Raw genomic sequence first — 72,089 nt, forward strand, 5'->3', positions numbered from 1 at the left:
CTCCTGTGGCTGGGACTGGAACCTACTTAACAGTAACCAAAGGGGGGACTGACCATGCCAGGCTCCACACAGCAGAATCCTTCACCATTCTCTCTCATCTTCTCAACCATCCTATGCAGTGGGTATTAGTATTAACTCCTGCTATGCAAAGAAAGCCATGGAAGCATAGATTAACGAAAGCATTTGTTCAAGATCACACAGCTAGGAAGTGGCACATCCAGAATTCAGAGCTAGTTCTGCCCTTTCAACAAGACATTTTAAAAGGCTTTAAAGCATAGATTTATTAAGAGTGGACACACCTGTCCTGGTTACTGCCAAAACACCTTTAAAATGTCTCTTTACTGAAACACTTTCTATGTGATTTTTAGAACGGTAGGACTTGAGGCCCCACCCACCATAGTTAAGTCAGACGCGAAGCAGTGGAAGGAATTGTTCCAGATGGGAGCCCAGACTTCTGCTTGAACGTTTCTTTCTCCCAGGGAGATCAGCCATGAACAGTCGGAGAGAGGCCAAGTACAGCAAGCTGCCGGGTGATGGAGCCCTGGGAGTGCCGCCTGGAGAGGCACAGAAGACACGACATGGCTCTCCTGCCCGTGCTGCGGTGACTTCTAACACAGCCAGAAAGCGAGGGAAACCCTCTCAATTCCCTCCGTTGCGAGGAGCAGCAGCGTAAGCACTTCGTACGCGGAGAAGGCAATCGCAGGCAAACATGGTTTCTCCACCACCAGGATTCAGATGAAGCCCACGCGATAGGGTATGTGGGACTCTGCAAACCTTGCTTCTGATTTGCCAGTAGCTCCCTAGCAGGCACCTCCAAGCAAGAGGTGGGACTTCCTGTTTGCCTTCTGCCCACTTCCTGTCTCTGAGCGTCTCCATGCCAACGCCTGCTCACCCCTTCTTGCTGCGGTTCTTTGATGTAGCTGCTCTGAGCCAGCCTGCAGTGAGGACCCCTGATGCCTCCCGCGCGTGTGGCTGTATCTAGGGGGTTGTGCTTTCGTGTCAGAGAGCTCAGGCTTGGCCTGACCTCATTTTTGGGGATCTGAGTTTTAGCTTTGTGTGGGCCCCTTGCTCCCACATTTTCAATGTCATAATTTTCAATTTCCCCAACCTCCAGATGGGTAGCTTCTTCTAACAACTGGTTCTCCTTGAATAATTTAGGATTGCTTCACCTCAATTCACTTACCCCCTTTTGATATCTAGTAAAGTTTTTTACATTAAATTTCCTGTGTGCAGATATTTGGCCAGGAATGCTGCTTTATTGGAGGACTGGTTGGGAGTGGAGCGCTGCAGCAGCTTTGAAAAAAAGACATTTTCTGCGCAGGATCATTGAGCCCATTCCTTGGGCCTCTCCTTGAAGATCCAGTCTTGAGACTGCTGAGAACTCTACACTCTAGACATCAGTGAGAGCCGAACTCTGGTGCTCTTGTGGGACTTTCTAAAGTTAAGGCTAACAGTCTTGTTAAGACAGATACATTATTTTTTTAGGACCTGTCTTTGGAGTTTGAATTCTGGTTTCCATGATCTGCCTTTTTATTGAAATGAAATGACCAAAGAAAAGGAGTATTTGTAGTGATTCACTGCTGTAATGTTGAGGGAACAGGAGGCATGGCAGCAGGGCTCTGGAAAGAAGGCAGGGCCACAGCTGTGTCTTGCTGTCCTTCCTGGCTGAAGGAGAAGTCGTGAGTTCTGCTCTAATGTGGACAGGTGACTAGGCCTCGTTTCAGGACAGCAGAGTACAGATTCCACAGTGGGCTGTCCTGGCTGAAATTCCTGCTTGCCTTCTTAGATATTGTCAGCACTCTTTTTTTTTTTTTTTTTTTTCCCATCTCCCTCACTTCCCTGAGTGAGTCATGCTAGAGAGTACGCTCCTGGATGGTGTATTGAGTTTTCTTGCTTATCTGAGAGTAGCAAGCCAAGTGGTGAGTGATACAACCACATGCTGCCCTCTACTTTCAGAAACCGAAGAGGAACCCGAGACAGTTGGATGTCGTGAATATCAGAAAAATACATTTTGGGGAGTTGGAACATGAGGAGATAGGATCTCCAGTTGACTTCTTTGGAACCCAGCTAGTCTTCACTTGCAAACAGAGTCACATCCTGGCAAGAGATCTTCCTAAATCAGCAAGACATAAAGGTGAGACTTTTGTTTTGTAACTTTGAATTTTTATTTCTCTTAGAATTCAATTCAAATTGTTGTTAAAGAGGATACAGTCTGAGGCTTTGAAAGAGGTACAACCAGCAATGCCGGGGCACACTTAGAGAGCAGACTGATAGAATTGTAACTCTTTATGAAGAAATGTACTGTTGGACAATATGGGGGAAATCAGTCAGGGGGTGGGAATCGGAGGGAGGGGAATCTCAGGCTATACAGAGTTGTACCGTAAAATTCAAAATTTAAGGTAAAAATTTTAAAAATTATCCTATCAACAGAAAACAAGAGAGGTACAACAAGGGAAAGTAGTTACTGTTGGAAATGTCTGTCACATCCTGAACTCTCTTCCTAGGATTTTTTTCCTGCCACAGTAAGAGCATCAGAAAGTTCATAGAAATACATATTATATTATAAAAATAATGCCTGGATTTAGAAAATTATTACATCAAAATGAATTTTAGTTCCATTTTCCATGAACCTTTTCAGGTCTCCTGGTGACTTGCTCTCTTTAGTAGTAGTCAGTTCTCCATGTTATGTTTTAAAGATAGGTGGAACAAACAGTAGATTTTCAGACAAAAAGGGGGAAAGGGTAGTAATAATCCCAGATTTGATTTGTATAATTCTTAGAACATAGGTGATAATTGACAAGTTCCTTGACCTCTGATTTTAATCTATAAAAGAAGCCTATCATTTGACATTTCACACTGGTGGTGAAGATTAAATGGGATGAGTAAAGAAGTGTTTCTGGCTCATAGCAGGCACTCATAAAATATTACATACATACAGCAGCAGCTTGTGTCCCTATATAAATCTATGTTGAATTTACTGAAGTGTGTGATGATTACTTTTTGGGGGGTTAATATTGCTTGCACATTCTCAATATTTTTTGAAAAAGGGTAGCTATATATTGTCGTTAGACCAACGAATTACATTTGCATGTGGTAAAAAGTATCTGAATCTGTGAATTTCCAAGTAAATGTGGTTTTCTTTGTCAGAAGACTTCGAGATTGCTAGCACTGGTGCTGAGTCTGGATTTCATTGCTGTTTTTCTCCAGTCCGATCAGAAATTCCAGACCCCATATAATATCTACCTTTTAGGATGGTAAGGGGTGGGAATAAGAATGAGGAATAAAGGGTGGGGACTTCCTCTTGCTCATTGCATCTTTACGTCAGTAGCTGCTCAGTTCTACTTCCCTTTCAATTGGGGTGGTTGGAGTGGAGCCAAATCCTGATGTCAGGGCTGTCAGCTGGTTGAGAGGGTTAATTTCTAGATTTCCATCATGCAGCCAGGTATAAATGCCCTAGGCAGGGCTTTACTGCAGGTATCTGTCCAGAGGATAAATATACATTTGCCTTCAATTTGGAGTTAAACTTCATGTTCCTAGGACTGTTTATAATGAGAGGCATTTTGTTCTGTCAAAGGGTTCCAACCTCCTCCTCCTTCCCTGTGTCCAAACTCCTCCACCACTCTCCCATCCCATGAAGATGATTCAGTGGAACAAACTCTGCCGTCCGTGTTACCTGTGGGTCCTGGGGTGCTATTTCCTGCTGGCCATCGTCTCACTGAGAGTCTCTCTCAGATGGAGCTGTGACTTTGAGCACCTGGACCTGGACTCCAAGGCTTTTCGAAGCCGGTACTGTAGGGACATCTTGTACAGGTCCCTGAAGCTGCCAGCAAAAGGCACCATCAACTGTTCGGGGATCATCCGTGGGGACCAGGAGGCAGTGATCCAAGCTGTTCTGAATAACCTGGAGGTCAAGAAAAAGCGGGAACCTCTCACGCCTGACCACTACCTCGAACTGACCAGAGACTGCGAGCGCTTCAAGGAGGAGAGGAAGTTCATCCAGTTCCCATTGAGCAAAGAGGAGTTGGAATTCCCAATTGCCTACTCTATGGTGGTTCATGAGAAGATTGAAAACTTTGAGAGGTTGCTGCGAGCTCTGTATGCCCCTCAGAACATATACTGTGTCCATGTGGATACCAAATCCCCAGAAAATTTCAAAAAAGCTGTGGAGGCCATTACTTCATGCTTCCCCAATGTCTTCATAGCGAGTAAGCTGGTTTCTGTAGTTTATGCCTCCTGGTTCCGGGTACAGGCTGACCTGAATTGCATGGAAGACTTACTACAGAGCCCGGTGCCATGGAAATACTTCCTGAACACGTGTGGTACAGACTTTCCTATAAAGACCAACGCTGAAATGGTCCAGGCCTTCAAGCTGTTGAATGGGAAAAATAGTATGGAGACGGAGGTGCCTACTGAAGGCAAAAGGCGCCGCTGGAAATACCACTATGAAGTGAAAGACACATTGTACATAACCAACAGGAAGAAAGACCCTCCACCTTATAATGTAACTATGTTCACGGGAAGTGCCTATTTTGTGGCTTCTAGAGACTTCATAAAACATGTCATAAAGAACCCCAAATCCCAAGAACTGATTGAGTGGGTCCAAGATACCTACAGCCCAGACGAACACCTCTGGGCAACGTTGCAGCGTGCACCATGGATGCCTGGCTTCACCCCTTGGCACCGCAAGTTCGACACCTCAGACATGACTGCCATTGCCAGACTTGTCAAGTGGCAGGGCCACGAGGGAGATGTCAAGAAGGGGGCACCTTATGCACCTTGTTCTGGAGTCCATCAGCGGGCTGTCTGTATTTATGGGGCTGGGGACCTGCACTGGCTATTGCAGAACCATCACCTGTTGGCCAACAAATTTGACCCAAAGGTGGATGACAACGCTCTTCAGTGCTTAGAAGAGTACCTCCGTCATAAGGCCATCTATGAGACTGAACTCTGAGACACACAGTGGTAGGGATGTGTGTAAATGGGCCAGCACTTGCTGGGAATGTTTGGGGTGGGAGATTAGGGCTGCCCCTAGGAGATAGGAGCTGTACTGTAGGGGGGCAGGTAGGCACCTGTGCTGTCTGGGTGACTGCTGACTGTTCTCTCGCCCTTATCCACAGTAGTTCCTCCACTGACTTCCTCACCGGGTAAGAATAAGAACTACTGTTAATTGGGAGAAGAAAGGATAGGTGTGTGACAGGGGATCCTGGGTTTTTGTTGAATTCTTGGGATCAAGTTTTCAATTCTATAAGGGGCACTGCCCCTAACAATGCCAGGTTTGATAGTGGGAGGGGGACTTGGGTGGAATGAGTATCTTCCTTTTTGTATTTATTTTTAAGTAAATACTTTTGATGCAAAGCCCAACCTCTACTTTTTTGTCTAACAAGGCAGAGACAATATAAATATGAACAGATAAAATGTGTGAGACTTTTCTCATGGTTATTGGTGACATTTAAATTCTATACTGGAATGCAGGAGGATTTTCTGTTGTCTCAAGTGATCCTGGCAAGCTGAATGAATGGAAAATCCACAAGTATTTGGAGGAACAGAGCAGATTTTTTTTTTTGGATTATTGAAAGTTCCCTGTTCATTTTATTCATTGCCAGGTTCATGACTTTTCTGTAAGGGTGATTTAACCAGTTTGACCACCTGTATCCTTATTGGCAAATTACAGCACTAATTTTGCCAGCTTCATTGCCAAAGTTTAACATTCCATAACCGAGATAATAGCCATTTAAGCAAAGTCACAGATAATTTATTGTTCAAACTGAAACACGTTTTAGATAGAGGAGGGGCTGTAGCATTAACAATTAGGTTGAGAAACAAAAATAAATAAACTAGCACTCTTCAGCACAACTGGGATATTTGATTATTTCATGTTTATCCTGCTTAAAATTTTTTCATTTAGTCAAAGGGTCACTACATGACTTGGCAGATTGTCTCCACCCCCCCAATGTACAATGTGTAAATAAATAGAAGTAGTATCTGTGTATGTGTGTGTACATATATGAATGCACACATGCACACAAATGTGTGAACACTCCTCAAGGTAGGTATCAAAGATTTCTCACTGGAACAGTTCCTCTTCTGAGGCTCCCCAAGTAAGTGTTAGCTTTAACACTTATCATGTCATGTGCTTCTGTAATGGGTCAGGGACACTGCAAAAATATAGGCAGTGCTCTTTGAATGCTCTTCTACATGCACTATGCTCTGTTTAACTGGTCTATGTGCAAGTTTTGTGTAATTCATTTGTGTAATTAGAAAGCGATTTCCATGAACACGTCATTATGTGTAAATGTGTGATTGGGGCTCCTCACCCTTGGATTTCTTCACCATCAAATTTCTCTGCATTCCATGAGACCCACATGGTTATAACTGTATCTGACATGCTGAATTTTCTGCTTGTATTTCAGTAATTGTTTTCTGTAAGGTTGTTTGGACATGGGAATTGCATCCACCAACTTACCTGTGTTGTCACCTTGTGTCCTCTGCAGCTTGCTCCCCGCCCCACATGGAGCATGCCTCGTATGGTCTGTTTATACATCCTCTGAGAGTGTTCTTGGCCTTCTACAGGGGTTGGGAAGGAGAAGCAAAGCATCCAAGAGTGCTCTGTTCTTGGCATTGGGAATACAACAGTCAACTAAAGAAGCAAAAATCCTCACACTCCTGCTGCTTGCATACCAGTAGGAAACAAATTACAAAGGAGTAAATATGATTAGAAGATAGCAAGTATTAGGAATTGAAGAAAGGATTGATGGAGGCTATAGATTGTCTATAGTGGGAGGATGCTCAAGATTTTAAATAGGGCTTTCTGGAAGGCCCTCAAGGAACAGGTGACATTCAAGGGAAGAGCTGAAGGATAGGAAGGGATGGCCCATGGGAACCACAACACCCTAGGTTAAGGAGGAAGACTTGCAAGGCACTGAAGCAGGAGCTCCCTACCATGTCTCTGGAGTGGCCCAAGAAGGCTTTGATAAATGGAACATAGGAGGGTGTATTGTGAAGCTCTTTGTAAAGCCAGTATATGGGCTTGGTCTTGACTGAGGTGTTTATGCAGGGACTGGGGATAACTGTGGCAGGTGCATGGAACAGATGAAGTTCCCAGGGTGAACCAGGGAGGCTCAGGTAGTATCCCAGTCACTGTGAAACAATGATTTGGACCGGGGGGTGGGGGGTGGGGTAGTGGAGAATGGTACAAGTTAAAGTGGTCAGATTCAAAACATATTATTGAACATTCAGTTTGAACACTTGCTGACAGATGGGCTATATGAGGGAAAGGGAGAAGTCAAGAATGACCCCTCAAGGCTTTTGTCCAACAGAGGGATGAATGGAAAGCTTGTAAGTTTGTAAATAATGGGGCTCTGATTTGTGGTAGGTAATGTATAGAAAGTGTCCAAGATTTTTTAATGTGAAAATGACATATAGAGAGAGTATAAAAATTTTTTAATGTGAAATTGACATCTTGGGATTTGATTATTGTTGATCGCCCCTGTATGTACTCTAGAGCAGTGGGCTTTCTGCTTTTTTACTTGTGAATTCTTTATTTAGTGGAGGATGAAGCCTGTGATTATAAATTTAAAATGTTATTGCAAAAAAAAAGAAAGGGAGAAAACTCTTAGATTGAAATCTTGTGAGTACGTATGTATGTATGTATCAGTTAACAGTGGCCTTTTCCCTCTTTATGAAAATCATAGCTAAACTTTTTATTACTGTTTCCTTTACAGGGACAATAATCTGAACATGTCTTCAACCAAATTATCTACGAACAAAGCCGGTTATATAAATTATGCTCTGCTTTTTGCTGTTTTCAAACTATGGTACTTGTGAAAATAAATGCATAACAAAAGAGTGGATTTTTAGGGAATGATCATTTTGATTATATAAAGGCAGAAGTGCCTTCCAGCCACTTGAGTGCAGAAGTTGAAGAGGCAGATACAAACAGAAGTCTAATTCAGGGAAGAGGTCTGGGTTAGAGATGCTGCTTCGGTGTGGATCAGCTGATAGAATGTGCCATCATCTGATGACACTGAATCACAGCCTGTGTCAGTCAGTTTCTGTTGCTATAACAAAAGACCTGCAGCTGGGTGCCTGACAGAGCAGCAGCTTATGTGGTTGCTAGTTTTTGGAGGCTGAAAGTCAGAGAAGAGCAACTCCACTAATTGAGTTCTGATCAGGGCTTTCCTGGCTGTGTCACATTATGACATGTGGTATCATGATAGGAACATGTGACAGTTCACACAGCAAGACTGGAAGCCAGAGAACAAGCAAAGGGCCAATTCTGTTCACTTATAACAATCCTTCCATGAGAACTAACTAGGTGCCTACGAGAAAGGCACTATGTCCAAGGGGAGCATTGCAGTGACTCCCCACCTCTCACCAAACCACACTGGAGGCTGGTTCCCAGTACAGAAACCCCTGGACGTGCCCTGAAATCATAGCAGAGCCTTGGAGGAAGAAACAGGAAAAGGGCTCCCAGCTGAATTCTGGCCCTCCCAGAATGACAGAGATCAGATAGATAGAGAAGACCTAACTACAACTGTCTGGAAAGGATCAACTGGTGTAAGAGAAGGGAAGCTGGGGAAGGAGGATGGTTAGGAACTAGGAGGAGAAGCTGTCTTAGGGAAGGCAGAGCTGATGACTACACGGAAGCCTGAGAATCGTAGGATGAGGGCCAGGAAAATGATGACTGAACAATGCGAAGATCATCTTGATAAGATGAATCTGCGGGATGATTAGAAATGGCTCAAAGAGGATGTTAGGGCAAAAGGACTCAGTACAGGCAAGTATTTTTTTTTAAAGATTCATCTTTCTTTTAATTTTTTTTTTTTTTTTAAAAATAGGTATACAGAGAGAAGGATAGACAAATGTTCCATCCACTGATTTCATTTCCCAAGTGGCTGCAATGACCGGAGCTGAGCTGATCGGAAGTCAGGAGCCAGGAGCTTCTTTTGGGTCTCCCGTCTTCTGGGTCTTCTGCAGGGTCCCAAGGCCTTGGGCCATCCTTTGCTGCTTTTCCAGGCCACAAGCTGGATGGGAAGTGGAGCAGCCAGGACTTGAACTGGCAACCATATGGGTTGCTGGCACTTGTGGGATGGGAGAAGAGGACTAGTCAATTGAGCCATCATGCTGGGTCCATGAAAAGGTGAATATTCATGGAGGAATTTTACTATAAAGTAAGAAAAGGAGGAAGTAATAGTGCAAGAGGTGGTTGTCTTAAAAAATGGAACTGTGATGATTACTTGTTGATGAGAAAGATGCAACCAAGAGAAAAAAAAATGTGGGAGTAAGGGGTAGTCTTGCCCAAATGACATCTTTGTAATCAAAGAAAGAAAATAGAGGCATGTTTATTTATATGCCAGAAGGAAGGAAGGTTTGCCTTTGCCGGGAGTATGAACAGTTCATCCCCAGTAACAGAATTGAAAGCAGGGTGGGTGGGATGGGCAGTAGGTAGATGAATGGATGTAATAGTGGACTTTCTCAAATATTTTTTAAAATTAACATTATACCTTAGGTAAAACACAAATGGAAAAATTAAAAAAAAAACAACCAAAAACCCAAATGTATGGCACAAGAATGTTTACCAAGCAGGCATGCCATGCAACTAGAACCCTGATCGAGAAACAGGTCATGCCCGGTAAGTACTATGTCCTCTGATTTCTGGTTCGTTAAAAGCAGTATTATTTTTATGACAGTCACCTTATCTTCAGGTAGTAGTTTAATGATTCTCACAGCTGTATAATATTGCATTGTATGAACACAGTAGAGTGTATCCAGTTTATTGTTAATGAATGTTTGAGTTGTTAGCTTTGGCCTATTAGACTTGTGTTGTTAGGAAACTTATTGACTGATGTTTTCAGTGACTACATGGATTCGTTCCATTTGGTTGTGTAACTTGGAGTGAAATTGCTGGTAGTACATATACATAACCTCACGATTAGCATGTGCCATAAAAGTTTCACAAAATAATCTATTTAACCTTGCACTACACAATATGTGAGCACTTTAGCTTCCCACTTCTTGCTATTACAATCGGTTTTGCCATTTCTACCTGCCAGGTAGGTACTGTTAATGTCAGTTTGTGGTTTTAATTTTCCTCTTTCCATTTTCTTGATGTCTAATGGCTTTGAGTAGTTTTTCATATGTTGACTTGTCTTTGGGATATCCTGGGACTTCTCCTTTAGTTATGTTTATCTTTTGAATGAAATAAAGATTAGGATGATTTTATGAAACCAATATGAGGGAAGAAAGATTGATAATTTGGGAAGAAGACAATGTGTTAATTATTTCTGGTTAAAAAAAAACTAAAAAAGAAGCAAAATTGAGAAAGTGAAATATAATGTTAGGTAGCATTAAGGACACCCTGACATTAGGAAGAGTGAGTTCGACCTCGGGGCTTAGGTGGTGGAGGCTTCCAGGAGTGTGGCGACTGCTGGGGATACCTGAGCCACGTTGGGCTCAGTGCTTGGGACCCTAGCCACAGTCACTGCTGCCATGCAGTGAGTCTCAGGCTTGCCTTCATGGAAAGTGTGCCGTGAAGACATCTCTCGGGAGCTATAGTTGGTCCCTGGCTCCACTTGCCACCACGATCTTATGATGGGAGGGACCTAAGGAAGTGGGAGGTGGCAGCAGTGTGGTGGCTGCTGGGGGTACCTGAGCCAGGTTGGACTCAATGCTTGGGGCTCTAACCACAGCCACTGCTGCTACAGAGTGAACAAGTCCTGGGCTTTTGGGCAGCCAGTACACAAACTGGCACAGGGCTCTGCCCGCTGGCTGCCAGGTGGTGAGCTCTGGGGTCTTGAGGGTGTGGAATTGCTACCTAGGGACATACATGTATAAGGCCACTGTGCGTGTAGGTGAGGAATGAATCCTGAGGGACACTCAATGGCAAAGCCACTGTACTTGCAGGTAAGCGAGGGGACTGAGACCTGGTGGTTTGGAGAGGAGAGAATGGAAGATCTGTATGGGTCAGGTTAATATATCAGCCTACATGGGAGTGCTGAGTAGGGCCTGTTATCATGGAACATTGGTGACCACCACACACCAGCCTATGCAAAAGCTAGGGCTGGGGACCTGTCTAGCAGGGCTAAATCCAAGTTTCTGACTTAATGTCAGAACAGGAGATGGGTTACATTAGGCAGGGCAATGACATAAACCAGAATGTGAAAGAATCACATCCATGGGGTAGATTCTGTATGGGGATATGTGGGCCCAATCCTGTGGAAATACAAGTCCCATTGATTAGCTCAAAGAGTTGGGGTGGTGATGGGCTGAGTTGGTGTGACCATAGAACCTGCCATCACTCATGATACAGGGACTCAGAACAATCTGGACAGATACTGGCTGCAGTACCTGCATGTTCATCCTAAACCAGGGACTGGGGCAGGCCAGGCAGTAACATTCACCAGCTCATACTAGGCCAAGATGGAGGGGCAGGCTATGCCAGGCAAGGGCTTAACACATACTGACATGCATGACATCTGGGAGTGGGCCAAGTTGAAGAATGTGGGAAACTCCCCTAATGGGTCATAGTTCCTGCTAGTGATCACATGGTTCAGGTCGGGCAAGCTGGGCAAGGTAGGTTCAACTGCTGGCAAATGTGTGTGCTATTGTGATGATGTGGGGTGAGAGTTGTAGCCACTGTGTGCACTGGGCATTGGTTACCTTGAAGGAAGATGAAGCCATGATTCCACTGACAGTCATGATCATTGCGTCCCCATGCTGAGCAAAGGAGAGATCTACCACGCTCCACCTGAGAGTCACCCTATACTCTCACCCCACACATAGGCCCGAGCAAGAATAATCTGTGTACACTTTGCACCTTGCACACATCCCTCAGATGTTCACTGAAGGAAAAGCCATTCCATCAAGCCACAGAGGAATAGCTAAAAGCTAAAAACCACCAGAGGAGAAAAACAGCAAGTGCTTACAAAAATGTCTAGAAATAAATGCCTAAGACACAAGAAACAAAAGACATAACTCCCCAAAAGGAGCACAAAATTCCTCAATATAAAAGTAAGGTGAAGAGACTGATGAAATCCCTGAAAATGATCACAGGATTACTCAAAGGCACACAGAAATAAATTACTAAAAATATCTAGACATGGTGTGGATGAAGTTCTGGAAAGGAGATAGACTTTGAAGAGCAATCAAATGGAAGCATTAGAAAGGAAAAACTCAATATGCCAAACAGAAAACAGAGTGGCAAGTCTTAGCAACAGGCTTGGGGAAGCAGAAGAAACAATTTCCAACATACAATGGCAGTGTGATGGACTTCTGAGGGCACTCGAAAGACACCTATTGAAAGACTAGAGAGGAGAACAATGGGGTGGGTAGAGGGGAGGGGAAACTCCAATGCTTGTTGACCTGTGTCATAAAATAAAGAATAATAATAATAAAAAAATTTTCCAATGTAGAAGACAAAGCCTTAGGTGCTGTGCCACTGTGTAGTTGAGTAAGCCTCCAACTGTAATGCCAGCATCCCATATGGGTGCCATTCGAGTTCTAACTGCCAGACTTCCAATCCAGCTCTTTACTAATATGCTGGGAAAGCAGTGGAAGATGACCCAAGTCCTTGGGCCCCTGCACACATTTGAGAGGGAAGTTCATAACAATTAGTAGCTATACTAAGAAATCAAAAAGACATCAAATCAATGTATCAATTTATCTCAAGGATCTAGAAAAATAAACCAAACCCTTAGTAGAAATAACTAAAATTAGAAAATAAACAGATAAAACAACAAAAAAAATACAAAATATCATCAAATTAAAGAGCTGATTTAAAAAAAAATTTAAACTTTTTTTAAATAAAATATTTTATTTGGAAAGCAGATTTATACAGAGAAGAAAAGGTCTTCCACCTGCTGGTTCATTCTCCTAATGGCTGCAACAGCTAGAGCTGAGCTGATCTGGAGTCTTCCTGGCCACTCATGTGCCAGGACTTGGGCCATCTTCCTCTGCCTTCCCAGGCCACAAGCAGGGAGCTGGATGGGAAGTAGAACAGCCAGGACACGAACCAGTGCCCATATGGGATGCTGGCACTACACAGTGGAAGATTAGCCTGTTGATCCATGACAATGGCCATGAGCTAATTTTTTCTTTAAAGCAAACCAAATTGGTATACCATTGGTTTAACCAACAACAACAAAATGAAACAAAAAACAAAGGAAGTAGAAGACGACCCAAATCAATAAAATCAGTGATGAAAAAGGAAATATAATGGCCATCACAGACATGCAGCAGAGGATCAGGAATTACTGTAAACATCTATTTGCCAAGAAATTGGAAAAATATAGAAAAATGGCTAGATTTCTGGGCATAGAAAAGTTAAATAGACAAATAACTAAATATGGGCATTGAGTCAATAATAAAACACCTCCCCCCCCAAAAAAGCCCAGGACCAGTGGCCTCACTGCTGAATTCTAGCAAGCTTTTCAAAAGAACTACTTCCAATTCTTCAGCTGTTCAAGACAAGTCAAAGGCATGGAATTCTCCCAAATTACTTCTACAAGGTCAGCATCACTTGAATTCCAAAACCAGAAAAAGATTCAAGAAGAACTGAAGACTAATATCCTTGATGAACATAGATGCAAAAATCCCCAACAATTTTCTAGCTTCACTGGGGCTAGTACTGTGGTGTAGCAAAGAAAATCTCTGCCTTTGGTGCCAACATCCATATAGGCACTGGCTTGGGTCCTAGATGTTCTACTTCCAATCCAGCTAATGCTGCTAATGGGCTAAAAAACTGTAGAAGATGGCTCAAGTACTTGGGTCTTGGCACTCACATGGGAGACCTGGAAGGTGCTCCTAACTCCTGGCATTGAACTAACTGGCCTAGTCTCTGCCATTATGGCCATTTGGGGAGTCAACCAGCAGAACTCTGTTTCTTCTCTCTTTATATAACTCTGCCTTTTAAATAGGTAAATCAACTTTAAAAAAAAAATTCAAGGAAATTGAATCTAACAATACTTTTAAAAGATCATTCACCTGGACCAAGTGGGATTTAACCCTGGTATGCAGGGATGGTTCAATACATGCAAATCACTAAATGAGATACATCACATTTGCAAGCTGAGGAATAAAAATCACATGATTATCTAAACAGATGAGGAGAAAGCATTTCATGGTAACAATCTTATGCAGATTGGGTACAGAAGATGCATTCCTCAACACAGACAAGGCATTGTATGAAAAACAGCCAGTATCACACTGAACAGATGCAGGGCCCAGGGTCCCAAAGCTTTGGGTCATTGTCTACCTCTTTCCCAGGCCACAAGCAGGGAACTGGATAGGAAGTGGAGTAGCTAGGACATGAACTGGTGTGCATATGGGATCCCAGCACATGCAGTATGAGGATTTAGACACTAGGCTACTGAGCTGGCTCCACACTGGTTCTTAAGATGTAAATAAACAAACAAAAAACCAAAACAAACTTGTAAAATATAGCAACATGGGATTGAAAATGTTTACCATTTTTAAAAACATTATTCTTTATGTCATTCTTTGGTGGTGGTTATATTGCTATTATTTCCACAGAGTATAATGAGGCCTTTTCATGATCTAGGATCACTTGGATTGCTAAGGTGCTCTGTTGAAATAGTCTTCAGTATGGCTCTGGTGAAACTCATGATTCTGTTTGTCCCTATTTTAAATGGTAAATGATCTTTAAAGATTTGTTTATTTACTTGAAAGCAAGAGTTACACAGAGACAGACAGTGTGAGTTTCCATCTGCTGGCTCGCCCCCCAAAAGGCTGTGATAAGAGAGCTGAGCTGATCTGAAGGCAGGAGCCAGGAGCTGCAGAAGGATTTGGCCCATTTTCTGCTGCTTTCCCAGATTGCAAGCAGGGAGCTGGGTCAGAAGTGAAGCAGGTAGGATTCGAGCTGGCACTCACATGGGAAGCTGGCGCTGCAGGCAGAGGGTTTGCTTACTGCCCCCATCTACCATAGTTAAGCATGTAGTTCAGTAATACATACACTTACTATGCAACCAATCTCTACAACTCTCTGCATCTTGTAAAACTGGAACTCTGCACTAAACTACAACTCCACCTTCCTCCCTACCCTGCCAACCACATCTGTGCTTTCCATCTTTATAAATTTCACCACTCAACTCACTCCAGCTTCTTTATGTAAGAGGAATAAAAATTTTTCTGTGTGTGACTAGAGTAGTTATTGTACAACTATGCAATAGCATGTGTGAGAATTTTGCTTAAAATAATTTTTCTTTATAGAATAATATTGTTGTACTACACTTTGTATATCTGCTTGTGCAATGCTGGATCCTTGCTCTCTTACACTCTGGGCTACTGGGAACATTGCTGCCATGTAGATATGTGTACAAATAACTGCTCAATGCCATGCCTCCTATTTTTTTTTATGGTTTATTGATTTTTATTGGAAAATCAGATTTACAGAGAGAAGGAGAGACAAAGAATAAGATTTTCCATCTGTTGATTCAGTCCCCAAGTGGCTGAAGCTGAGCAGATCTGAAGCTGGAGCCAGAAGCTTCCTCTAGTCTGCCACATGGGTGCAGGGTCCCAAGGCTTTGGGCCATCCTTGACTGCTTTCCAGGCCACAAGCAGGGAGCTGGATTAGAACCAATGCCCATATGGGATCCTGGCGCGTTCAAGGAGAGGACTCTAGCCACTACACTACCATGCTGGGCCCCTTTGGGTGAGTTTTATCATGAAGTATTCAATTTCACTTATCTTCCTAATTGCTTAACCTGTTTTGAATCTGTCCAGTTAAATTTTCATTTCATACTTTGTATTTTTCATCTCTAGACACTGCTCATTTATTTCATTTTTCTCAATGTTTTCAGGTAGTTGCACAAAACCTTTGAGAGCTGAGAGGTTGCAACTCTGGCCTTTGCTAGTGCTTGTTTACTTGACCAGTGGATAGCAAGGGACCAAGGTGGTGCAGCATGAGCCTATTATGTTCCCAGGAGCCAGTTGTATGCTCTCCAGCAGCCAGGTGCTCCTGGGCTGGTGGCTCTAGTTACCGAGTGGAAGATGACTGTAACCTGAATGATATTTAACAAAACTATGTCCAGAGCATGCTCATCTGAGGAGGTGACTGGGATAAAATCTGAATTAATGTGCTGCATTTTTATTAAAAGAAAAACTCCATCTATATCTACCATCTGTCTTGAAAATGCAAATAGTCCCACAAGGAGAAGCAGCCATGTGTCACTCCAGCACTGGCTATGCTTGACCTATACAGGGTGGGACAACAGCTGCACTTCTTAGAATACCTACCCTGTCTTATGGCTGTAAATGACTTGATTACATCCAAATGTGTTGGTTACTATAATCTGAGTCATGCTCCAGTTGTTTGACCCTAATCACATGTGTCCCAGGACTCATTCTGAGTAGGACTATAATCAGTCTGCACCTTTTATCAGTGTAATAAAACAGCAAGGTGCAATTGAAAAATACTGACAAACCAAAAACTGTAAATTCATTCTGCAATTTTCAGAAAGGTATCATAAAAAGATGGCAGCTGTCCAGAGCAGATGAAAGCTGAGTTATGAAACAACTGTATGGGACTAAGATAATGTAGGCAGAGAAGACAAGCCCCACATACAATATTTTAGGCCAGATTTTGCACACTGCAGGAATGGACATTTTTAAAAAATTCAGAAAGTTTTCATATATTCAAATACTGGAGTGAGTATGACGAATCCCATATATCTTTTATTTGACCTCAACAACTATCAATGTGTGGTCATTTTTCTTTTTACCAATATCACCACCCGCTATCTCTAGTGTTATGCATCAAATTACAAAAAGTAGCTTAGTGGTTAAGTGTGGAAGTTAATTTGCTGGGTTCTTAGCTCTATGTGGTGCATACCCATGTTGAGTAGCAGGGAACTGAAGGATGCTTGAACAATCTGCAGTCCCTTAAAGAACAGCTTTATATTAAGCCCTGTAATTTCATTGTACTGGTTTTTTTTCTAACCCAGTTTTGCTGCTTGCTGGATTACTGGTTCTATTTTTTTTAAGGTTTATTTTTATTATTTTTTTATTGGAAAGGCGGATATACAGAGAGGAGAGACAGAGAGGAAGATCTTCCGTCTGATGATTCACTCCCCAAGTGAGCGCAACGGCCAATGCTATGCGGATCTGAAGCCAGGAGCCTATTCTGGGTCTCCCACGCGGGTGCAGGGTCCCAAAGCTTTGGGCCGTCCTTGACTGCTTTCCCAGGCCACAGGTAGGGAGCTGGATGGGAAGCAGGGCTGCCGGGATAGAACCGGTGCCCATATGGGATCCTGGGCGTGCAAGGTGAGGACCTTAACCACTTGCGCCACCGCGCCGGGCCTGGATTACTGGTTCTTTAACTGGTGTCCTCTTTGCACTGAATGAGGTTACTGGATGTAGTGGATCATTTTTTGATACCATCCAGCTTTGAGTTTGCTCTGTGACTCTTGGTGTCTTGGCAAGCAGATCTTAAGTGATGTTCCCAGGCCACCTGAGCTCCAGCCTGCCTTTGACTTTTCAATGTGTCCAATTCTGGGGCTCTGTTTTCCTGGCATTTTCTCTGTCAACACTTGCCTGTAAATTCTTGCATCTTTCTTCATTTTTCACCTTTGTGAGTCTCCTGTCCTAAAGATCATGAAAATCCCCCCAACAGTTTCCCTGGTCAGCTTTTGATGGCTCTAGTAATGTTTTCATTCCATAAAATGATTTCCCCTTTCCATTCACTATTTTCTGTGAATCCAAGTTTTGTGATTATGTCAAAATGTTTCCTGATAAATATGTGTAATACACAAATACATAATTTTAAAATACATATATTTAAACTTCTGGTTTACTATTAGTAGTGATCTAAGATCCACTTAATACTGTTTATGTCCCAAGAAATGAAAAATTTGCCTTCCTTCTAAATTTGGTTGATGGTCATAATTAGCAAGCCCATCAGTCACAGTGGCATTAAGCCCAAAGCAGCTCATCTTTGTCCACTGTAGAACAAGCAGATCACCCAGAGAGGACTGTCTGGACGTGACCACAAAAAGCCCAGCTTTTTTTTCTCCACTTAGTCCTCACAGTGTGTGAATTAATGCCTCATTCCTCTATCTTGTCAGGCAACTAAGCTTACATCTCTGGAGCCTGTGGCCAGGTGAGTAAAGAGCCTGCTGTGATGTCCAACTCTAGTACAGTGTTGGAATCTGACACCATGACAAGGCTAGAAGGTATGCCGAGCACAGTGATGTGTGTACAACTGGAACCAACAGGAGGAGACATCAGGGTGACTTCCACATCCCTGCCCAGGCAAAAGCAGGAACCAGTTACTTACTGTTTTTTAAAGAGCTCTTTATTTTTTATTGGAAGGGCAGATTTACAGAGAGGAGGAGATACAAAGATCTTCCATCTGCTGAGTCAATATGAAGCCAGGAGCTGCCATGTGGGTGCAGGGTCCCAAGGCTTTAGGCTGTCCTCCGCTGCTTTTCCAGGCCACAAGCAGGGAGCTGGATGGGAAGTGGAACAGCTGGAACATGAACATGTGGGATGCTGGTGCTTGCAGGTAGAGGATTAGCCACTTGAGCCATCACATCAGCCCCCAGACGATTTACTTGTATGAGTAGTCTAGGATCTGCCCACTGGAACTGACAAGTTTAAACAGCCTGTAACAAAAGCCCAGCTTCTTGCACATTTAGCTTCTTACCCAGTAAGCTGAGCAATACCCTCTATATGGATGACTCGCTGAACAGCACAGTGCAATATTTAAAGGGAAAGTGGTTGAAATCTATACAGTTGTACTCTTTCATCTCTACTCTGGCATGCTTGGTATGTAACAAATTTTGTGAATTTGTGCATCCTGGTTTTTCTTGGATAATTCTGTTCCAGAGCTGGCTGTTATCCAGGCTGCCATCCTTGAGTTTCACCAGACTGAACGCGGAACCTACCAGGTCAGTGAATCTCCAAAGCTAAGTCAAATCAGTCTAAGTTGTTTGTTCCGGTGATGAAAAGCTAACCATCTAATGAGGGTTAGGAGGAGTAGGCTGGTTGCATGGGTGAAACACTTAGTTCTAATTTGGTAATGAACTAGGGCGGCGTGGCCTAGAGGCTAAAGTCCTCGCCTTGAACGCACCAGGATCCCATATGGGCACCGGTTCTAATCCAGGCAGCTCCACTTCCCATCCAGCTCCCTGCCTGTGGCCTGGGAAAGCAGTCGAAGACGGCCCAAAGATTTGGGACCCTGCACCCGTGTGGGAGACCCGGAGGAGGTTCCTGGCTTCGGACTGACATAACATTGGCCATTGCGCTCACTTGGGGAGTGAATCATTGGAGCGAAGATCTTCCTCTCTGTCTCTCCTCAAAAGAACCGGTGCCCATATGGGATCGCGGTGCATTCAAGGTGAGGACTTTAGCTGCTAGGTCACTGCGCCAGGCCCAAATTTCCAGTTCTTAATTGGCAAAAGGGCTACAGACTTCTTTTCAGAATCTCTGTGAGGACTAAGCAGGGGAATGTATGCAACACTTAGCACTCTGTGTCTCACATTACAGTAACAGTGACTATTATCCTGAAAGTCCTATCTTTTTTTCTTGTTTTAAAAGAATGTTGTCAATTATTCTATCTCTTGAAAAAGCAGCTTTTTCATCCCCACATAGTAGCTTAAGCACTGATCCAGGAGCCAACAGGGGCAGGTGGCTGTCAGGAATCCACTCTGAACAGATGATGAAAAGCGTCCTGTCTTCAAAAGCTGCTCTTCACAGATCTATGCTCCGCTGCTAGCCTGCAGGCACTTCAACTGCTGCGTCTAACATTTTCTCTTTGAGTTTAGAAGTCATATTGAATATGTAGTGCTAGACCGGTAAGGAAGGGAAACTTTCCCTTTAGACACAGATCTCACAGATGTCCTATTTTTTAGTAGGATTTTTATGACATCTGATCAGTGTGGGCAGTTCAAGAAATTATGTATCTGCTCTGCAGATTGTTTGGTTTTATTTTTGCTACAGAGCATCTAAAGATGACCTGGCTTAAGCCACATACAGCTTTTTTACCGCAATGATAACTTTTGCTTCCATCAGATTTTGATTTTTGCCCCTTGCTGATGCATGCTTTCATCAGAGTAAGTTACAACTACCAAAACTCCCATGGCTACACAGAGGTGACCGCGATCTCTAAATACTTTTGTAAGTGATGTGGTGTGCTTTCACTTCATATTTCAGGGGTAATTAACTGCACCAGCTCCATCAGCGACTACACTGAAGTTTAAAATGAGTTTATTAAAGAAAGTTCTTAGGAAGGCAATAACGTTTGATTTATCATTGAAAAAAGCTACCTTTTCTTCATGCTGTGTGGCTGATATAGCACAGTGTAGTCATTTCTGCAATGCTAGAATAAATAAAGTCTCTGCTCTTCTTCAAAAAGTGATGATATTAACAGAAGATAGCATAAAAAAGCCATTTTTTCCATTCATTCTGTAGTATTGGAGCCAGTATCTAGGAAACAAGAAAGTAAATTTGTGAAAATAGTCTTAAAACATTTATAATTAAGTTGCTTTCCAAAAGATAACAGGTACTGCTAGTGACGTAGTCTGAGGGGTGGGGAAGATGACCATGGAATAGGGCATATGCTTAGCTCCTCAGATTTATGCTAGATTCTTATAACTGTTCTGTAATCACCTTTCAGATTCGCTGCTATCCTAAGATTCTAAATGACAAGGAACTATAATCAGAAGAAAAAGAAATTTCCAGGTGGGAAACATCAAAACTCAAGCTGTTCCCTGCTTCTGTATTAGCCACAGCTCTCTGAAACAAACGAGTTCCTATTAGAATATCCATAGTAGTACCTCAATCACCTCCCTCACTGAGTAACATTCAAACGTACCTCACCTCTACCGTAAATGCCAAACTGTTTTGGAAAAAAGGTTTTGTTTTTTTTTTTTTTCCCTGGTGGTACAATAGAGCAAACAACATGATTAAGGCTTTCCCTGAGTGCTCAACAAGTACTTCAACAAACTGCACTCAGCCCTCACTAGGGGAGGTCCTCAGAGCCAGTGCCACGGGTGAGGCTGGTTTGCTGCTGCTCCTTGAAGAGCCTCATGAACCAGGTGTCTTGAGGTGGATCCCCCCATTTTACTATGCTCCTTGTACATTATATTGTGTTTACCTACTGTGACTCAAATTCCTCTAGTCTTTTTCTTAAGTTACTTTATTAGCATAGGTATAGTTTCTCAATTTGACTGCTCAGTAGCTATGCATGGCTACTGGAAAAGGATATATCGTTGACTTACTGGACAGAGGACTAGCCATCATCTACGCAGTAAACTTAAAAAGTTAAGACTTCCAAGGATTCTATCAGTTTCAATTATAATTTATGCATTATCTTTTTGTCCAGAAAATGTCCAAAGACATTTTTAAAAAGTAAACTAGGAATAATCTTTTGATATAAGGTATATATATGTAAGATTACTAGCATTAGAAACTTTTCTAGGACCTGCTTTTCTTCAAATTGGCTCAAGGTACAGTTTTTTTTTTAATAATGACTAAAAATCAGGATAAAGAAAACTCATGGGAAACAAGATGTATTTGCAAATTTATCTATGGTCATATATTTGTTACTGTAAAAAATAATTGGGGATTCCAAAGTTTGTAGGAAAATGGAGTCAAAAGATAATGCAAAATTTTTCATGAAACTCTTGATCCCTTCATATACATGTAAGATTATTAACAAATCACGAAAGTGAAAGCCATTTCCAGGTGGTATTAATTTTCTTTGTGCTCTTTCCTCGGTGATTTTATATTTTTTTATTTCAAAGGAAATACCTAATCTAGGAGTCTGCTTTCTGAGACAGGCGGCCTTTTAATTCCAGAATAGCTGCTTTAAACGAATGGTCAGATTAGAAGGTAAGCACATTAGAAATGCAACCAGCAAACTGGCAGTAGCTATTCATGGACTCATGGCAGAGCTACAACTCTTGAAACAGATTTAACACTTTGGAGGAATGAATGAGCTGCACATGACTGCAAGATTTTGCCTGTAAATTTAAGTCTTCCTTAAAATGGCTTTCAAATTACACAGGTCTGGCTATCCAGCACAGTAAAGCAGCTTTTCCCTGATCCCTCCCTCCTTCAATCTGTAGGAGCAGCCTACCTGATGGCTGAAATGCCTAAAGGTAGTGAGAGGACCTGAGATTTGGAATTCAGAATCTGAGACAAAAACCAAGTCTCTGAAAGCTCATAACTTGGCCCTTTAGAAATTCATCTAATTGAAAAGTCAATGCAATAAAAACAATTTAAAATAGTTACATTTTCACAGTTTAGTGAGCACTTACTTTTACCATCACAGGCTACAATTTTCACTTTATCCACTTTAATAAGTTCTGTCATCTCTCTGAATTCAACATCATTCAATACAAAAGTCCACACATTATCGCAGAATCTGTATGTATTTAGAGAGCCCTTTAAAATAAAACAAAGAAATACCATGAAAAATTATTTTTCCCTTAAGCAATTCAAGAGAAGTTAGTTACTAAGTTGTTAAAACATTATGTCTAATGCTTAAGATGTGGTTAATGTATATGTATTTAAAATAAAAAACAAAACCTCGATCAGTTTGCTAAGGAAAATGTTAAATATTTCAGGTGGCAGATCACTGTTAACATGTGGAAGTTGTGCAGACTGCCAACTGGGCGGACAAGCTCAGTCTGTTCTCTGCTGCCCTCATGTGGCTAAAATTCAGGTTCACTACAACTTCTATATAAACACTCTAAAAGCTACATTGTTAATTCTCCATAAATTTGAATAAAAAAGGAATTTCCTAGAAACAATTTTAATCCTGTGATTACTGTATTTCCAATAAGATGAATGTCAGGATGATGAATATTGTGGTCACAATTTTTTTTTTAAAGCAGAAATTTGTGTATCTTTCAACATCAGGAGGAAAGATTACATGGAAGGCAGTGTGACAGGAATCTCTCCACTTGCTGAGCCAGGCTGAATCCCATCCATGTATCACAGGTAGGTGAGAGGGGTCCAAATATTTGGGCTGTATCTCTTGCTGCTTTCTCAGGTGCACTGGCAGGGTCAGAACTAGAACAGGAGGGATCCAAAGTGGCACTTGCATATAGGATGCCTGGACTGTAAGTGGTGGCTTAATCTGTTGTGTCACAATCTTTGCCTCAAATGGATACAAACTTTAAAGTGCCAGACACAAAGAGAATGCAACCAAAACCTCAGATATGCACACATTCATTCATAAAGGACATTTAATGCAGCAGGATATCTAAATGATGAGCACACATAAAAATACTCCCTTACAGTATCTTTGTAAAAGCAATCATATTAGATCTAAATGTCTTATTAAGAAAACAATGGTAGCAAAGAATATATCAGTTAGTAAATCTAATGAATGTGGGAGTTACTGTCATGGCCTACGCTGGGTCCCTGTCACCAGTCCGTGTAGTTTTAGGACCAGCACTCTGAAAGACTCAATGGCGGGGGGCAAAGGGCAGAGAAAGCAGCTCTTACAAAGAAGGCTGACAATGGGAAGGAGGACAAGTACTTCCCACTGAGGCCTCTCGGCTAGCTCTATCAAAAATGGAAGTGGCTTTACTAAAGTAACAGAGTGGATCAACAGATTCTGAATGGTAGAACCGGGAGAACTGGCAGGAGTGGGGAGAATTCTACCTGTGATGGATAATTTCCACCTTGTATAATTATAGAAAGACTGGTTTGGGAGGGAAGGCAAGTGAGACTTTTTGACTTTTGGACATTTCAAGTCACAACATCCGGGAAGCAGTAAGAGAACAGAAGGCAGGTAGGCATGAACACTTCCACCTAAGGGTCCCAGTGCTGGGTGGGCGCACTAAAGGCTAGCGTGTGGACACCCAGAGTGCCCTGAGGATCACTCAGAGGGGCAAGAGAACTACAAAGCAGTGTGACAGAAAGTCTAGGAACAGGAAGGTAGGATAGTACAGTTTCACCGGAGAGTATGCATTTAAAAAAAGAAAAAATAATAAAAAAATGATGCATGATATATCCAATAGAGTTTGACAAACACGATCTGCTTCTGTCCTGAAGGAGACAAATGCCACCCTGATGCTCACCTCTGGCATCCGGAACGCTGTCTCCTTTTGTGTGTAATCAATCATCCCATACATAAGTTAATCTAATTGATTTCCTAGCAATAATCTGAACAAAGCATGTTGCTGGACATTATGACTATGTGGATATTCACTTCTAATACAAGGCACTTTTGATATAGTTGGGAGTGAAAACACATTTATGCTAACATAATTAAGACTGTATTAATTACATAGGAGTAGAATGCTTAGTATAAAATGACCTTCATGGTATTACTTGCATAAAGAATCTATTCATTACTTCCAGTATAATGTAAAAGCACTTTTTTAGTACAAAGAATCATATTTAAAAGGTTCCTTCTATAAAATTTCTGGCTTTGGCGATTTTAACACTTCAATATTTGGCTAAGTAGTATATTCCATGACTTGTAAGATACAATTTTTAAAATATACATGGACAAACTAGAAATAGCTTTTTTCTCTAGCTTACAATGACTAACACTTCTTCACTGAAGAAAACAGGCTGGGAAAGGAGGCTCTTGCTTTCATTAGAAAGTCTTATAATGCCTGTTTAATTACCGTTTGGAGATAATAATCAATTTGTGAGTATCAAGCACAGAATGTTTTTTTAAACCATTAAAATTCAGGTTTAAAAAAAAATCAATGTACCTGATACATACACTGACATTAACTTTCAGCATAATTAAAATGTTGGGTATCTCCTCCCCATAATACTCCATTAAAACAATTGGGACCTGGCATAGAAAGTCGAGCCTCTGCTGCCTGCATCCCATATGGGTGCTGTTTGAGTCCCAGTTGTTCCACTTCTGATTTAGCTCCCTGTTAGTGGCCTGGGAAAGCAGCGCACCCACTTGGGAGACCTGGAAGAACTTAGCTGGACCAGTGCAAACCCAGACATCTGGGGAGTGAACCAGCACATGCCGATCCTCTTCCTTTAATTATGCCTTTCAAATAAAAAAATAATTTGTGGTTAACCTTATTTTCTATAATTATTGATGACCTATACAATAACTATATACTTCAATATGATCTAGTGTATTTTCTCATCTTTACCATATATATGTTCTGTGGTAGGGTCAGACTGAACTAGCAGGGCACAGGCTGATAGTCTAGTGGCTAAATCCTTGCTATGTTCTGGTGGGATCCCATATGAGTGCCAGTTTGTGACCCAGCTGCTCTGCTTTCCTTCCAGCTCCCTGCTTGTGGCCTGGGAAAACAGTTGAGGACCGCCCAAAGCCTTGGGACCCTGCACTCACGTGGGAGACCTGGAAGAAGCTCCTGGTTTTGGATCAGCTCAGCTCTGGCTGTTGCGGCCACTTGGGAAGTGAATGAATAGATGGAAGACATTTCTATACCTGCTTTTCCAATAAAAAATGAAAATGACTGGCAATGGAGAAAACAAAATTGTAGCCAGCAAGTTCCTGGCTCCTGGCTTTGGATCGGCACAGCACCAACCATTGCGTTCACTTGGGGAGTGAATCATCAGACAGAAGATCTTCCTCTATCTCTCCTCCTCTCTGTATATCTGACTTTGTAATAAAAATTAAAAAAAAAAAAAATCTTAAAAAAAAAAAATCAGTGCTTGTCTTGCTCATCCTTGTATTGCCAATATCTGAAAAGTGTGATACATAACAAGCACTCAAATGTTTAATAAATGGTAAGGATTTCTTTTATATTTGTTATCATCAATAAAACCGACAAATCTACAACACTGAGCTTCTTACATATGAACAGATAACCAATCTATCTCTCCACCGAGTTTCATATATATTTTAACCTTTGATTTTCTGTATTATGCTTATGCCTTATTATACAACGTAAGCATATATAATGAGAACAGGATAACTGAATATTATGTCTATGGACAAGACAATTATTTCCAGCCCACCATGATTCTCTCTCAAATTTCATGTTGATTTAGGGACCACTGAGAGAATTATGTTCAGCTCTGACTGGCTATTCCGAGTATCAATGACTAAAATGAGAACAAGCTGCAAAACAGACTACTACCTCCCACACTTCAGGTTACCATGCCGGTTATGCAGGCAGGAAGGTGACATCTCTGGACTTCCCTGAACAGGTTAAGGCAAGACTCCTAAAGACATCATTGAACCTTAGGGATTATTCTGTCACTCACCTCCCATCTTGCAGCTATTTTCGAGTTTGACATTTCCATAACTCTTCCGGAAAGGTAGGCAAACTTATAGGCTGATTTTTAAAATAGAATAAATCTAAAAACAACTCTCATTAGGTGAATAAGCATATTTAATGACTTAAAAATTATTTCAAATTAATTGTAGCCATCTCTTCTTCTATACTTAATAAATACACAAACAGGTAGACTTAAGAAAATATCCTTACCCTGAAATTGACTCTGTTCCTGACCCTCTGAGCCAATGCTGAGTTTATAGCCTTATCAAACTGAAGTAGAACTTGAAGGGCAAGTTGGGGGGTGATCTGTTGAGACTGAGAAAAAGTGAAACTCATTAAGTTCTTCTAGGAACAACACTGAAGACAAGCAGAACTATGCATTACCTCAAATTTAACTGGTTACCCAAAGCCTCTAACCCAGGATTCCTTGTTTCCCCTTTGCCATCCTGGACAACAAGCAAAAAGGCTCAAGCTGTCTTGACATAAACTTCACTTTGAAAATGAAAACATTCAGTTGAGGTTCTGAAGCTAAGCAAACCCATGTATCCTACCTTGCTTTCTTCATTCAAAACCCTGGAAAGATGTGCTGTTATTGTTTAACAGAAAAACTTACTATAATCATTTTGAAGCCCAGGAAACTATGTTTCTACTGGGGAGTCTGCATTTTAAAAAGGTTAATTCTCTGGAGCCTATAATGTGAAGCAGTGGGGCTGGCATCGCATAAAAGTGCCAGTTCAAGTCCTGGCTGCTCTACTTCTGATCCAACTTCCTGCTAACGTGCCTAGGAAACCAGTGGAAGATGGTTCACAGAACTGGATCCTAGCATCCGTGAGAGGGACACATCCGAAGTTTCTGACTCTTAGCTTTGGCATGGCCCATCCTGGCCATTTAGAGGAATGTGCTAGCAGATGGAACATCTGTGTCTCCTTCCTCTCCGTAACTCTGCCCTTCAAATAAATAACTCTTTAAAAAAGCTAACTCTTCTGAAGCCATACAGCATATGCTTTTCTTCCTAATATGTAAAGGGAAAACCAACAATCTGAATATTTACATTTAAGTCTTTTTAAAGTTTTAGATACATGATGAGTGAATGAATAGTGTTGAATGTATCTCAATGGTATAATAAACAGGATTTGAAGTTACTTGGCAGCAATACTGTCGGGGCCTAACACCCCTATTTCTCTCATCTCTGGGAAAAGGGATGTGACACAAATTATTACAGAGCCATCTGAACATGTGTCTGATTGTCAGTTTCCCACCTGTATGAGCTCATCTAGGCTCTCCTGAAGACTGTTTCCCAAAGTGGTATTTCTGTATAATTGATACGCCATGGCTCAGGAGGAGGAAACCGTTCTTCTTGTTCAGGCTTGCATTGATGTCCTAAAATTTTAACATAAATTTCAAAAATGTTATAACAAATTATACCTGTTACATAGTCAACTGTATATATTCTGAGAACCCTTTAGTAAGTACAATTACTGTATAATAATTTCAGGAACAGCTTTTTCTGATAGGCATATATACTCCTTTAATGTAGTAGAGCTGTTATAGTTCCTAAAATATGTAAGTCTTACTTCCTGATTTAGCCTAGAATTTTCCATGTACCATTCTTTCTACCTGCTGTGAAATCACAGATGCAGGTAATCTTTAGCCACATTCGCATACCTGCCAGCTCCTTTATTTTTCTTAAATGTCAGTATTTGTGAAGTATCTATCCAGAGGATGCTACTATAGTAGGTAGCAGGTGGAAGGAGATGAAGAAAGACACATTCCAACCCTAAAATGTCATGCCCTAGAGGGTAACAGATACACAAAATTCATTCTAAACCAACAACTGTGATAGGTGCACACAGAGCAGTGCTACAGAGCCTATCTCTATTCTGCCTGAGTGGGTTTAGCAAAGCTTCCTGATTCTTGAAGTCAGATTTCAGAAGCATCAAAAAGGAAAATCATTCTGGGATGACAGAACAAAACTGGAATGTGGGAGAATTATAAACTCTATATTACTAGTGTGTCAGTATGAGCAAGGCATGGCAGATGGATAGAGTAGAGGAACAGACCATGTGGTGCCCCTAAATCATAGAAAACTCAAATATTATAAACATCAGGAATGGAAGTCCTAGAAGGACAGCAGTGACACAGACTCAATGACTACTACCAGCCAGGAGGAGGTCTGTTCTTTTATAGAGTAATCCTCAGGTGAAAGCAAACACAACGGTCATACAGCATCTTCACACTTCTTTACTCTCAGTTCTCCATCCGCTTCACTGCTACTGCACTTCTCTGCTTCACTGTTATTACACTTCTCTTTACGTGGCACTCCCTCAGCTCCTGCCGGTTTCCTACCCAGCTGTGCTAAGGCTTCCTGGGTGTTCTCTTAACTATATGCTTGACTCCCACGGTTCCTCCATCCAGGTTCACGGCTTCAGTCCCATCTATCTCCCAGGGACATTCAAATTTGTAGCTCTAGTCCTGACTTCTCTTGTATCTATTTACAAAAGATTTCCAAAAAGTTTGTGGAAAATGCATTATGAAAAACTACATAGATTTCAATTTTTTTTTGTACTGAGAAAAAATAAACTTATCTTTTAATTTCATTTTCCCCATGAGCTTTTTGAAGTACCCTTGTATAAAACTTCTTGACAGTGGATAAACACATCAAATTGACTACTGAAATATGCAAAAAACCAAACTCCTGACACCGTTCCAATCCCCAAATCATTACCTCCCTTGTTTTTCTTGCCTGGCATCAAATCTATCACTTAGCACTTTCAGCTTTTTTCTAAATGTATACAAAATCTGACCACTTCTCTCATCTTCAATGTTAACCACACTTATGTTATTACCTCACCATCATTAATGCCAGCCTACTTCATGATTTTGTAACCATGTGCCATCCCGGGATCTCTTCCTTTTCCTTCGCTGCAAATCCTCTGTAAAGCTTACCTCATTAACTAAAGGTGATGTCACCACTGTCTCTCTAGCACACAGTTAACATCTCAATGCCAGCCGGGGCTGTGGGAGCTCAGGCAAGACATCACCCAAACTCCTAACTGCAGGCCTTGAAATTGATTTATCACCCATAGCTAACAACTTCCTGTCAAAGACTTACACATAAATATTTTTAGAAACTTCAAGTCCAGGTCAAATAGAGTAATAATCAATCTACCTGGAAACGGAGACTGGAAAGGAAACATACTGGGTTCTATCTTTGACCACTGAAAGCAACGCCAGTCACCCCTTAGATGGACCAACCACAAGCCCACACGTAAACTAGTCATACACCGTTCATCTTCAGTGCTGAAGTATAACACTCACTGCCCTGACTCCCTTGGGGAATTGAGGGCTAGCTGCCCCACCCCTGGCTCTATGCAGTGCAATGAATATCACCTACTTCTCATCAGTCTGATGCCAGAGCCTGGCTTACTGCCCCGAGACAAGCAGCTCTGCTGCTAGAGTCCTACAGAAACTCCTCCAAATTGCAGGGGTTGTCTTAGAGCAATTTCAGGGTTCTCCCTTGCCTCTCTCACCCTTCATGGCAATCATCCTGAAATTTTAAACCAAGTCTAATCATACAACTTAAAAACACCAAGAGCAATGTTTCATGTCAGTAAAAAATCCCGAGTCCTTCTGTAATCCGGGCCCTTTACCACACTCCTGCCCCTCTCCTGCACTCTGCTTGGTCACATGTGTCCCCTGCCGTGCCTCTACCTGGCAAGTATGTTCTTGTTTGAGGACCTCAGCATAAGCTGGCCTTCATGCTGTGAATATTCTGCCCAGACACCCACGTAATTCATGCCCTCATCTGATTCAGCACTGCTAAAAACATCACCCCACCAGAAAGGCTTTCTGCGATCAACAAGCAGAAAACAAGTTCCCCCTCCTCTCCAGACTGATTTTCACATCCATTAACTAAAGCCCATAATGAATGCTTTCTTGTCTCCATTTACTATAATTGATGATCCATGAAGGTGGGGGGGATTTTTATATAGCTATATATAAGCATTTACCCCCAAGAACAATGTATATAGTTTATATTTGGTAAACACTTGTTGAATTAACCACTTGATGGTACATTAAGGTGTTACATTAGAATTCCAAGTATGGGGCCCGGCGCCCTGGCCTAGTGGCTAAAGTCCTCGCCTTGAACACACCAGGATCCCATATGGGCACCGGTTCTAATCCCGGTGGCCCCACTTCCCATCCAGCTCCCTGCTTGTGGCCTGGGAAAGCAGTCGAGGACGGCCATGCACCTGCATCGGAGACCCAGAAGAGCTCCTGGCTCCGGGTTACAGGCTTCGGATTGGCGCAGCACCAGTCGTTGTGCTCACTTGGGGAGTGAATCATTGGGTGAAAGATCTTTCTCTCTGTCTCTCCTCCTCTCTGTACATCTGACTTTGCAATAAAAATAAAATAAAATCTTAAAGAAAAAAATTCCAAGTATGATTCAAAACTTTGTTTTATGTAACAAATGAAAGCAGCATTTGTGGACTGCCACAACCAAGTCTAAATACACACCAATCAATATCTGTGCCAGTAAGCCATGCCTCTGTTTGGTCACTACAGCTGAATCACAAATGTCTTTCTGTAAATCCGCTCTCTGCATCCATCAGGTCCTACTGAAGGCTGCTCCATCAATTTTCCTCGAGGCACCCCTTCAATCAGGTTTCCTGGGTCCTTTCGTTCTCTGTCCCCTGCTTCTAACAAGGCTCTGGCAATAAAGGCTTGGCCAGATTTTTTAAGCTATTTTTTTTTTTTTCTTATTGGAAAGGTAGATATACAGAAAGGAGAGATGGAGAGGAAGATCTTCCGTCCGATGATTCACTCCCCAAGTGAACGCAACGGCCAATGCTATGCCGATCTGAAGCCAGGAGCCTCTTCCGGGTCTCCCACGCAGGTGCAGGGTCCCAAAGCTTTGGGCTGTCCTCGACTGCTTTCCCAGGCCACAGGCAGGGAGCTGGATGGGAAGCGGGGCCACCAGGATTAGAACCGGCGCCCATATGGGGTGTGCAAGGCGAGGACCTTAACCACTGTGCCATTGCGCCGGGCCCAAGCTCCTATTTTCTTAAGAAAGCTGTTTAAGACTTAGCCATAGAGCTGCAGAGGAACTTGGATATGTTCAGAAGGTGGAAATAACCACAACCAGAGAGATCAGAGTACGACTGGAACTTAAAGACCCTGGAGACCTTTCAGAAGCAAGTACCCTGGGGAACAAGGCATTAGACGTTGGAACTCATCCTACTGAACTGTACCACAAGCTTGATTTCAAACGCCTCCAATCAACTAGCTTCACATTGTTTCCACTTAACAGCTTTCCCCACCAAATCCATAAAAAGCAGCGTTTAGGAAGACAAATTTAAATCTTACTGCTCATACCTCTGTGACTGCGGGGCATACTAACGAATCCTTCTCAAAAGACCCGTGCCACATACTGGTTTTGTACGCACAAGGCGTCATTCAGTCCACTCTAGTCCATGGAGGATAGCTTTTTTTTTTTTTTAAAGATTTATTTTTATTATTTTTTCATTGGAAAGGCGGATATACAGAGACGAGAGACAGAGAGGAAGATCTTCCGTCTGATGATTCACTCCCCAAGTGAGCACAACAGGTCGATACTATGCCGATCCGAAGCCAGGAGCCTCTTCCGGGTCTCCCACGCGGGTGCAGGTTCCCAAAGCTTTGGGCCGTCCTCAACTGCTTTCCCGGGCCACAGGCAGGGAGCTGGAAGGGAAGCGGGGCTGCCGGGATTAGAACCGGTGCCCATATGGGATCCCGGGCGTGCAAGGCGAGGACCTTTAACCACTTGCACCACCGCGCCGGGCCCCGAGGATAGCTTTTTTTTGGTAAAGATCTGTCTACTTATTTGAAAGGCAGAATTAGAGAGGTCTTCTATCTGCCAGTTCAGTCCTCAAATGGTTTCAACAGCCAGTGGTGGGCGGAGCCAACGCCAGGGGCTTCTTTCTAGTCTCCCACAGGAGAATCACTCGGGACCGTCCTCGCTACTCTCCCAGGTGCACCAAGCAGGTAGCTAGATTAGTGGAAGTGGAGTGGTCAGGACTCCAACCAGCAGCCCTATGCGATGCTGGCATTACAGGCAGTGGCTTTACACCCTACTCCACAATGCTGGCCCTGAGCACAGCATTTTAACAATTGTTCCTTCACTCTCTTACCATCCAATCATCCTCTCTACAGGTCATTTCTATCAGCAAACAAACGGCTACTTCTCCCATTTTAAATCTTTTTTTTGTCCTTTAAAAAGCCACAACCCACTTCTTCAGATAGTAACAGTACATTTCTGTACTGTCCGTTACTTTGCCCCATTCTCTCTTCCCACCCTTTTCTCTTAAAATGACTAAGGTTCTGCCTCCACCGCTCTAAAGAAACAAGTGGCGACAGTCACCAGTGGCATTACTGAACTCAGAACATCTGACCCAGCACAGCCCATTAGACTCTTAGTTAAGATGCCTGCTTGGCTTCTAGACTACAAAACTTTGAGTTATCCTCTTAACTCATTAGTTTGTTCTCTCTGAACTCTTAATGCCAAGGACATTGTGCTTTATTTTCTGCTACTTTATAGCTCCACTTGTTACTTAGTGATCAACATTCATTCTTTTGGCTGTACAAACGATTGATGATCCCCAGATTCAGAAATTGGTACTGCACTTCTCACTCCTAGATTTAGTTGCCCACTCAACATTTCTGTCATTTCAGTTCAAAGAAGCCAGTAGTTTGGACAAAAATCTGTGATGTGACCTTCCAATGCACGCACCCCCGTAAGCTCCAGGTGCACTCAGAGCATTTCTGGCCGTCTTCACTGTCACCACCCTGGTGGGAGACACTATCACCACCCTTTATTTACTACAACAACCTCCTGATTTCCCTTGTTTTCAAGTTTTGCTTATTTTATTGGAAAGGCAGATTTACAGAGAGGAGAGAGAGAGAAAGGTCTTCTGTCCTCAGGCTCACTCCCTGAATGGTCTCAATGGCCAGAGCTGAGCTGAAGCCAGGAGCCTCCTCCCCGTCTCCCATGTGGGTGCAGGGTCCCAAGGCTTTGAGCCATCCTTGACTGCTTTTCCAGGCCATGAGCAGAGAGCTGGAAGGAAAGTGGAGCAGCTGGGACACAAACCTGTGCCCATATGGGATGTGGCACTTGGAGGTGGAGGATTAGCTAGTAGAGCCAACACATAGGTCCCGGATTGCCCATTTCTGTGCTTGCTCTCTACGCTCTAACCAAACGCCTAGCCAGGATGACCTTTAAGACGTCAGTGAGAATATGTCTCTTCTCTGTTCCATCAGTCGTTGTAACCTTCCTACTGTTCATCCTCTCCCACAAACACACATTCTGTGTTCCTTGATACTCCTCTAACACGACAAGCCTTTTCCTAAAAGGTTTAAAAATGGCTGTTCCTTCTGCCTGCAATACTCTTCACCTGGTTAACCCTAATGTCTTTGTCTGCACAGACAGAATTACCTCAGTCCTAAATTCAGCACAAATCCACAATGCCAACTCCCTCTTTCACTCTGGAATTGCTCAAACCCTGTATCTTGATCAACTCCGATGACTAACACAGTGTGTATTGCAAACTCCATAGGGTACAGACCGTTGTGGTCACTGAAGTAAAATAAGCATCTAAACTAGTACCAGGTGCACAATAGAAGCCAGCTGAAGCATTCTCAATTAATGACTAAAGGCTGTTACCAATAAACATACATAACGTTAGGGGAAGGGGTGGGTAAAAACTGAAGAGGTTGCAACAGAAATAAAGCCTTTACCAAGGAGAGGCAGGGCAAGAGGGTGGCTGACTTAAGATGCTTTAGTAATCATCTTCCCACAGGAATGCCAATTTGAATAACTAGGTGTGTGCCACGGCACTTTCAGAAGAGATATGGAAGCCAGGCAAGATCAGTGTCTGGTTTTGATAGAAGACTCACTGAGGGTACAAGATGGTGTCGTCACTATCTCCCCTCCCCTAAGCACTACAAGGAGAAACTGCTGTCCTCCTCCTCGGGAAAAGGGAGAGTCAATTCCATATCTTATACTTCAAATCCGGCACCTGCTGAAGAGGATTACACGGCCTACTACCACCAAGCTTGAACCTGCCTTTGGTCTTCTCAGTTGGGAGAACAAGGAGACCGGCTTTCACTACCCCTCTCCCTCAACTTCCTGCAAGCCATGCAAGAGGCTCAGTGCCAGCACCACTGCAGTGGAGCGACCCAGTGCCAGCAGGTCCTTGTAGACAGACTCGGGGCTGGATGAGTGTTTCAGCTCACATTCCTGCCACTCTCACTAGTGTGTAGAACACCACAGTGAGAAGACTGCATCCAGCAAGTGGCCAAACTGCCATGGCAGATTCCAAGGAGCCCGCTCCTAGGACCACACCCGCAGATATGCAGACACAGCCTCCAGACCCTCCCATTCCAAGTAAAGAACCATGGTCCTAATGGTCCTAATCGACTGGAGTTATCTACCAGCAACTGTGACCTGTGACTGGCTGCAGTAGCCTCGGGCTCCATGGCAAAAAAAGAAAAAAAAAAAGGTCCTTGGTCCAACCCTGAGCTGTACTGTTGGCAGGCTGTGGGCTGTAGGTGTGCACTGGCATTGTAGCACAGGTGGCCACAGAGTGCCTCCATTCCCCCAACCCCAGACAGCATTATGAACTAGACAGCAACACACAGCAAAACCTATAACATCACTTCCCAAATTTAAACAAGATATAGAAAATCTAAACAGACCACTAGTGAAACTGAATCATTAATCCAAAGTCACTTAAAAAGAAAGCCCAGGACCAGATGGTTTCACTCCTAATTCTTGTCAAACTACCACAAAGAAATCGAAAGGGAAGAATTCCTCCAAACTCTTTGTGTGAGGCCAGCACTAATTCGATTCCAAAACCAGACAAGGACAAAACAGCAGAAATCTACATCTTAACCTTCCATAGGAGTAAAGAGACCAAAATCCTCAGCAAAATACTAGCGCATTGAATCTAACACATGAAAAAGATCATTCGCCATGACTGGGCAGGATTTACCCCAGGGATGCAGGGGCAGTACAACACAGGCCAATCAATTCTTACATACATCACATCAACAGAATGAAGGAGAAAAAGTATCATCTTTTATCCAGAAAAGGCATTCATGAAGTTCAGCATCCACTCATGACAAAAACCCTGATCAAATTGGAAAGCAAATGTATGGGCACAGCAAGAGCTAAGTGTGACCATCAATACAGCAAATGTCATGCTCAAGAGGGGAAGAGCTGCCAGTCTTTCCACTATGGATGTCCTCTGCACTCTTACTCAACCCAGTAGTGCAGGTGTCAGCCAGGGCAATTAGGCTAGGAGAACCCTGGTCTGAGGACGACCTGACTCTACAGGGAAACCTAGAGGAAGGGGCAGCTAGGACAGATACATGAACTCAGCAAAGTTGCATGGTGCAAAATCCACACACACAAATCAGGAGTATTTTCTACACTAATACAGAGAAAGAAATTATGCAAGCTGCAACTGCCCAAAAACCATGTAATAAATGTAAAACCATGGAAGCCAAAGGTCTCTTGAATAAAAATTACAAAACATTAATGAGAGTGAAGACACCAAAAACCAGAAAGATGTCCCATATACACGAATTGGAAGAACTGACACTATTAAAGTGTCCACACCGCTCAAAGCAGTTTACAGATTCAATGCATCCCCATCCAAATACCAATGACATTCTTCACATAACTAGCCAGAAAACATTCCCAAATTCATATGCAAGCACTAAAGGCCGTGAATACCCAAATAATCCTATAATGAAGAACACCAGAGGTAGCACGGCATTCGATTGTAAAATACACCACAGAGTCACAGCAAACCAGAGCTGCACAGTGCTACAAACGGGATGTTAATTTAAAAACTTTGCAAAAGAAACAACAGTGCTGAGACAATGGAATGGGAGAAAACACGAACACACTATCCGTCAAAAGATCAATATCTTACATAGGAAATGCAGGAGACTCAGCTACAGAGCCCCCAAACAGCCGGACCGACATCTCCCCAAGACGACACACAAGCGTTAGCACACAGACGCAGCAGACAGACGCAATCGCAACAGCTCTCAGTGGGAAGCAGCTCAATACCACAGGGACATCACTCCGCCGACACTGGCTATTACCAAATCCGCACAAATAACAAGAGCAGGCAAGTATGTGGCCAGAAGGAAACCCTTACACGTTAGGGGTGTAGCCACCTACTGTAGGACCCGGCCAGTCCGTGGCAGGCCGCCTGTCCGCAAGAAATCAAAGTCCTGAAAAACAGCCACCCGCGTTCCCAGTTCCCAACAGCACAGACAACGAATCACCCCGGGGTGTCCGGGAATGGACGGCATAATTTCAGGATTCCAGCACAAAAACTTAAATGTTGACATCTGCACCAAAACGATTTTTCAATTGGAGGCCATCATGTCCACTGAAATCAGACAGACACAGGAAGACAAACGCCGCACGCTTACTCTCCTACACGTGCAAGGTGTTTCACAGTGATGAGCAGCGGCTGGGACGGGTAACGGTTCCCTCACATTTCTCGGGGCGCCCCATTCCGAGGGGCTGCCTCGGCTCTCACGCCCAGCACCCCGGAAAGGGCACCCCGCGCTCCCGGCCCCGAGCGATCCGCTCACACCGCACAGGACCCCCCTAAATGCCCCAGGCACACACGCTAATCAGAACATCACAAACATTAAAGACCCGACGAGTTGTAACAGTACGGAGACTCGTGCCATGCCCCGCTTGCAAGCGGTCTGCGTTATCCACAACAGGTGAACGCTGCAATCACCGCCTGACTGACCTCAGGTGCCCACCAAGCCGCAGGACGGAGACGGGCTCGGGGCTTCCAGGCGCTCGGGGCTCACAGTCCCGCAGGGCCCCGTCCTGGCCCTTCCCGGCCCAGCACCCCGTTCAAAAGGCGGACTTCCCTAGGGTTCCCGCCTCAGAGCGGGGCGGGCACGCACCTGGCCGCCGACCGCCGCGGCCCCTCCTCCCGGCGGGGTTCCCGGGGCCCGCTCGCCCGCTCGCTCACCACCGCAGCGAAGGCGCTCCCGGCCGCGGCCCCACACAGGCCTGCAGACTCCGGACTCACCGCCACCTCCGCGTCGGCCGCCGCCAAACCGCAGCGCTGGGCGCACGACCCGGAAGTGCTCCCGGAACCTGGAAGTGACACCACGTCTGCGGGCTCGGCCCCGCCCCCACGGCTCCGGTGCGCCAGTCAAGGCCTGTGAGGTCAGAGCGCGGGCGCGGAGGGGGTGGGGTTTGTAACTGACTCCGCCCACCCCATTCCGAGGCCACGCCTCCATGCAACTCTCCAGGTTGTGCCTACATCTTTCCAAAACAAATTAGAATTTTTAGAGGCTCATCTCCACATTGTTAGCAGCACAATTTAATGGACCTAGACATTCACTTTCTAATGCCTGGACTCTGTTGAGGATAATACTGTTGAACTACGTGTAATAATAAATTGAGAGATTCTGCAACATCTGAGATCCATTATCTCCTGTTAGTCAAAACAGAGCTGCCGTTATTTTGGTCCCGATTAGGCTTCAAGCTTGTGATTCATTAAGAATTTTAATTTCTGAGGTCTTGCACTTAAAATTTGTGCCCAATATGTAAAGCAAATACTTCAGCATATGCAGTCTACATAATTCCAGCTTATCTTAGGTAACCTAATTATTGTGAATTAATGAATCTAATTGTAAAGTATACAGCAGTTTGCCATCTAACGTAACCAATTGGAACCTCTGAGCAGGTTTTGGTAAGAAATTTACACAATCTCTTCATTTTCAGTCACTTCCCTAATTGTACAAAATTTGTACTCCAGTGTTAAAAATCAGACTGCACTCTTCCTTCCTTGAATAGACAACACAGACCCCAGAAAAAAAAAAAAAACACAAAAAGGCCTGGTATTACTTGAAAGGCTTATTCGTATCCACTGTGAGAGTTTAACAAGCATTGACAGAAGGCAGAAAAAAGTGACAACACGAGGCACAAACTTTCCAATTCATTTATTTAAACTCACGAACGTTGCAAAAAATACGATGTGCAACAAATTAAAACACAAGTTACTGTATTCCTAACAGGTCCAAGGAAAAAGAAAATAATTACATCACCATAGGAAATCCTGACCGACCTTGGTCTTACAGAGACCACATGGACATGCTGCACACAGACACACATGGAAACTAGATTTCTCAGTGTGCAAGGATCTAACGAGGCTAGGCAACACCATCCTGCTAGTAATACAATGATCACAGTACTGTCTAAATGACAACTTGTGAACCTGTGGCAACAAACATATTTTTAAATATGTATGAAAGTGCATTAGTGTCTAACAAACTCTGTATTGTTTTCTACAGGAACAAGGGCTGTGCTAGTCCGTGGCTTTGAACATCACTAAAACGGACTCACTGGGTTTATGCAAATAAACAGTTACACAACTGTTCAAGGACACTGGGCTTCAGATGGTCTGTATACAAACAGTGCCCTGGAATTCTTCCTTTGCCAAGCGAAACGTGAACTGAAATCTAAGTCCGAAGCACTAGACTCCTGGTCTGCATCTATACTTCATCCATTAAGTGCTTTGTGTGAATTTTCATGGCATTTTAAAGTTTACTCTCCAAGCATCTGAAATTAAGTAGAAGACCTATTTATTACATTTTGTTGGGACAAAAGGTTCTATCCAGATTTTAGCATTCTTCTTTTAACATTCTAATTTATTTTTCTTTAATACTTACAACTTTAAAACAAAGTTATATTACTGAGCCCTACACTACTGATCCGGGCTCTTCAGAAATCTCAAGAATGGGAGACGAGGGTGCTGGGGTCCCTCAGACAGTTCTTACCAACTACATCAAGTAGACAGTAACTCACTTCCCTCCACAGCCGGCCTTCCATGCATGTGTAGGTTTATGCTCTAACACACTCCAACATCACAACTCCTATTCACCATAAAGGCAAACTCCTGGCCAGCAACAGCTTCCCAGTACATTAACTCCACTACTCACTCCATCCCTTTAAGATCTATTTCTGAAATATGTGGACAGGGTGGGGAGAAAAACAAAACAGTGTAGTGGACTGTTATTTTTTAGTCTCTCTCCTCATGTGATCTATGTTAGCTATTTTCTACATACAACATGGGAAAAGGATGGTATTACTATGAACACACACACACACACACACACACACACACACACACACACACACACACACACTGGCTTCATCATGGAACCTGACTGTTCTATCAGATATTTATCCTAATGCTAACTGACCAACTGCAGAAATCTAACAAGCTGTACCTGCATTACATCTAGCACTTCCAAACTCCCTGAGCTCTCACCTATCAGTCCTTTGAAAAAAGCCTCTATCCAAAAAGCAGACCCCTATCTTTTCAAATATTGTAAACACATTTGCAGAAACTTTAGCCATAAAACCATCAGCACAGTTCAGAATCCAGTGCAGTTACTGAAGAACAATGTCCTTTTTCAAAGACTAACGTTGACCAACTGTGACCTGTCTAAACCTTTAATCTGGCACTGATTGCTAACCCTCTCTGCTGAAACTTGCTTCTCTAGCAACAAAGAAAGCAAAGCAAATATGAACTCCTTTCATAGCTGTTACCACCTTTTCTCCTATTCACACTGTGTACAGCCAGCCACAAGCTTTCCGGCTGGGTAAAAGAAACGGAACTACCAACTGACCCTAAAGAGGACACATTCATTCAGTGGGGGCCTTAGATAACAGCTAAGTCTTTCTTTATCCCTTTATAAAGGGCTCCTTTCTCCTGCTTGATCTTTCCCAGATATGCAGCCAGACTGTACTTAGAATCACATGTGTCCATGCTCCCCACTAAGTTAAAAATTCCTAAGCTTAAATCGTGGAGTCCATAACAACTTTCCCCGGTGCACAGAACACAAAAACCAAAGTATTTCATGCTCCACAGGACAAGCTTCCAACTTAAAAGGGGCACCAGAACTAAAGCTAACAAAAATGTGGACAGAAACATCATAGGTCATGTAAGTTAGCCTCATAACCCCCAAAAAGATAAAATACAATGATATCTACTTCCACCTCAATCAGTCATGGAAAATTAAAATTTAATAAAATGTCACATGATTGCCAATTATAAGTAAGCTTAATCAATGTTTTTCCTTTAAACTACCAGTTATCATCTTAATTTCATAGTTATGAAACATTTGTTGCCACATCCCTAGACCAGAATGTACTAAGGTGTGAGTTATAGCAGGTATTCTAATCTGGTTCTTCACAGAATACATCTTCTGTTATAAAAACGAGTGTTAGAAACCATGATTTCAGAAGTAAAAATACAGAGTTAAGTTAAGCTTTTTGTCTCTCCAACTGACCCAGGTACTGCTGTGGGAAAAGCACCTATTAAAAAGGCCAACCCATATCAAGAAAACACATGGATAAAAGTTGCTTACAATGCTCTACAAATATGGACTATCATCACAATTGATTCAACCATGACCTTTTATTCATGATCTCCATATGGTGAATTCAGAAGGAATGCCTAAGTTGTTTCCATTAGTTTACTTCAACACAGTGTTTCTAAATTTTCAGCAAGTAATGGTCTTGGCTTCATTCACCATAGCTCACATTATTGCCTCAGGATGTGCCAAGAGCCACTGGATCCCAAGCTGAGACAGGGAGCTGCTAAAGATGGTCTCAGCTGGAGAATCCTCCAGCAGCTCACGGTTGTAGCTAAGTTACCATTACAAGTCTGTGATGAAAGAGTACAAAAAGTAGAATTCCCTTTTGCATTAAAAACTTTGTCCTTAAAAATAACAATGTTTTGCACAGACTATGTGTTTAACAGAAGACAGAATAAGCCTTTAAGGCTTACTTCTATTTTCTTCAATTTTGCTGCACCATGCCTAAATCTTGAAAAACACACAAAGGGCTGAAGAGTGGCAGGAAGAGGTTTGGAAGATGGTACATTTACCAAATACATGAGTCATTCAAATGTCCAATACAGCATTAGACCAATGTGTTGATTCTGAATGGTTCAGTAGGTGACTGAACAAAACAAAGAGTTTACATGTGTTTATTGTGTCATGAAGATGATGCTTTACCCTAATTTACAGTACTGTTAACAATGGTTCAACAGCAACCTGGAGACAGATCATCTGGGACAAGCTCAAATAACTGAGATGCAAGGATTTGGTAAAGTGCTCACAGTGAGAGCAGTTTAAAAAGCAGCTTGTTTTCTACAGAAAAAGTCATGACAGTGAATAACTCATCATTCTTTGCAAAACTCCACAGCATTCACACACAGAGAAGAGAGCAATACCCTGGACACACAGCTCATTTCACATTAGTGAACAAACCCAAGATTTTATAAACTTCTGACTCTGGGCCAGAAGATAAAATGTCCCATTATATACATATGTACAAACACAGCTTCTCAGCCCCTTAAATCCTGTTATTTCTAAAAATGGCTTTTTGATTTTTCTTTCGGTTTAAAAAGGAAAAAAACTGTGCATCGCACTTGCAGTTGCTCTTCTGTATTAAGGAACAATACATGTTAAGTTAGACAACAGCCTGGCATGCCACCAAATCTGATGAGATTATACACGTGATCTTTGGATGTTTAAGAGAATCAGTCTGACTGTCCCTCATCTTATGAGCAACTTAATTTTCTAAGTTACCCAGGAAATGTATTTAACCATTTACAAAATAAAGACAAATTCTAAAGTGTACTTTACAAAAACTATGGTCTTGGTTACCTGCATATGTTTCCATAAGACAGGTATACATTAAAAAATATTGCTCAAGAAACATAAAAATATATATTATTTCTTTAACATTTATGCATATAAATATTTTACTGAAGAAGATGCATCATTCAATAAACAAATGCAAAACTTTCATATAAAGTGTAGTTCTCTGCTATTTAGTACTATAAAATATAAGATGATTACAATAAAGTTAGCTATTAAAGGAGCTAAATTCAAGAAATTTGCAAACCAATACAGCAGTGAACAGTCCCTTGTACAAAAGTCCATTAAGAAAAAGTCAAGTCAATTTTGTAACAGATTACATAAAATATGGGCCAATAAATGCATTATAAATGCAAAACAGGATTGCTTCATCAACATGTTCTTCAGTCTTGTTTGGACTAGATGCCAAACTTACTGCTCGCTTTTTGGTTCATCTTGTTTTCCATTAAGTTCTTGATCAACTCTGTGTAACAAAAAAATTATAGATAATAAAACACTAGCAACGGGACATTTTCTAAGAGTGACTACTTCCAGCATAGAATATTATTCTGTTAAAAACAAAGCTTTGCGAAGAAGCAGACATAGTAAAAGATTACCAAACATTTCCCCAACAACAAAAGACAAGAATATTTTTATAGACAGGAAGACACTGATAAGAAACGTGCGACTATCGTTTCTTAAAGATCATAAACTACAAACAATGTATATGAACTTTCTTAAAAGTTCATGACTTGTAGCTTTGCTGCAGTGCAAGAATCCAAACAGTAGAAGACCAGTAGGAAAAACAACTCCTCAAAAACGGTTTTGTTATCTGAAATATGAAAGTGCTATCAATCCACTGACTGATATTATTTTTACAATAAGGGATAAAAATGCACAGTAATGTAAGCCATAGTTATACTCCAAGCTGTCTTAGTATGCTTTGTGTGACTCCTTTCCACTTATTTTGACACTGAGAAGCCACAGAAATTTAATATCAAAAATATCTAAAAGTAAATTAAAACCTTCTAGATGAACTACAGATTAGACAGAATTTATATCAAACTTGTGATACTAGCATCACATCTGAGTTCCTGGCTTATCCATTTCCAATCCAATTTCCTCAGTGTGCCTGGAAAAGTGAAAGATGGCTCAAGTACTTGGAATACTGCTACCCATGCATTAGACTCAGATGGAGATGGAGGCTGCTTCGGCTTGGACCAGCCCTGGCCACTGCAGCTATTTCTAGAGTGAACAGTAGATAGGAGACATTCTAATTCTGCTATTCAAATAAATAAAACAAATCTTTGAATAGAAAATTATTCCCACAACAAGTCAAAGATAACATTACATAATGTATAACTACTCTACTTGTCGTTATTTGAATTACTACTGTGGAAACATGTAGTAACAACTTGGTATGACACAGGAAGATAATTTTCACACTTATGCCCATACTAAGTCAGACCCACAAATCTTGGTCCATTGTGAAGCCAGATTACCAACTTTAGAATATTTTTATACTGGTATCAAATATTTCAAAGATACATATATAATGCATGTCCAAATCTTCAATATTCCAATTAATTAAGTATTAAACTATTACTTAAACACTGTTTAAAAGTTTAATTATCTACCATACTTGCACTAGGTGTTTGAAAGAAACATCTGTAAAATTTAAAAATACTGTATTTCAATAGCAATGGTTTTAGATCCTACTTAGCATCAGTACCTAGCATGGAGATGGCACCTCAAATAAGCTCATGTGCACCTGTCCTTTTAACTTTTAGTTTTAAAAATAGTACACCAGTCCTAGTGGCTAAAGTGCTCTCTTTGCAGGTGTGAAGATCCCATATGGGTGCCAGTTCATGTCCCACCTGTTCCACTTCCCATCCAGCTCCCTGCCTATAGCCTGGAAAAGCAGTGGAAGATGGCCCAAAGCCTTGGAACCCTGCATCCATGTGGGAGACCTGAAGAAAACTGATCCTAATTGCAACGTGGTACAGAGTCTAAAAAGTAGGTAATGTTTCTACTTAAGACTAGTAACACAAAAGTAAAACAAAACAAAAAAGGATGAGATCCAGTTTTCTCAATGCTTAAATTAGCATAACAGCACATTGTATTCACAAAGACAATTCATTTTGAAAGCCACAAAGCCACTTGCTTCAAAATGCGATTACAGATAGAGTCATTTGTCTGCCAAGTATACAATGATACCTGGAAAAGGAATGAGAAATCAGCATGATCTCAAATCACTGCCCACATCAAAATGGCAAAGTACAATTAAACTGTGAAATGTAAAGCCATGAGTCCATTCCATGATTGATTAACTCAGTTCTCAGCAGCGAAACTAAAATGTGTTAAAAAAAATTGTCCAGTTCTACTCAATTACAGTTAGTGTCTTAGAATAGTCAAGTGAAAACCACATATAAATCTCTGACCTTAACTCTTAAGAAAAAGAAGGACTGCACAAAACTACGGTTGGCCAACTTAACTAACAAAACTTTAAGAAATTTGACAACAAATTAGATCTTTACCTATTCTTTTCTATAACATCACATAAAATGCTGTTTTAATAACTTTGTACTTCATCTTCTATGCCAAGATATTAATAGATAATAGCTATGCTCAAAGCAAAGTGTTCAAAATTAAATTTAAAATGGAAAGCAGAGCAATCAACTGTTAAATGGTCCATTGCACTTTTAGGTATTTTATCACATGTAGAATTTGACTGGTTAGCAGGCCATTTAATTTAAGCGTACAAGGAAATTGATGTTGGTTAGCCAAAGAATATATGCATTGCAAATATAATCATCAACCCCAGGGAAATATACAATTCTGTAAAGATATCTGCACAAATACTGCAGAGGCACAGGCTAGGGACTGCAAGTAAACGGTGAACAGATGGTCTTAAAAGCAGCTGGTATTTCAAATGGACTCAAAGTAATTCCTTTAGTTTTACCATCAGTGTTTACAGCCACGGGTAGGATGTGTTGTGGTCCTAATGCGCACCATATGTGGTATCAAAACAGGGTGAATGCAGTTCACGTTCACCATTAGGGGAACTCTGGATTCACCCTGTATTTGGATGTGGGGGTTTACTTATATTTACAAATGCTATTATCTTTGTCTACAAGCTAACCAACCAGTAAGAAAGGGTTAGTCTGTGCAATGCAAATGAACTAGTCTAGATGCAACCCAGTCAAGGTGTGCATATACCTTTTTTGTTTCTTTTTAAACTTTTCTTCTTCATACCTTGGTAGGGAAGAGTTATTTCAGTAAGTACACATATTATGAAGTGAACAAAAACTTGAAAAAAGATACCAAAAATAAGCTTAAAATTGCAGATAAAACAAAAAATGTGCAATGTACAAAGTACAAACTGACTTAATGTCATCATTGATGTTATACAACCTAAAATCACAGATCACGAAAACAAATTAATGTTTCTACATAAAAGCATTATGGTGTTCAGGTATTTATCTCAACAGCCTTAAACAATGTCCTTCCAGAGTTAGACTGGCAAAAGTGAATTTCTTAACTTCTAGTCACTGAAAATTACTGCCATTTGACTGACTTCATGAATGCTCCCTATTTCCAGCAGTATGATCATTCAGTGCCACAACGAACCCCCTTCTGGAGACCAACACGCTCAGGCTTGGAGAGGGTCCTTCAGTACTAAATAAACAGGAACTCACCTCTCAGCTTGTCACCAGTCTTTAAAAGCATAAAATGAATAACTATTAGAAATCAATTTCTTATAATCCTTCAACTGATAGTTTGAAGAACTTGGTGACTAATGGATAATGTGAGGGAAAATGGCTTTTATGTCTTTGTTACACACATTAGCATGCAATTTCAAAATAAACTCAGAAAGAATGCACATTAAAAATTATTACCCACTTAAATGAAAGTACAAAGAACCAATAGAATGAGAAAAATAAAAGTAACACATACTGTTTTATGCACTCTGGTATGCCAACATATTCCATGGGGACAAGTTCTGCTAATTCTGCCAAATTAAAGACGTATCTAATTTTTTGGCTGAATTTTGAGCTATGGAAGAAAAAAGTAACAATTACCTCAGCATTTCCAACGAATATAGTTGCAAAGAAATTTGCACAAGAACTTTTCTTTATAAGGTCAAGAGCTAAAATTACCTAATAAATGGTCTTGTGACAGCCAAAAGTGTTCTAATAAACCAAGATGGATGTACAATGATTAGAGATTTTAAGTTTTTTCGCAACCTGCGGTTTTAAAAAAAGGGGAAAATTTAAAAATATTTACAAATTTTAATGTTAGAGGTTAAGACATCATAAGTACATGCAAGTTTATGGAAAGTAAATAAAAGCTCTTACTGAAGCTAAGAAAATACATTCTTTAATCATGACCACCTCTCTTAAATGAATTTTAGTTATTTAGCTAAATTCATATCCACTGAATGGACTGCCTCTTAGCATGTATTCACTCGTCTTCAGGACTCTGTCAAATGGGGAAAGCAGCTAATACTGACTTTGAAAGCAAATGATTCTCATTTTCCAACCTGGAGAGAAACGAACACCAATTTCTCAAACGCCATGCAAGTCTCTCGGTAGGTAGGGCACTGCGAGCAGAGAGATCCCACAGCCACTAACAACATGCATCAGGCCTAAGTCATAAGCCCTATTCTTATACTTTACTTTAAAATTAAATGCAATAACCCCAAAATGGCTTCTTTTTTAAGTGAGTAAATAAACTACTGCTTAATCATGCATATTTCATATAAACAAAGTGATTCCTTTTTCATCACAAGAGCTAGCCAATGCAGGTACAAAGAGAAACTTAGTAATGAATCTTAACTGATGAAACTATTTCAAATAAGCTATGACAAACCAAACCCACTAGAGAATCAAAGTTCCTTCCATTAGCACGAATATGAATCAAAAGAATACTTTTAGAGTTGTTTACAAAGACTGTAATTAACACTACGACACTTGAAAAATCTATGGAAAAGAGAATTAAAAAGATTAGGTGCTGGCACGATAGCTCAACTGGCTAATCCTCTACCAGGAAATGCAAAATCCCACATGGCACTGGTTGGAGTCCTGGCTACCCCATTTCCCATCCAGCTCCCTGCCTGTGGCCTGGGAAAGCAGTGCAGGATGGCCCAAAGCCTTGGGACCCTGCACCCACGTGGGAGACCCAGAGGAAGCTCTTGGCTCCTGCCTTCGCATCAGCTCAGCTCTAGCTCATGTGAATAAACCAGATGGGTTAAAGATATCTCTCTCCACCTTTCAAGAATAAACATAAATAAATATTTCTCCATCTTTTTTTTCCTTTTTTTAAGAAATGATAAGTTTGGGGTCAGCATTTTGGCAGAGTAGGTAAAGCTGCAACCTGAGATGCTGGCATCTCTGGTTCATGCACCTGATATTCCACTTATAATCCAGCTCACTGATAATGGTTTAGGGAAAGTAGTGGAAAAAATCATCCGAGTACTTAGCCCCCTGCCCTTCATGTGGGAGAGCTGGATCAGGTTGCTAGATACCGGTTTTGGCTTGGCCCCACCTGGGACTTTGCAGTCATATGAGGAGTGAATCTGCAGCTGAAGATCTCTTTTTACATTACAAAAATTTGGGTCACCCAAACAAACATCTTTGGTTTTTCACAAACTTTTTGAAGCTCTCTTGTGTCTTCAAGAGGCCCAGAATATGCGAAGCATTATCAATCTGGCAAACTTGGAATATGACAAAGTACAGAAATGTTCTACTTTCCATCCCTTCCCAAGATAGAAACTGTTGCAAAGTGTTCAATTTGGCATAAATAAGAGAGTGTTTGCTTAAGACCTAAATAGATGTCCCTTGTGACATTCTAAAATACCCTTCAGAAAAAAACCAAAATTTATTATGAAATGAACAAATGCAATTTAAGAGCAGACATGGTGTCTTTACAAGGCAAAAAACAAGGCAAAAAAACACAAATCCACTAAGGTCATCATAAAAACCATTCAGCCCGCTTTCAGCTGTATTTATATTACCTTCTGTCAATCTGCTGGTAGCATTTCCTGAGCCATCCCAGACTTGGCATTTTCCTACGTGTTGTTGCACCATTTAAATAAACGATCATGTAGTTTTCTGCTACTAACAGCTCCAAAGTGCCAATAACATACCTGTAAAAACAAACTGAGCCCTAAATATCACAGGCGGATTTGAACTAAGTCTTCTAAATTATACAATTCCCTTTCTACCCAACAATGACAGGAAACACAATTAAAAATTATAAACTGTATTAACTGGCATTATGAATATTTTAAGCTATTTTCTAGAGATACATATTAAAATGTTTACAGATGCAATAACAATGTGTGGGGATCTGATTCAAAATTATACAGTGAAGAGAGAATAAGGGATGACATACAATTTGATAATTACAGAAGATGCTTATCTGCCACAGTTCCAGAAACCTACATCAACCTGAGCAACATGGTGAATGTGGATTAGTCAGAGTCAGCTCCTGACAGTGGGCTTCAGGGGCTCACGTAATTCAGCCATATGGTTTTGAGAAAGACACTTCTTTAAGATTCATAAATCCACAAATATAAATAAAGTGTTAGTATAATCTGAAGTTATATCTTCTAAATTCAAAATGACACCTTGTTTTTACTGAGTTGTAAAACCACAACTGCATAAAGCCAAAGGATAGACAAAGAACCAAAATTGGGAAATGCACACTTTTTACACAGGTTAAGTTCCAGCAAGTATCTTTAAGATATACTTACTTAAAGAGATTGTCCATCAGGTATCTGTAGTTAGGTTGACCACTTTCGGGCATAAAGCAGACAGCAAACACGACAATAGCATTCAACCCATCCCCATAATATCCTGAATAAGAAACCAAAGATTACATCACTTGCATGATTTTACTCCGATCTTTTTAGATGACATCTGACAAACACACTTAAACTAGTATAATTTTATTAAAAGCTTGCTTTAGGTGATAAAAATCTCAGCAACTAAAACATATCAGAAATAACATATTTTGAAGTATTCAAACGTCCTTCTTTTTCACAGATGCATTTACATTCAATGATGCCTAAAATTTTGCAGATCTTAAGATGTTAAAATCTAATAATATAATTGACACAACTTTCAGCAAAGAAAAGATGACTAAAATACCTTCACTTCAACTATAATCCTTAGACATTAAGCTGTACCCAGTTAAAGTATTCTTTGCCAGATGTTTAACTGTTCTTAAAAAGGTGAAGACATGAACATTTCAGGAACACTAGAATCCAATCTGTGTTTCTTAATCATCTCAAATAACTAAACAATGGGTATTAGTTAATGAGTATTAATCCAACAGGCTAAGGTATCTTAATTTTATTTTCCCCCACGAGAAGTGAAATGCTATTTCTAAGAGACCCTTGGTTTAAACTGGAAGGAAGGTCTCAAGGTTTGATTCTTCTGTACCAGAAATGAATGGGTATCTGGGCTTCTGATCCTGATGATCCATTTATCTTCATCTAAATAAGGTTAGATTAGGCAGAAGAATGTAACTGCAAATATTCAAGTAATGTGTTATCAAATGAATGAGGACAATAGAGAAAAGCAATAGGATGGCAAATTTTAAGTGGAAATGACGCTAAGTGATAAGAATCCGTCTGCTGATCCATACGGTGGCTGTCCTCAGTTAAGAGGATATACGGCAATATGACATGCTCTACACAAAAAGCTGTGTCCCAACTAGCAGGGTAGATTTTAGTTACCGAAAAAGGGATATTTATTGGGAGGATAAATTTAAAAATTAGTTTAAGGCAATAAAAATGTTCTATATGCTAGGAGGTGGAAGCCACATTACATTGCCATAAACCATTATATACACATTTGTTTTTTTTTAAAGATTTATTTTTATTATTATTTTTTTTATTGGAAAGGCGGATATACAGAGAAGAGAGACAGAGAGGAAGATCTTCCATCCGATGATTCACTCCCCAAGTGAGCGCAACGGGCCGATACTATGCCGATCCGAAGCCAGGAGCCTCTTCCGGGTCTCCCACGCGGGTGCAGGGTCCCAAGGCTTTGGGCCGTCCTCGACTGCTTTCCCAGGCCACAGGCAGGGAGCTGGAAGGGAAGCGGGGCTGCCGGGATTAGAACCGGCGCCCATATGGGATCCCGGGCGTGCAAGGTGAGGACCTTTAACCACTTGCGCCACGGCGCCGGGCCCATATATACACATTTGTTAAAACTCATTAAACTTGCTGTTAGTCTTAAGTGATTACAAAAGAGAGAAGTAAAGTTCCAGTTTCGGGTGGCCTGGATGGAAGGAAGACAGCTTCTAGTGCATATTCTTTCTTTTTGGAAGACTCAGTAGTCATTTACTTGAAAGCCAGAGTTACAGACAGGGAGATGGAGAGAGCTTCCATCTTCTGGTTAACTGCTTCGTTGGCTGCAACGGCAGGGCTGGGCCAGGACAAACCTAGGCAGGAGCCTGGAGCTTCATCCAGGTCTCCCACATGGATGGAGGGGCCCAAGCACTTGGACCACATTTTGCCACTTCCACAGTGCATTAGCAGGGAGCTGGACCAGAAGGAGAGCAGTGAGGATGGGACCGAGTGCCTACTTGGGATGCCAGCCTGACCTACATCACAACACCTGCCCTACTCTCTTCGTACTTTTTAAACTGACTGCAGATGTGTATTAATGACTTTTTAAGTGGTAATTTTATCCTTTTATTTCAAAACTGTTACATTCATAAAATGACAGAAGCGCAGTATCTCTCAAATCTCTAGAGATATTTTTAGAAGCATTTAGAATTTGATACTGCATTTGTAAGTCTAAATAACAATCTTCAGTACCTCTTACCTCCATGGCTGATAACTTTCTTATAGGGCTCAATTGCCTTCATGTCCACCCTGTGGTCCTGCTCTCCAATCCTGAACATACGCCAGCGCCGTCCATCTTCCTTCTCCTCCGCAGCGGTGTACTCAGTAATTGAGCCTTTCCTAAGCACTTCAGTAGTTTTGGGTTTTGGAAGATCATCTGTCAAAAGACAAGGCTTTTAAATCACAGACTGCTACACAATAAAAATCAAATTAATGCTAACCACTTTACTATCCAGATTGTTTGGAGAATTTTCATTATACTACCTGTGGACTTTCAAAATCTCTTCCATTACTGAAAAAAAGGTTACTTTTAGCATGCAGCCATCTTAAGTCTTCAGAAATCACAGTTCTTTACTTTTTTTTTAACTGCTCCAGTCAGCAAAGCACCTGATCAGTGTTATGTGTATCCACAAGCTCATCAGAAAAGCTAATTTACAGAGAGCGATCAAAGCTTTAGTACATGGGACCTATAAGGATTTTCAGACTGTACTTTTCACTGCTTCTATAGGTTACTGAAAGTCAGTCAGTTGTTTTTTTCTGTTGAGCACATAAATTCTCAAACATTGTAATGCCAGATAGAAAGTGGTTAACTACAATGATCACTTCTCATTTCATCATCAGTTTTAGAAGCAGAAATGTATTTATAATATTCTGAAGTGGACATGCAAAAGCAATTAAAATTAGCTGAAGTATAAGCACCAATGATTAGGTGAAATTTATGTTTTAAGGTTTGCAGTTTAGCTGATTTTTATTGAAGTAATGATTTTCAAAATTTTAGTATCAGAGTCCTTACCAAAAGATGGGGGCATGGGAAACCTACTGCATGTTAGTTGTTTGTTTCCAAGACAAAGCTGTTAATGGAAAATATCCTTCCGGAAATGACTACAGCGGCATTAAAGAAAGAGACAAAACACACAGGCAAAAAACTATTTCAGTATCTTCATAAGATATTGCTTATTATTGGACTGCTTACTGAACCAGTAAGTCAGGGAATATAAGAACAGAAGATACAAAATATAATTTTTTACTGCAAAATATCTAATGCCAGACACTAACTTGAAGTAGAAATAATGTCAAGGACTTAGTTATACAAACTATTGATTAGCTACTATAAAGTGAGATAGCAATTATTTAATTAAGGAAAGCACACAAAGCAAAAACATGTCAATCTCTTTAAACCGATATAGGCACTGATAAACACAAGGTTTGGTGGCCAAGAGCATACATTAATCCAAATTGATGGATTCAAAAAGTGCAAAAGGATGAGACAAACCTACTTAAAAAATAACTCCTAAGAACTGGCTTCAGCATGCCCTTCATGCAAATCCTTACTATTTTTAGCACATTCCCCAAATTATGTCTTTTCCCCCCTCTCCTTCCTAGATCAACTGAAAAGAGCACGCTTTAATTACCAAGCAATGTTTTTGAAGCATCTACTGAAAAACTAAGTTTACAGCTCTGGACAATTAAGAAGAAAAATAAAGCCACCAAGGTAATTTACTGTAAATGGTAAGACCATGAGAACATTGAGATGTTAGCAAAATTTTATACCTAACAAATGTGATAATCCTAGAAAAAGTAACATGTTTCAGACAAAATTCTTGAATGTATCCAATCCAGTTAGTTCACGATCAACTTGTGAGATTATGCAATTACCTGAATTTTCCATTTCTAAGACAACAGCACTATAAGAATATGTGTGCACACAAAGACAAACATTAATCATCAAACACCAGGCTAAAAACAGGGCTGCACTCACCTTCCCACTCAAACTCATTACTGTTTTCTGAGGGCGTGTCCAAGCCATCCAAGTCAATCTCCCCGCTCTCCTCCAAGTCGTCAGACAACACAGAGCCATCACTAGGATCCAGGGTCAGGCTAATGTCTGGAGCCATTAATTTCTTTCTTACTTTTGTATTTCCATTAACTTCTAGGGAGCCTGGTATGAAAACAAAGAGATACTCGCAGGAATGCTTAGATACTTGGTGGGCAGTAACAGCATCTTAATCACTTCATTCGTGAGAAGAATATTCAACAAAATTCCAAAACACTAACTTACAAAATTTGGGTTTTGATCACTATTATGCTACATCATTGGGAAGAGACACAGACCTTACAATCACTTCTCTATGAAGAAATTATCTCCTCTCATCCCTTTGAAAATTTCTGAAGACCTAGGGTATGCTTTCGGAGTGAAATGAAAGGTCAAACCAGTGCAGGTAAAGCAGCTGCCCCTGCTTATGTCCCGGACAGCTGCCAGGCGTTCGGGGCTCCACCGCCCGTGCGGGAGAGCTACAGGAGAGCTCCTAGCTGCTCTCGGCCTGTACCTGGCTGTTGCTGCCATCTGGGATTGAATCCATGGGTGGACAATTTCTTCCTCTCTCTCTGACTTTCAAATAAACAAACACATCTTACAAATAAATAAAACAAAACAACAACAAAAAAGATCTAAAAATTCAGTGTATATTTCTGACAAAGAAATGGATTCAAAACCAACACGAAGCCCATCATGTCACTTAAGTGTCAGTTCTTACCAGGCTGGCTCTCCGGTCCAGTTACTTCTAGTATGTCTGCTTCAATACTATCATCTTCTGGCAAAGGTCTAAGAGACATAAACACATTTTTAAAAGTAGAATAAAAACTTATTTGGGAGGTTGAAGATCTATTAAAATATAGCTTAAGGGAACAAATGTGCAGAAAATAGTGCATTTTATCTTTAGTAAATTATAAACGACTTTTAAAGAAACATTCCCAATCTGTGAGAATTGACTGACCTATATATTTAACACATAGAAGTAGATACAAATTCCTTATGCAACAGTTTAAATACCATAAAAAACACAAACCACCAAATGCACAGATATAATGCAATGCATAATAAAGCTGCTTTTTAAAAAAAGATTTACTTATTTATGTATTTTTATTGGAAAGGCAGATCTACAGAGAGAAGGAGAGACAAAGATCTTCCATCCCCTGGTTCACTCTCCAAATGGCTACAAAGGCTAGAGCTCAGCCAATCTGTAGCCAGGAGCCGGGAGCTTCTTTGGCGTCTCTCACATGGGTACAGGGTCTCAATATGGAACCCTGGTATGTGCAAGGTGAGGTCTTTAGCCATTAAGCTACCACGCCAGGCCTTCAAATCTGACTTTAATTCACAATGAGAATATAGTAATGACAGCTACACATCTGAATTCTGCATTCCTCTATTACTAGCATGATTATGTGCTACAATGACCCAGTTTTCCCACCATCTGTCCACATGCCAATTGCTAAGAAACCTCACTCACAGCAGGATATCTTCTGACCACGATGGCATAGAAACATCATTTAAACAGAAGGCCTGCTTCCGCAAGTGTGCCCACAGGGTTAGCCGGATATAGAACATTCTTGTTATTTATTGAATACAGCTCCTTCCCCTGAGCCCTGGAAAAACTCACAACACTTAAATGGTCTTATTCACAACCAAAGTTGCCCTTCTCCCAGGAACCCCTCAGTCCCCAGTTTAAAAACTACAGCTTTCAAGAAGTGCTTAGGACAGAAATTGTTAAATTTCAACAGTCAAAACAAATATTGAAGATTGTAGAACCTGTACATTTGATTGGAAAGTTAAGACTGAAGAGAAATATTCAAACTGTTGGAAATGAACTTTATTTCCTACTACCAAAGAACCACTTTTTAATATTGAATTTCTTTGTGAAGTCCAGTATTAATTATGCAATACCCTAATAAAAAACTTTGATGTTTTAAGTCTATTTTCACTCCAAGGTATTACTCACATTGGGAAATCTTCATCTTGCCATTCTTCCTTAAGTTCCACACCTTCCATCCTTAGCCTGGACTCGATGTCAGCTACCAGTCCTGGATAATCTGGAGGGCCAATGTCCTGTGAAGACAGAAAAATGGCTAACCTAAATTCCTCTTGTATCTGCTGACAAGCTGTAGTCAACTGAATCTCAGTTCAGAACTCTACTCCACCAACCACAGTGGGAAGGTATGCTGGAGAAATCAATTTATCAGGTTACAATTTTCCCTCAGAAGATTCAGAATAGAAAAATATTCACAGGAGTTGGCTTTGGGACACAGTGGCTTAAGCCACTGCTTGGGGCACCTGCATCCCACACCAGAGTGATGGAGTTGGGTCCCACTTCTACCTCTGCTTCCTATCCAGCTTCCGCTAACGTGTCTGGGAAGCAGAAGATAACGGCTTAAGTATCTGAGACCCCACCACCCAAGTGGGAGATCTGGAGAGAGCTCTTGGCTCAGGCCTGGCTCGGCCCTAGCTGTTGAAGGGTTTTGGGAAATAAACCAGTGGACAGAAAAATCACTCTTTATCTTTGGCTTTCAAATAAATACATGTTAATACAAAAATTCAAAGAACATATATTCTTATAAAGTGATGATTGTCTGTCCTAAGGATATTGTTTAGTTTTTTCCCCCAGTTGTTCATAGGCATACTGTGTCTTAGGTGTGATTAAAAATGTATTTCACATATGGATTATGTATATAAAAATCTGAAGTTGGGACAAGCAATAAAAGTAACATTTTCCACTAAATATCCCTAAGATTGTCTATCCTTTGGATATAACTTGATTCCAAAAAATGAACAATAACAAACTAACATTAGGATGATTCAGCAGAGCCAAAATAATGTTACTATTTATTATCTTCTTCCTCGCGGTTCTGACACCACTATTCTACAGTCACTTAATGAAGACTACTACTGAATAGCCCAATAAATGAATTATGTTGATTTAGTTCACATTTATACCATCAACACTTTTCTCATAATTCAGCTCGTTTTAGGACCCTCAGTTTGGGGATGTCATTGTGTATGCAACTACATATTTTAACTTAGGCTATGAATTTCCTAATGGCTATAGCCAGGTGAGGCTATGCCAGGCTAAAGCGGGGAGCCAGGAGCCAGGAGCTTCTTTCAGGTCTCCTACATGGATGAGAGGGGCCCATGTACTTGCGCCATCTGCTGCTGCTTTCCCAGGTGCATTAGCAGGGAGCTGGATTGGAAGTGGGACAGCCAGGATTCGAACCAGAGCTCACAGGGGATGTGGTATTGCAAGTAGTTTAACTCACTGTGCAACAATGCCAAATGCCTCCAACAGATTAACTGGTATGATACTGATTTCATAGCAAGTTCTTAACTGTCACCCACACTTGATTTTTAAACTACATATGCATCACTTAAAAATATATATCAAACAAATGCTGCCAGCCATTCACACGCAACTAGTCTTCTAAAACAAAGATGTAGCTACATTTTGTGTTGTTGTTGCACAGCAATGGACTTTGTTGCACAGAGCTGATAATATCACAGGTGGACCCTGCATCAGACTTTACACACTGAGAGTCCGTGTGGGGTAAGGGAGGAAGTATTGAGCTTATCAACAAGACCCATCAACTGTTTCCATACTCTTGATTGGAACTCCTTTTGTTTTGTATATTCCACCAAGTGTTCTCATTCACATGCTGTCCACTCAACTGGTTCTCACACAAATGATCTCCCTTCAGGTATACAAAAGGTAGCCATTTGGTTGTTCTCATGCAAATACTGTCCAATGAACTGTAATCCTGTGCTCACTGACCTTCCAGGGTCACACTGTCCTCCTACATAATGGTTGCTTCTCTGCTGTTGTCATAGCCCTCATAAAATACACACAATTGTACAGAAAAAAAAATATTTCAGAACATTAACAAAATTACAACGAAAACTTCCTAAAATTTTACATTTCACATGGTAAATTTTCATCTCTGTGCAGACTGGAAGGCTCTACTCCTACTTAAAATTTTATTTATATTCAAAATTTTAGGCATCCCCAAAGTTAGTATTTTTGAACATGTACTTGTTAGCACAAAGAAGAAGAAAACGCAAGCCAGATGCTTTCTGTCAGCATATTTTGCACAGGAATAAGGCATTTTTGATTCTCTGGGAGAATAACGAGCCAAGCAGTTTTGAGAAACTGGTGAAACACTGTTTACAGACAACAAGGCCAAATGGCCGACACTCACTACTGTAGCATCAGTGAGACTGAACGACTGCATCACAAAGGTTGGCAATACAGTGCAGGGTCAGTGTTGCGGCATGGTGGGCAGCGCCTCAGCCTGCGGTGCCAGTGCCCCACACGGGTGCTGCTTCGTGTCCCAGGTGCTCCACTTCCCGGCCCGTTATCCTCTGATGGCCCGGGAAAGCAGTGGAAAATAGCTCAATACCTTGGGGCCCTGCTCCTACCGGGGAGATCCAGAAAGAAGCTTGTCTCCTGCCTTCGGACAGGCTCAGCTCCACCCGCAAGCCCTTGGGGAGCAAGCCAGAGAAAGACCCCCTCATGCGATGTCAACACACCTAAGCGCACGAGTAGGGATATTTAGTTGGAGTATAATTACACAAAGACATGTAGGAGAAAAAGACATATAGAATGACTTGACCATTTCACCAAGAACTTTAGAAAACAATACACCAGGTAGATAAAAGCAATTCAAATAAGTGGGCGCATACAGTTCTTGGAAGCATTTTTATCATCACACAGCTGCAGGGACAGGAAACACGAGAAAGGAGCTCACACAAGCACAGCCGCTTTGAAAGGAAATGAGGATACTGCTGACTCACACAGGGTAACAGTGGTTATTTCCCTTTTTTACTCAGATTTTTTTTAAAGGTAAATTAGAATAGGGAAATAGCACTTCAACATGCAATTTGTTCAGATAACCTAGCGCCACGTGAATCAAATGATTTCCTAGCAGACTGGGCAGGAGGTGGTACATCCTCCAGTTACCCGGGGGGCTGGGCAGGAGGTGGTACATCCTCCAGTTACCCGGGGGGCTGGGTAGGAGGTGGTACATCCTCCAGTTACCCGGGGGGGGGGGGGCCGGGCAGGAGGTGGTACATCCTCCAGTTACCTGGGGGGCTGGACAGGAGGTGGTACATCCTCCAGTTACCAGGGGAGGCTGCAGAGGTGAACTCTGTCACTGACCAAGGGCAGGGCAAACTTGGGGAGACACCCATTTCCGACAGAGCCACAGAAGGGGGTGAAGGAGAGGATTTCCCCACGGAACCTGGCAACAGACCTGGCAAAAAGTAAACACTGGGTCATATTTAGAACTTTCTCATTCCAACTCATAACTGCACATCGTGATTTGACTATCACATCTTTGTAACTGCTGCTGGAAGAGGTGCACATCACGCCCATCTAGGCTGTTATCAATTACAGCTCGCAGAAGCAAAATGCCAGGCAAGCATTTACTCATTTAAACACAAAAAATCTCAGTCTAAACATTTCTGTTCAGTTTCTCATCAAGAATCTGCATGTCTGGGTCCAGTGCAGTAGCCTAGTGGCTAAAGTGCTTGCCTTGAATGTGTTGGGATCCCATATGTGGGTGGGTTCTAGACCCAGCAGCTCTGCTTTCCATCCAGCTCCCTGCTTGTGGCTTGGGAAAGCAGTTGAGGACAGCTCAAAGCCTTGGGCCCCTGCACCCGCGTGGGAGACCTGGAGAATTGGCTCCGGGTTCCTGGCTTTGGACAGGTGTAGCTCTCATCATTGTGGCTGCTTCGGGAATGAACCAACAGATGGAAGATCTTCCTCTCTGTCTCTCCTCTATATATCTGACTTTCCAATAAAAATAAAATAAATCTTTAAGAAAAAAAGAATCTGCATGCTTAACAGCCCTGGAAAATTTGCTCCTGCCGGCCATCTCTCCCTTCAGGATGGACAGTATCATGTACATTTTTAAGAATACAATTTTAGAATACAATGAGATATTCAGTGAGAAATGCTAAGACAAAATCGACAATTCCACGGAAAACTGTAAGGGTTCCAATTTTTCTGAAAATCATGAAAACAAAGCAAAGATAATAAGTCACCTATAAAACGTATCCAGTCACGAGTATAGAGCCAGCACTGTGGCATAGCGGGTTAGTCCATGCTAATGGGCTTGGTAAAGCTTCATAAGATGGCTCAGGTGCTGTGCACGCTGGGACCCCGAATGTCATCTCGGGCTCCTGGCCGGCACCTGGCCCAGCCCTGCCTGCTGCAGCCACTTGCAGAGTGAGTGAATGCGTGGAAGCACGCTCTCTTTTCCTAACCGTACCTTTCAAATAAACAAATGGTCAGTTTGCAAAACATACTGTAGAGTCTTGCCACTCTGTAATCCTAGACTATTACTATCCCCTTATCATTCTAGTATTCTGCTTTACAGGATGTAAACTTCTGATCCAAGGTTAACTGGGTGTGGCTCTAAGTGTTTTTCTTTTCTAGGACAGTTCCTGCCCTTATCAACTTCAATCCAGTTAGGATGCACAGAGCCACCCTCCAAAATAGTCCCCACTCACTGACCACGGCCACGTGCAGGCCATCCGCTTTCGCCCACCTCTGATGGGCACAGACCCTGGCACTGCTCTCTCCCCAGGCTGTCTCCTGGAAGCCCCGGACAGCACGTCCTGCTTCCCCAGCTCCTCCACTGGATATGCGACCTGTCAGGGGCCAGATCCGGTACTCAGCTGCCAAGGTCCTGCAATGCCTGCAAGGGGCAGCCCTGCTTTATAAAACAATCCAGTTCAAGTTCTGGAGGAGGCCCGATTTTAGGCTGCATGAGAAACGACTATGAAGACCAGGAAGAGAATTTAGAGCCTATGTAAGATTAAAGATAAGGAGAAGGTGCGAAAATACGTCAAGAAACTGGTAGGCTGTAGGGGAACTTACACTCCTAGGAGCAGTGTGACCACTGACAAATGACAATGTGCTCTATAACTGCAGACACCACCATAAAATCCCAGAAAAATGATACATTTAACTGAAAATAGGAAACCAAGCAGTGCTTTTATTTGATACAAACCTTAATTCTTATTTTTTTTTTTTCAAATAAACGAGGATGATAAAAAGTGCCCTGATTAGGCAGTCGCATGCTTCATTCATGCACTGTGAGTACGGGGATGCACACGGGAACCCCTGCCCTCGCAGAGCTCTCCCGACAGCCTCGGAGGGAACGTGGGGTGGGTCCAAGCCCTCGGTGCCGGCCCGCGGCTGCCCCACGCGGGGGCTCGGCCCTGGACGCGCACACCCCGCCCGTGCTCCGGCCTGCTGACAGAGGCTCCCCCGGGGTGCGCGGCGCACCCCAACTCCGAGCTTCTTTGTTCGGGCCCCAGGACAGACACGGATCCCTAAACATGGCATCCACGCGGCCCGTCCCCTTGGCGCAGGTTCTCCATCCGCAGCACGATCGGCAACCACGGAAAAGGAACGGAGCCGCGCCAAGGGCGGGGAGCGGAAGGCGCCTCGTCGGGAGGCCCGAGCGCACCCCGAGATCGCGGAAACGCACCCCACCCCGGCCCGGGGCACTCGGGCGCGCCCCAGGCCGCACTCACCCCGGAGGAAGCCTGGGCCCCCTCGTCCTCTTGGACTCGCCAGGCCGACGACGTGGGGCTGACTGCCAGGTCGCAGAAGACAACGCCGAGAGGAGCCCGCTCCCCCCGGCCGGTGCTGCACAACCCAGCCTAGTGCCCCGCCGCAAACGACCCGGACGCAGAGCGCATCTCGGGGCGGAAGTGACAACAGCTCGACCTTCTCGGGGCGTGGCGGCAGCGGGAGAGGGGCGTGGCGGGGGCGGGAGAGGGGGGCGTGGCGAGGGCGGGCCGTCCCGGCCAACCCACAGCTCGGTTCCCGCCCCCTAGGCCGGCGCGGCCGAACGCCCGCACATGCGCACTAGCGACGGCTGGAGGTTCGCCCCAGGCTGCGTCTCGGAGTCCCCACGCGCTTCCACCGGCTTCTGTCTGTAGGGAAGACGCCTTGGATCTTCCCGGGGCTTGTCTGTGCTAATCATTACCACGCAGTAGATGAACCGAGTGGAGCAAGAATAGGGATGTTGGTCTCAGAATGAACGTTTTAGGAGCTGGTGTGCTGTGGGGTAAAGGCACCACCTGCGACGCCAGGGGTTCAAGTCCAGGCTGTTCCACTTCGATGCCTCTGCTTGCTAAGGGCGTGGGAAAAGCAGCACAGGACGGTCCACCCTGGCGCCTGCCGCCCGTTGCAGCCATCTAGGGAATGAGCCGGCAAGTGGACATTTTCTTCCTTTCTGTAACATGGGCTGCCAAGAAAAAAAAAATTTTTTTTAAACAAGGAACAAGCCAACATTTGGCAAAAAAAAAAAAAAAATTTCTTTTAAGATTTAGTTATTTACTTTATGGCAGTAGAAGAGAGACAGATTCCTTCCATCTTCTGATTCACTCCCACAAATGACATAATTGTGCCACAAATACAGGGTCTGTGCCAGGGCCAAGCCACAGGCCAGAAATCCCAACCGGCTCCATCGTGTGTGTGTGTGTGTGTGTGTGTGTGTGTGTGTGTGTGTGTGAGAGAGAGAGAGAGAGAGAGAGAGAGAGAGAGAGAGACAGCGCCAGCATGGGGTGGGGGCTAGGGAGTGGAGCATTTCTGCTAGCTTCATTGCTGCACAGGTCCATCAGCAGGAAGCTGGGTGAGAAGAGGAGCAGCTGGGATTTGAAAAGGTGCCCAAAGGGGATGCCAGCGTTGTAAGGGGATGGATTAATCTCTGTGGCCTCAAGCCTGGCCCCAAATTCTCTTAGTTTACGGGCCCAGTGCTCTGGCATCAGCATCCCACAGAAGTGCTGATTTGAGTCCCAGCTGCTCCCCGTGGGATCCAGCTCCCTGCTAAGGCACCTAGGAAAGCAGCAGCAAATAACCCAAGTACTTGGGCCCATGTGCCCACTTAGGAGACCCAGCAGCTCCTGGCTCCCTGCTTCAGCTAGATCCAACCCAGCCATCACAGCCACCTGGGGAGAGAACCACGGGGTAGAAGATTCCCTCTCTCTTTCTCTCATATAACTTTCAAATAAATAAATCTTTTTCTTTTTTTTTAATTTCCTTACTTTGAATAGCTTTAAAGCAGTGTTTCTCAAATTGTCTGTACAAAGACACCAATTTATTATTTTTAAATTTCCCATTGTGAATCATGCTTTATAAATGAAATGGAAAAAAAAAGCATTTCAACTGCAAGTTAAAACATTTTTGTTATGGGTGCCGGTTTGTATCCCAGCGGCCCCACTTCCCATCCAGCTCCCTGCTTGTGGCCTGGGAAAGCAGTCGAGGATGGCCCAAAGCTTTGGGACTCCGCACCCATGGCCCCTGGCTTCGGATCAACAGCTTTGGCTGTTATGGCCACTTGAAGAAAGAATCAGTGGATGGAAGATATTCCTCTCTGACTTTCCTTTTCTCTGTATATCTGACTTTCCAATAAAAATAAGTAAAATCTTTTTTTAAAGTGTTAGCCATCAGTGCTAACATTCCTTGTGCACATGCTGTGAGGTCTCCACCGACCACTGATACTTGAAGAGGTGAGGTCTGTGGGTGGCAGCCCTGCTCTACAGAATCAGGAACATGAGAGTAAGGGCCTCGTTGGGGCGCAGTGGATAGAAGCTAAGGTCTGCAATGCCAACTTCTCATGTGGGCACCAGCTGATTCCCTTCCCATTCAGCTCCCTGCCCAAGGTCTGGAAAAAGCCACAAGGATGACACAGATGTGGTCAGTCTGGAAAGGGAGCCAACAGGTGAAAGATCTCTGTGTGTGTCCCTCTCTCTCAACTCTTTCAAGAAAAAAACATTTTTTAATCAGATTAGTGGAACATCATAATCCCTCTCTAGAGAGTGACCTACTAAATCTGTACAAAGACTCTGCTGTCGGGGTAATGCCACAGGGAATCATCAAGCCCAAAGTGAGCAGAAAAGGAGATCACTGACCCCAAATACAGAGTTCTGGAGCAACGGATGCATTGCTTGGATCAGCTTTACTCACTGCTGACAGGCACCTGAGCACTGCACACCCCGTCTGTAAAATGGGTGGTGAGGGAGTTGCACAACGCTTACCCCATTAAGTCTTAGTAAGGTAAGGTTGTTTGGCATATTGTAACTGTACATTAGACTTAAGTATTATTTTCCTAGTAATAACTAGGTGAGATAGCTGGCAGAGAAAACATGAGTGATGAAACAACTTTAGCTAAACAACGACTTGACCATATGCCTGTAAGATATTTCAGTATCACTCCCAATGTTGCTTATTTCAGTGCTGCAATGCACAGAATTCCCCACAAGGGGGCAGAAAAGGCATTTGAAATCATAAAGCAGTTAACATAATTCACAATTTTTAGTCACTTCATTATTTAATAAGTTTGATCCGTGTTTGCTTTGGTTTTGAAGTAAGCCATTGTATCATTCGAACTTGCTGAGACTACAGATCAGAAAATATCTCCAGACAAGAAAAAGATCTACTACAGAGATGAATGTGTGGGGTTGCAGGTAAGGTTACTGCCTGGAACATACACAGCAGAAAGTCGGAATTGGAAGCAGAGTAGGGACTAGAACCCAGGCACATGTGGGCAACCCAAACGACGTAGACAACATCTTGACTACTGAGCCTAACCCCTGCCCCAAACACCGCCATGGGAGGTACTGCACCTTAGTGCATATTTTCAAAAACTACCTCACCCTCCTGGGCAGACAAAATCTTGCTTAAGAGCCTGTGATTGGATCAGCGCGGTGTTCCCTTGGCTGAATGCCACGCGCAGGACACATCCTTCACTGTCCAGACTGGTCCTAGTCCCTGCCCCCCAAGAGCTTCAAATTCAAGACAAAAATTTTTTTTTCTGTAGCATTCAAAGACTGTTAAATTGTGCTATTAAGAAAGCATTTTTGGAGGCTTCATTCTGACCATGGACATGGACTTTCTAGTTGCATTCACACGTGCCACTTACTGAAGTTCACTAGGTCCGCTCTCCAGCCCCCTGTCCAGCCTTGGGCTAGAGAGACGCCAGAGACAAAGTTAAGAAGATGCCTGTGTGAGCTTGAAGTTGGAAGGCATGAGAGGTGAAACAAAGCCCTCACGGGTTACTCCCCTGTCCACTGAATGACACACTGTTATTCTTCTCTATGTGCATATAAATTCTGTGACACTCAGCAGCTCACTCATAATTTCTGAAAAACTTGAAAAATCCTTTCACATGGACTGAAGATGTCTTTGCTGGTGGAGCTGGAGGGTAAAGCTAGATACAATGATATATTCGTTGAATTATTCATAAGCTCAGCCTGCAATGAATACATATACTTTCACTTACTCACTTTATAAAATTCAAAACTAAACCCAGCAGCAGTTTTATCTTTGGCATGGTGACAAGTTCCTTTTCTACAATGAACCAGTCAAAGAGACTGTCCCAGAGAGGATTCCTGCTCTCCTATGTCACAGAAGTCCAGGCGGAGGTACACAGGTGTTATACACCACCCTTGTGGGCGAGTCCGTGTTCCTGAGTGCCAGGCGGAGGCCGCAGGGCTCGTTTATATCTGTCATATAGAAATACTTCCACGTGCAAAGTACAGCCATGTCAGGGGAAAACGCCCAAGGAAGGTCTTTAGTGCTCAGGATTTGAAGGATTTGATTCATCCAGGGAGTTCAAATTTGGAGCAGTCACGTTTAAGAATGGAAATGTGCCTTTCATCCGCCAGCAGGAAGGAGCCGGTATTGTGGTGTAGCACGTTAAGTTGCTGCCATGATGCTGGCATCGATATCAGAAGGCCAGTTTCAGGGCTGCCTCTTCTGTCTGATCCAGCTTTCTGCTAATGGTGCAGGGAGGCAGGCAAGGACGCTCCCAGCATTTGGGTTCCTGCCACCTACATGGCAGGGAATTCCATGGCTCCTGGCTTCATCTGGGGAATGAACCAGCAGATGGAGGAGCCCCTTCGCCCTTTCAGTTATTTAATCAATTAAAATGAAAGTTGAGAACTGGTCGACTGAAGTGAGCTGTTTTGCAGCCAGCTGCAGTCTTTTCAGGCAGGTCAACATACAGCTTTAGCAGCGCCACTACGCGGCCGCGTTCATCAGCATGAAAGCTGACTTCATTGTTTGAAGAAAGCACGTGCATTTCAAAATACACATGCGACTGTTCGGTCACCTGGAAATCGTAATATATTTGCCTAGCATTAATCAGTTTTATGTAAGGGAAATATATTTTCACTTAATACAAATATAAAAATTAAAAGATGGCATCTCCTCGGTGTCACAATATGTAAATGTTCTACAAACATATTTTTAAAAACAGTTAACATCCTAAAAGTAACTTACTCAGTGAATCTAGGGGATTATATTTTAAAACACGGAAACTCAATAAATATAAAAAAATGCTAATTAAATTCCTTTTAATGAATTTCAGTATAGCTAACAACATATTCAAATTATAACATTATTTTTCATGTACATGGTTCATTTATGATAAAGAAAATGCTCTATTTTAATATGATTGCTAAAGCACCAAAATTATCCTTACTAGGAAAAAGAAGAAAACTTGGTAGTTTCTGGTAAGTAAATCACAAGGAAAGATGAAATGACAAGTTTAGCATGAATATGCTTTGAGTGACAGTCTTTAAAATTCTAGATTTTATTTATTTTTTTAAAGATTTATTTTTATTATTTTTCATTGGAAAGGTGGATATCCAGAGAGGAAGAGACAGAGAGGAAGATCTTCCGTCCGATGATTCACTCCCCAAGTGAGCACAACGGCCGATGCTATGCCGGTCCGAAGCCAGGAGCCTCTTCCGGGTCTCCCACGCGGGTGCAGGGTCCCAAAGCTTTGGGCCGTCCTCGACTGCTTTCCCAGGCCACAGGCAGGGAGCTGGAAGGGAAGCGGGGCTGCCGGGATTAGAACCAGTGCCCATATGGGATCCCGGGCGTGCAAGGCGAGGACCTTAACCACTGTGCCACCGCGCCGGGCCCTGATTTTATTTTTTTTGTGTGCAGCACTAAATCTTCAGTAGGTCACTCATTATCATATTATTAATACGTGTGTGTGTTTGAGATGCCGTTCCAGTTATTCTACCCGAGCTCTGTAATATCCCTTGTCTGTAGCTTGGAGTGTAAGAGTCTCTGTGTTGCGGGGGATGAGGCTGTGTGTGTAGACGGGATTTGAATCAACAAGATGACTAATGGCTGAAATTACATTGTTAGTCTTTCCTTAATTAGCTCATGACACTGATCCATGCTAAAATGCAATGATTTTTCATAGAAACATTTGAACACATAGCCCTCAAGTTGGAACGGAAGGCCTGCTGACTGGACTGGGTGTAGGAGAAGCATTCTGGTTTCAGTCTAATCACTGTGATCTTGAGCTACTTATTTAGCCTCTATTTCCTTATTAGTTATTTACGAGGTACCCAAGACTCATTTGATCTAATTTAGCATTTTCCTTAAAGCTTGGATGACCCTTTCCTGTGTTTTTAGAAACTCATTAAAATGTCATGTGGGGGCCTGAGTGGTGGCCTAGCAGTTAAAGACCTTGCCTTGCATACGCCAGGATCCCATATGGGTGCTGATTCTAATTCTGGTGGCCCCACTTCCCACCCAGCTCCCTGTTTATGGCTTGGGAAAGCAGCATAGGACGGCCCAAAGCCTTGGAACCCCACACCAGTGTGGGAGACCCCGAAGAGGCTCCTGGCTTCTGGGCTTTGGATTAGCACAGCTCTGGCCGTTGTGACCACTTGGGGAGTGAATCATTGGATGGAAGATCTTCCTCTCTGTCTCTCCTCCTCTCTGTATATCTGACTTTTAAGAAAATAAATTAATAAAATGTCATGTGGATGTTGAAGCGCAAACATTTGAAAATTACAAGACATTCTAGCTTAAGAAAAAGATAAAAGATGCAGCCAAGACAATCCAGGCAAATACACAAAGCCCTGCCGGACGACAGAACAGATGTTTTCAAGAATCTAAAGATTTTTCAGAGATAACAATAGGCTGTTTTCACAATCAAGCTCATGATGATGGCTGAACTCAAGATGAGCAATTATCCTTTAAAATTCCAATCTGATCACAGCATCTTTATTCCCTACTAGGCAAAAACCAATGATGAAACTGATGGCTGTCTCCACTATTGGACGGATGTGACTGTTTTGGTTTTAGGACCATTCTGAACATGGAGAGTTGTCGCTGTCCAGCAGCAAAGGACTTGGAATATGGAGCTGACAATAACACGCGTGGCTCTGACTGATGGTCGAAAGCCAAAGTCTATTAGCGGCATCAGACTTTATACACTGAGGGTCTTATGGGATAAGGGAGGAGGTATTGAGCTTACCAATAAAACCCTTTAACTGTTTCTATACTTTTATTTGGAATTGTTTTGTTTTGTATATCCCACTAAGTGTTCTCACTCTCATGCTGTCCACTCAGCAGTTCTCATACAAATGATATCCATCTAGCTATACGAAGGGTACACACTCAGCTGTTCTCATGCAAATATTATCCTATCAGCTGTAATCCTGTGCTCGCTGACCTTCTAGGGTCACAATGTCCTTCTACAGAGAGTTCCTGCAAAGTTCAGTTTTTTCGGGTGGTTTGTCCCTCGGTTTTTTATGTAGCCTGGAGGTATGGAATGTCTGCCAGATCAGTTGAAATTTGGTCCTATTTTCATTTGGATAGTTTTTTTTTTTTTAAGATTTATTTTTATTGGAAAGTCAGATATCTAGAGAGGAGGAGAGACAGAGAGAAAGATTTTCTGTCCCATGATTCACTCCCCAAGTGAGCACAATGGCCGGTGCTATGCCAGGATCCAAGAACTTCTTCTAGGTCTCCCACATGGGTACAGAGTCCCAAGGCTTTGGGCCGTCCTCGACTGCCTTCCCAGGCCACAGGCAGGGAGCTGGATGGGAAGTGGGGGTGCCAGGATTAGAACCGGTGGCCATATGGGATCCCGGTGCGTTCAAGGCGAGGACTTTAGCCACTAGGCACTGCACTGGGCCCTGGGTAGTTTTATTGTGCATGTGCTTTGAGTAATAACAAAACCATTCTGTAACTACTGAGTTTCTTCACCCTGCTCTGTATTTCTTTGAAGTATTAATAAAAATGCACATGTTTTTAGGTTCTTCTAGCTAGGGTTTAATACATTCCCAATGGTGTCCCAGGGGCCTCTTAAGTAAGGAGACTTTCTGTGAAATCATAAATCTACCCGAAATGAAGCTCCTTATTTCAATTTATTTTAGAAAAATAAGTCACAGATTGTGGTCCTTGCTGCCTTCTCATAAACTGGTGCGGTGTTTAATTTTTGATCCAGGAAAGAATAATTCATTTTTATCTTCATTTAATTTTAATAGTCAAGGGGTAGTCTATGGAGATTGAATAAATTTAATCCTTCCGCAATTAGTGTCAAATTAGTTCATTCGGGATGTGGATAACGGAAGGAGCACAGCTCCTCCCACACGCTGACAGACACCTTTATCAGGTTTAATGTTTCATGCAAATGATCCTGCTTGAAAAGACGCTGGTCCTCTTTCTCCAGTCTCCCTTTCTGCCCCATAATTGTTTTTCAACCTAAACGCTCAGACTACTGTGTGATGCTCCTTCAAGTAATGAAATTCAGTTTGCTCTCCCCCATTGCAGCTCAGGACCCTGCGGCTTCCGTGGCTCGCTCTAGTGAGGACAAGCTGGTTAGACCTTGTGGGGATTTAAATGATCTGGGTGTCTCCTGTGTGCAGCTAGCAGATAGGATTATTCTAAGAAACTATCTGACAAAACATGACTATTCCAGATTTGTTAGCTAGAGGTGACTTTTCTCAGACGCACTATGTGCACTCCTATGGGAAAGCCATGATACAAAAAGCTACCACACTTACAAGACCTACAAAATACCCCTTCTCCTTCCTCTCCTCTAAAATCAACACTTGGAATCAAACAATTGATGTCCGTATAGGCTCTACACTTAACCATCCTAATACATGAATGTTACAGAATTTAATATACTTCTCTTAATTTTTAGTAGTTATAAACGCATCCTAGCTGATACTAAACATGACTCTTCAAGAATTTTTTGAAAGGATAATTTAGTTATCTCTTGTCAAGTCACTATTTAATGTTAAATGTTACTTTCTGTGTTTGCTGTGATAAGCATTAAAATCTGTATATTGGTTGATAAATCATTGTTTAGGAGTGTCTAAAGGGTTCAGTAAATGGTATGAAATTGCCACAGTGTAATAAATGGTTATTTGATAATGAATGAAATTGTTTGAAAAGACTGTTAAAATGTCAAGTTTAAACATATATATCATTACTCAGAAGGAAGGCAAACATGAAAACTACAGTGACATCATAAATATACTGCAATAAACACATTCATTTATACCGGAAAGTTGTAGGTACTTTGTATAAGTGCGTACGCATTGATATATGAAGTTAATTTCAATCTGTAAAACTAATTGCATTGGTTTAACTTATTTAACTCTCCTTACAATAATGTTTATTGCAGAAAAAGAAGGTAAGAAAATAAATGATGATAAATAGATAAAAAATACATAGGAAATGGGAATTGTTTTACAATTAAATTACACTGTCACATAAAATTATCACACAAATACACCAACATGACAGTGGAAATACATTACAACTCTATTATCCAATGCAGAGAAGAGTTTTTCGTTGGCCGTTATTTCATTTGCACGCTTAAGATACTTTTTCTATCAATACAAGTGTTTAAAAAATACTGAAAGCCAAAAAGAACAGAAATTACATTAAAGGAAATGTTCTGCTTGGTACAACGTGAAGACTGATGTACTAAGAAAAAGTGGTAATCCACATTCCCCTCCAATGGCACATTCAAGAAATTTAAACTTAGAAACTCACAATAAGAAATGAACTTAAATGTATTTGTTAGATTTGTGCAAGCTCATACGACGTGCCATAACTTGATAGGTGCATATCTTCAATGACAGAGTGTTTTGTTCAGGGATTAAGAAAAAATGCATATTGTAACAATGCATTGGTTTTACAAAATCAACTCAAGCATTTTTTGCTAATATTTATGTGATACATACTTCACGGAATGCGTCTTATTTAGGCTGAGTTTTATGCTAATCTTCCAATGGAGGAGATGACACATATTTATAAGAAACAAGGGGTTTATTTATGTCAGTTAAAAAAATTAATGTAGGTTATTTTGCTCCAAGCTTCTACACTTTCAGTTGGAACTAAAGTTGTAGTGTCACAAAAAACTTCCAGTACCTTCTGAAAACTTCAAATCAATTTCTGTCTTTGGTGTCTAATAATCTTACAGGTTTTATAGCACATTTAATAATATTTACACAGGCAATATTTTCAGGTAATTAGAGCAAGGATAATTTTATTCATTCTAAAATGCAAAAGGCAAAGTTTAGCTTAGGAAAAAAGAGGAAGATGATAATTAAAATAAACTAGTTAAAAGGAAAAAGCTAATTAAAGGGATGAATCAGAATTAAAAATAATCAGGGGAGGGAAAATACTGAGGTTTAATGCAATTAATAAGATAAAGTGATTTAAATAAGCATTCTGAAATTTCTTTATGAGGGTCAAATATTTAACTATGGACAATAAACTCTTCAGATGAATTTTAGTGGTTATGAAATAAAGACCTGCTTCTATTGCTTAACAGCCATTCCGGTTGAAGGCAAAAGTGGTCAGTCACTGTAAACTCCCACAATGCTGAGATTGTAACAAATTGAACTTATTTTTCAAAATGCCTGTTAGGGGAAGCATAAGTGAAGAAAGAAAAACCAGAAGAAAGTTTTTGTGGTTTTACTTGACCAGACAAGAGCTCATCTAAAGTTATTATGCTGTTCTCCACACTAACAGATTCTTTGAAAATTCTCTCATCTCTTGTATTCAAATCATTGTTACTAGCATTAGTTGTTTTTTTTTTAATTTATGTTATTTTTATTGGAAAGGCAGATATACAGAAAGAGGAGCAACAGAGAGAAAGATCTTCCGTTTGATGGTTCACTCCCCATGTGACTGGTGCTGCGCCAATCCGAAGCCAGGAGCCAGAAACTTGCTCCAGGTCTCCCACATGGGTGCAGGGTCCAAGGGCCTTGGGCCGTCCTCAACTGCTTTCCCAGGTCACAAGCAGAGAGCTGGATGGGAAGTAGAGCTGCTGGGATACGAACTGGCGCCCATATGGGATCCTGGTGCTTTCAAGATGAGGACTTTAGCTGCTAGGCCATGATGCCAGGCCTGATGAATATAATTTAACAAGAATCTCAAAATGATTTTTCTAAGACTTTCCCGGCACTCTCAAGGCAAGGACTTTAGTCACTAGGCCATGGTGCCAGGCCCACTAGCATTAGTTTTACAAAGTCATTTTACAGTGTCATCCGCTAATATGTGTATGCATATATGTTCATTTTATATACTTATGCATAGATTGTATTACTCATATATATTTATTTATTTTAAAGATTTATTTATCTTTATTTAGGAAAGTCAGATATATAGAGAGGAAGAAAGACAGAAAGATCTTCTGTCCACGGATTCACTCCCAAAGTGACCACAACGGCCAGAGCTGAGCATACCCAAAGCCAGGAGCCTCTTTCAGGTTTCCCACGTGGGTGCAGGGTCCCCAGGTTTTGGGCCATCCTTGACTGCTTTCCCAGGCCACAAGCAAGGAGCTGGATGGAATCAGGGCCATTGGGATTAGAACTGGTACCCACATGGGATCCCAGCATGTGCAAGGTAAAGACTTTAGCTACGAGGCTACTACTAGGCATTTTTTTTCAAAATATATATTAAAAAAAAAAACCCACTGTGGATCTTTTTTTTCAAAAAAAATTTTTGAAGCAACATGGAAATATAAATAAAAATTGACTATATTGTTGACATTTGAACTTTCAAACTATTTGAGTGCTATTGTTGCACTTGTTTTTCCATCATTCATATTGCTTGTTTTAGGAAGAAATAAGCCACCCATTACAATAAATATGTATGGTCCTGGTGCAGTAGCCTAGCGCTAAAGTCCTCACTTTACACATGCTGGGATCCCATATAGGCGCCAGTTCTAATCCTGGCAGCCCTGCTTCCCATCCAGCTTTCTGCTGTGGCCTGGGAAAGCAATTGATGATATCTCAAAGTCTTGGGACCCTGCACCCATGTGGGAGACCAGGAGGAAGCTCTAGCCTCCTGGCTCCTGGCTTCAGACTAGCTCAGCTCTGGCCATTGGAGTCCCTTGGGGAGTGAATCCATGGACAGAAGGTCTTCCTCTTTGTCTCTCTTCTTCTCTGTATATCTCACTTTCCAATAAAAATAAACATAATGTTTAAAAAAAACAAAATCTATTTATGTATTTGAAAGACGGAGTGACAGAGTGAGTGAAAGAGAGAGAAAATAGATTGAGAGAGAGAGATCTTGCACATTATTTCATTCCCAAATGCCCACACAGCCAGAGCTGGCAGAAGGAAGCCATACACCTGGGCCATCCTTTACTGCCTTCCAGGTGCATTAAGGGGA

General features: G+C 42.1%; 3 protein-coding genes across 5 annotated transcripts; 1 reads left to right on the forward strand and 2 right to left on the reverse strand.

Moving 5' to 3' along the window:
* Positions 1 to 3,566: 3,566 nt before the first annotated feature.
* On the forward strand, positions 3,567 to 5,286 carry GCNT3 (glucosaminyl (N-acetyl) transferase 3, mucin type). Its single transcript, XM_040969363.1, has one exon. It carries the CDS (start codon positions 3,632 to 3,634, stop codon positions 4,949 to 4,951), a length of 1,320 nt encoding a protein of 439 aa, XP_040825297.1. The 5' UTR covers positions 3,567 to 3,631; the 3' UTR covers positions 4,952 to 5,286.
* Positions 5,287 to 20,203: 14,917 nt separating this feature from the next.
* Positions 20,204 to 27,544, reverse strand: GTF2A2 (general transcription factor IIA subunit 2). Of its 2 annotated transcripts, XM_040969952.1 has the most exons (4): positions 27,455 to 27,544; positions 26,406 to 26,510; positions 22,275 to 22,401; positions 20,204 to 20,439 (listed from the first exon to the last, which is right to left on the reverse strand). In XM_040969952.1, exons 1-4 carry the CDS (start codon positions 27,524 to 27,526, stop codon positions 20,414 to 20,416), a joined length of 330 nt encoding a protein of 109 aa, XP_040825886.1. In that variant the 5' UTR covers positions 27,527 to 27,544; the 3' UTR covers positions 20,204 to 20,413. The 2 variants fall into 2 exon arrangements, with proteins under 2 accessions (XP_040825886.1, XP_040825887.1); XM_040969953.1 differs by lacking the exon at positions 22,275 to 22,401.
* On the reverse strand, positions 27,488 to 60,353 carry BNIP2 (BCL2 interacting protein 2). Of its 2 annotated transcripts, XM_040969950.1 has the most exons (12): positions 60,164 to 60,353; positions 54,573 to 54,679; positions 53,331 to 53,398; positions 52,556 to 52,735; positions 50,777 to 50,953; positions 48,694 to 48,796; positions 47,953 to 48,084; positions 46,097 to 46,183; positions 45,894 to 45,992; positions 45,156 to 45,191; positions 42,373 to 42,420; positions 27,488 to 27,575 (listed from the first exon to the last, which is right to left on the reverse strand). In XM_040969950.1, exons 2-12 carry the CDS (start codon positions 54,620 to 54,622, stop codon positions 27,557 to 27,559), a joined length of 999 nt encoding a protein of 332 aa, XP_040825884.1. In that variant the 5' UTR covers positions 54,623 to 54,679; positions 60,164 to 60,353; the 3' UTR covers positions 27,488 to 27,556. The 2 variants fall into 2 exon arrangements, with proteins under 2 accessions (XP_040825884.1, XP_040825885.1); XM_040969951.1 differs by lacking the exon at positions 45,156 to 45,191 and having other exon boundaries at positions 60,164 to 60,352.
* Positions 60,354 to 72,089: the final 11,736 nt, after the last annotated feature.

This window comes from Ochotona curzoniae, unplaced genomic scaffold (genome assembly GCF_017591425.1).
Source record: "Ochotona curzoniae isolate NIBS_2020 unplaced genomic scaffold, NIBS_Ocur_1.0 scaffold_4701, whole genome shotgun sequence".
In the NCBI taxonomy this organism is placed as follows: domain Eukaryota; kingdom Metazoa; phylum Chordata; class Mammalia; order Lagomorpha; family Ochotonidae; genus Ochotona; species Ochotona curzoniae.

Bases quoted from the DNA above. Each gene is read 5' to 3' on its own strand.
- GCNT3 (XM_040969363.1), top strand. From the start codon at position 3,632: ATGAAGATGATTCAGTGGAACAAACTCTGCCGTCCGTGTTACCTGTGG.
- GTF2A2 (XM_040969952.1), bottom strand. From the start codon at position 27,526: ATGGCGTATCAATTATACAGAAATACCACTTTGGGAAACAGTCTTCAG. The intron at 26,511-27,454 runs GTGGGAAACTGA...ACTTTTTCTCAG, and splicing joins GCCTAGATGAGCTCATACAG to TCTCAACAGATCACCCCCCA. The intron at 22,402-26,405 runs GTAAGGATATTT...TTTATTTTAAAG, and splicing joins GGAACAGAGTCAATTTCAGG to GGCTCTCTAAATACATACAG.
- BNIP2 (XM_040969950.1), bottom strand. From the start codon at position 54,622: ATGGAAGGTGTGGAACTTAAGGAAGAATGGCAAGATGAAGATTTCCCA. The intron at 53,399-54,572 runs GTGAGTAATACC...TATGTCTCTTAG, and splicing joins CAAGATGAAGATTTCCCAAT to ACCTTTGCCAGAAGATGATA. The intron at 42,421-45,155 runs GTATATGCACAC...TTTGTTACACAG, and splicing joins TTTAAAAAGAAACAAAAAAG to AGTTGATCAAGAACTTAATG.